Source organism: Benincasa hispida, chromosome 4, assembly GCF_027475165.1.
Source record: "Benincasa hispida cultivar pf3 chromosome 4, pf3_genome.v1.1, whole genome shotgun sequence".
Taxonomy (NCBI): Eukaryota; Viridiplantae; Streptophyta; class Magnoliopsida; order Cucurbitales; family Cucurbitaceae; genus Benincasa; species Benincasa hispida.
The window spans coordinates 7413623-7485711 of record NC_143481.1 but is presented as its reverse complement, the minus strand read 5'-3'; the positions used below and the strand labels follow the sequence as shown (position 1 = coordinate 7485711).

The 72089-nt window shown below is 32.5% G+C and overlaps 3 protein-coding genes and 1 long non-coding RNA gene across 5 annotated transcripts; 2 read left to right on the top strand and 2 right to left on the bottom strand.

Annotated features, from left to right (window-relative positions):
- Positions 1–1600: 1600 nt before the first annotated feature.
- On the bottom strand, positions 1601–9551 carry LOC120075303 (patatin-like protein 2). Its single transcript, XM_039028567.2, has 7 exons — positions 9230–9551; positions 5977–6158; positions 5232–5412; positions 4440–4604; positions 3499–3801; positions 2130–2308; positions 1601–1934 (listed from the first exon to the last, which is right to left on the bottom strand). The coding sequence occupies exons 1-7, from the start codon at positions 9359–9361 to the stop codon at positions 1826–1828; spliced, it is 1251 nt and encodes a 416-aa protein (XP_038884495.1). The 5' UTR covers positions 9362–9551; the 3' UTR covers positions 1601–1825.
- Positions 9552–17116: 7565 nt separating this feature from the next.
- On the bottom strand, positions 17117–26031 carry LOC120075755 (uncharacterized). The gene is made up of 16 exons (XM_039029402.2): positions 25731–26031; positions 24881–25185; positions 24553–24778; positions 24229–24474; positions 24003–24118; positions 23236–23334; positions 23050–23137; positions 21648–21877; positions 20742–20926; positions 20415–20614; positions 19773–20105; positions 19575–19676; positions 18998–19295; positions 18214–18362; positions 17856–18140; positions 17117–17574 (listed from the first exon to the last, which is right to left on the bottom strand). Exons 2-16 carry the CDS (start codon positions 25177–25179, stop codon positions 17362–17364), a joined length of 3069 nt encoding a protein of 1022 aa, XP_038885330.1. The 5' UTR covers positions 25180–25185; positions 25731–26031; the 3' UTR covers positions 17117–17361.
- Positions 26032–56644: 30613 nt separating this feature from the next.
- LOC120075952 (uncharacterized) lies at positions 56645–58378 on the top strand. 2 transcript variants are annotated; one of them, XR_016529003.1, is made up of 5 exons: positions 56645–57006; positions 57110–57176; positions 57272–57383; positions 57772–57922; positions 58089–58378. It is a non-coding gene; the product is annotated as an uncharacterized LOC120075952 (long non-coding RNA). The 2 variants fall into 2 exon arrangements; XR_016529004.1 differs by lacking the exon at positions 57772–57922.
- Positions 58379–61644: 3266 nt separating this feature from the next.
- Positions 61645–65835, top strand: LOC120075695 (polyadenylate-binding protein RBP47-like). The gene is made up of 6 exons (XM_039029309.2): positions 61645–62375; positions 63507–63987; positions 64215–64279; positions 64398–64528; positions 64638–64734; positions 65351–65835. Exons 1-6 carry the CDS (start codon positions 62019–62021, stop codon positions 65513–65515), a joined length of 1296 nt encoding a protein of 431 aa, XP_038885237.1. The 5' UTR covers positions 61645–62018; the 3' UTR covers positions 65516–65835.
- The last annotated feature ends 6254 nt before the right edge of the window (positions 65836–72089 follow it).

Below are 72089 nucleotides of genomic sequence, written 5' to 3'. Positions count from 1 at the left end.
ACGACAAGGGTGATTTTTGTTAACGAATGGACGACGATGGACGGTGAGAGGGGAACAAACGGTGACAGGTGGCGAAAGGGGAACAAACAGCGGCAGACGGCGAGAAGGAGAACAATGGCATTAGTATATGTAAGCAACGACGGCGAGGGGAAGAAGAAAAAGAAGAAGAAGAGGGGAAGAAGAGGGATTTTTAAATAGAAATTTTCCCGACGATTGTCTGCTAATGATGGGATGTATGTAAGCAATCCCGACGGTCTCCTACGAACCATCGGCCCAACTTCCCAAGTCTGACGATTTTCTAACATAATTGTCGGACAAAATTCACCAATTCCCAAAAGGAAACTTAGAATCCCCTCGAGAATGTAATAACGACCGACGGTCACTCAAAACTGTCGGGCGAACGAGGCACCCCCATCGGTTTTCTAACACAACCGTTGGTGGAACCTTCCCAAATTCCCAAAAAAAAATATTTTTATATTTCTTAGAACACTCGACGGTTGACTAAACATGTCTAAAGTTCAACGTTTGATCGATCGTTAGGAGAAACCGTCGAGAATTCTTAAACTTATCCCGATTGTTCTTGTCTCACCGTCGGCCAATGATTCCCCAATTCCCATAAAAAAAAAATTAATATTTATATTACAACTTAGAATCCTAACGGTTGCATGGAGCCGTCGGCCTTTAAAATGAAAATTCGACGATTTTCCGCTTACCGGGCGAGCTTAACAAATCACAATAGATTCTGCACATCTCGCCCGACAGTTGAGTAGTAACCGTTGGGTTCAAACCGGAATGCCCGATGGTGTTTGTACACCGTCGGGAGAGATTAAAATGTCTAATGGTCTTGAATGAACCGTCGAGCTAAAGTACAATAAGCCCGACGGTTTCTAGGGAGACCGTTGGGCGAATTTAAAATCCCGACGATCTGTTCATGGACCGTCGGGATTAAATTTTTATCCCAACCCCTTATTTGGACCATCGGGGGAGGTCGAAATCGCCGACGGTTTTTTGGTTGTCGAGATTAATGTCGTCAAGAATTACCAAAATTCTTGTAGTGAATATACCCTCATATTCTTATAAAATATTTATTTTATGTATATTTAATTATTAAACATATGCCATGTATGAAATAGATATGACAGCAAGAAATAAAATACAAGAGTTATATTTTTGTTGAAATTTGTGAGCTCTAAGAGGAGTAACGTTGAGTATATACATCTATCAAGCTTAAAATCTACTTGTTTTAATTTTCTATTATAATTACCAGGTGAATCCAAGCAAAATTGAATAGAAAGTAAAAATTGAAACAATTATTTAAGTTGGGGATGTAAGATGTTTGATATACATCTCGTCATAACATGTTTTGGGGTGATATATTTTGATCGTTTTACAATATTTATGGATAGATATTTAAATCCCTAACTTTTGGTTAAAATTAACTAGTTAAGCTATCACTCTGATTTACATGTTAAGTTGTTAATTAGTTAATCCCTAACTTTTTGGTCAAAGCTATTCCTATATATATATATGTGTGTGTGTAAATTTTCTTTTTTTTTTCCACTTTTAGTTAACAATCATAAAAATAATGTAACAATATGTGTTAAGGGAAAAGTTTATAATAATATAAAATTTATATTGCTACATAAAATGGAGCCTTCAATATTGAACCAAGACGACAGGCAATTAGGATTAGCTCCATACATGAACAAATCTATGAAACAAATAAAGTTTTTATCTTTTATTATTTTCTAAAAATGTAATAATGATAACCTAAAATTTTAAGACTTCTGAGAAAATTATGAGAAATATTTTGAAAAATGGAAATTTAAATTGAATTGGGAGGAGAGACATTTTCCAATTGCATGGTGGTAGCTTTTCTATGAGGAGACCTTGCATGGCGGAGCCGCCGCTCTTCAGACAGCAACTTCGCGAATCTGTATAAGATGAACAACTCGTCAATAATAAATTTTGCTATATTTATAAATAATTTGATCTATTTTTCTTTATTTGAAAACGATCCTAAATTAAAACAAATATATATAATATTTGAGACCTTTTAATTTCTTTATTAATGATTTAAATATTTTTTTAAAAAAAAGGGTGTGGAGGGATTTTAATTAAAACTTTGCCTTATAAGGGCTTGATCATTTGTTTCTGAATTTGAAGTACAATCCTCAAAAATGCCGGTCTGCAAATTCACCCTTGAAACTGGCTTTTTCAATAACCTTTCTCCAACCTTCAAAAGTTCATTTAGATTCTTTTCTGTAGCTACATCGACTGAAGATACTTCACCGCTCAACGTATCATCCTGTAATATGTAAAGAAATATATTTAGGCAAATTCTCAACTATATCTATCTTCATAAATTTTAATTAATCCTTCTTACTTTTTATTTTATTTTATTTTTGAGAAAAAAATATCTTTTTGATCCCTAGGTGTTGGATATGCTTTCTATTTAATCTCTAGGTTTTAAAATATTACACAATTAGTCTTTTAAGTTTTGAGTTTGGTTTCAAATTTAGTCCTACGTTTCAAAATCTTCAATTTTACTTCTGACATTTGAATTTTGTTTCAATTTGGTCTTAGTGTTTCAAGATTTACACTTTTAGACTCAATTATTCATTTTTTGTCTTTAGTATTAATTTATATTAATAAATTAAAAATCATTAAAAAAAATTATAATTAATTAATTTTCATTATTTTTTTTATCACTTTTAAAATTAAATTCAAATTTTCACTTCATATTTATTTCTAATTAATTAATAAAAATTGGCATCAATGATTGAAAATGAGTATTTAATGAAAAATTGAGGTTAAAAAAATGTAAAATCTTGAAACGTAGAGACCAAATTGAAACAAAACAAAATTCTCAATGGTAAAATTATAACATTTGAAATTTTGGGACTAAATTAAAACAAAATTCAAAATTTAATGACCAAATGTATGATATTTGAAAATCTAGAAACTATACTCAAAACGATCAAAAAGAAATTTTACCCTATATTTTATTTGTATGTGGGATTAAAATGGAATATCCACAAAGATAAGATCCATCTTTAAATGCACGTAAATAATGTTGATAAGTAAATTAGTAATGTTTAAGGTATCTCATTTGATATTTTATTTTGCGTTTGGTTTCTTTCAAAATGATAATTAAAAAAACTGTTTAAAAGTAGTTAACAATTTCTTTGATTTGTAATCGTGTTGACATATAAGTAGTAATAGATGGCTAATAAAAATGGAATAAGATTTAAAAAAATCTCTACCTTGGTTTATTTTTTTTAATCATTTTGGTTTATAGTACTTCAAAATTCTAATTTTAACCCTATTTAATTTAGTCTCTTGAAATTAATTTTTATTAAAAAATTTAAATAATAATACTAATTTTTTCGATTTTCATTGATATATTAATTAATTCAAAATTAAAATTTAAGTTTGTGTATATTTAGTCTTCGAATAGATTGAAAAAAAAAAAAAGAAAAGAAAAAGAAATAGAACCTGAATGCGAAGGTAGTTATCTTCACAATGAAGGGCTTGAAAAATGACAGAAAGGTGAAAATCCACCATATCGGAGCTTCCTTGTGAAAACACGTCGATTATTGGGGTGGAGCCGTCGTTGGTTAACCAGTCCAACATCCCCCACTCCGCCGCTTGCTCCGCCGTGTATCTCTTTTCCGCCTTCGGAGCTCCGGTGCCCAATGATATCACCAAAAACCTTCTGTAGTCCATTGGCTTTATAGCAAAGAAGTCCGGAGTTTGTTTTATCACCTCCTTCGTCACTTCTCCAATTGCCACCAACGTCTAATTTCATTTAACAAAAATGCTTTTACAATATCAAAAATTAACTACTTTGATATTAAAATCATTTCTTTGTCATTTAAAAAAAAATAAAAAAGGTGGAACTTCCACCTTTGTGTAGCCCAGATAACACCTTAATAAAAATCCGCTATGTGTCAATTTTTTTACTTGAATTATTTTTAATGTTTGGTATAGTCTAGTTGTTGCATTTTTTAAAATCATTCGAAAATGAATTTTAATCCTTAAAAATCTATTTTAATAGTATGAAAATTGAATTTGAAAGAATAAATTAAATATTAAATTGATTTTGAGTAATTAAAGATATACTTTAAGGTGAATTTGGAAAAGATAAAAGTGATTTTAATGGATTCAAAATCACTCTCAAATATGTACTAATTTTATTATCATTTTTCTATTTAAACCAATATTTCTTAACATTTAAGTCTCCTGACTTGGAATGTTTTAAATTTATTATCAAAGAAATACATAAACAAAAATATTAAAACTTTTTTTTTTATTTTCAGAAATCGGTTTGATTTAAAAAAAAAAAAGTCAAATGAGACTTAAATGATTATGGAGTTCATAGATTCAAAGCTAATCATAAAATTTAGAATTAAATGAATATAATTTTGTTAATTTACCGGATTGTTAGCCGCAACGCCGCCATCTATTAGGTTAAATTCCCTCGTTTTTTCATGAGCAATGCCCTCAGTTTTGAAGTAATGAGGCGGAAGATAAGTAGGAGCAGCCGATGTAGCAATGCAAATATCCGACAAGTAAGCATCCAAGGATGGATTATTCTTCATCTGAAAACAAAAATACTTAAGTGCATATCTCTCGGATATCATCCATCGTATATCCTATTAAATTGTCTAATCATAATTTATCATGTGATAAATTATTCTCATTTTTTAAATATTTTAATTATTTTTTAATATGAGTGATGTGAGAAGAATGCATAGAAATGGGTACATCCCGTGTTACCCTTAACCATCGACCAAAACTTTAATCTTCAATAAAAATAAATAACAACAAATATCAATTTATATCTCTAAACTTTGGAGTTGTATCCATTTAAACCATGAATGAATAGTTGTATCAATTTAAACCTCAATCTAATAATCATATCAATTTAAACTTTAAACTTTCATTAATATATCAATTGAATTTTTGTAAATATATATCAATTTAAACCTTAAACATTCATGAATATATCTAAATAAAACATAATGGAGAGTTTATGAAAATTTAGAGTTTAAATTGAAAAACTTATAAAAGTTAAGCGTTTAAATTAATATAATTATTAGTTTAAAATTTAAATTGATACTGTCTCTCTGTATTTATCCAATAAATAATTATTATTATTATTATAATTTATTGCAATCAATGGAAGGAAAAAAATAAAAAATAAAAAATAAATAATAAATAATTACCTCGTAGCTAGAAAAAATGGTGGGCTGAAGGAGTTGAATGTCAAACGTGGGAATGACCACATTAGTCAACGTTTGGTGTAATTTTGTGTCACCAAGCTTTTCCTTTACAAGTTTGTGGAGATATTCCCCGTCGTATTTTGGTCCAGACAATAATTTCACTATTTTTCCTATTGGCCATGTTCTGTCACATTTTCAAATATCAAAGAAAAGATGAGAGGATTAATTTTATTTTGTGTCTATTTTTTCGAATACTTTGGACTTTGTCTCCATTATTTCAGCTTTCAAATTTAATTTTGTCATTATATTTGAAATAAATCTAATAAAATTAGAAATTTATTTAATGAAGTCTCGAAAACGTAGTTGTCTCTTAATAATCGTTAGATACATATGCATGCATATATATACGTGCAAAATTGCCGATCATATTGTGGTAGTTATATCTAAATAATTTCTCCACAAAATCATCTTAACATGTTTCCTTATAGCTTTACTTTTTGAACTACCAAAAAACCCCATACTAATAAAAATAATTGTCTACACTTATATATACACATCATCATTTTCTTCCCTAAGTAATGTGGAACTTTGTTTACGATCCTAACAAATAATAAGATCAATTTCAGAGATAATTTAACCAAACTATTGTGGTCAAATTAAAATTACTAAAACCATTTATGATCACATTACATGAGTAATGCTAAACTTATAGAGACCAACTTAGTAATTTAATTGGGGAAAAATGAACCTGTTCTGGGGAAAGATTTTTGGACAGTGATCAAGGTAAAATTGATTGATATCTTCAGCAGAAAATAAGGGACGGTTGTTTTGATCTGGTGTAGATATCATGGCTGTCACAAGTCCTCCAGTGCTTGTCCCAGCAACCACATCAAAGTAATCTACAAGTCTTGCCTCCTTGCCATCTAGTTTCTACATCATAAGTCATAACAATATTAGGGGGGGAAAATAGAGTAACAAATAATATTGTATCAACCTTATGAATGAATATCAAGAGAAAAAAAATCATATCAAACTAAGGGTGTATTTAGAATGCATTTTCGAATGTTTAATTTAAAAAGTAAGTCATTTAAAAAAATGGAGGGTTTAACAATCACTTAAAATAGCTTTTGAAGTATATTCTCAACAATTTTTATCAAAAGTGTTTAAATAAAAATGAGTATTTTGAAAATCATTTTTTTTTTCAAGTCAATCAGCCCTTAAATATACTTCAGCCATAATTGACATAGAATTTATCTCTTGAAGTCAAATGCTTAAAATCTCCATTTCTCAACTTTCGATAATATATAGATATAGATATAGATATATTTATTTATAATTGCTTATTCACTAAAAAGAAAAACTATATTAGTAATTTTTTTGTAAAATAGATTTTTCAAAGATCCATTTCATAATCATTTAGTTTTTTTTATAGGTTTTGAAAGATTTAAGCTTATAAAAATTATTCCCACACATAGATTTCTTTGTTCTATTATTGAACTTTTACACAAAAAAAAAAAAAAAAATGTTTTTTAAAGGTATTTTAACTATTAAATTCAAGGTTCTTTAAGCTTGATAGAAACTATTGCAAGAAAATGGTGAGATACTAATACACATTTTAACCCAAAAAAAAAAAGTTATGTAGTTATTAAGCATTTAATTTATTGTAGTTTTCTTTTTTTGAGTAAATTAAATTATTGTATTTGAGATTCAACTGTTTTCGTAATCTTGATAATTCAACTCATTAATCTAAGTTTGAAATAAGATAATTAATTGAAGGATCAAAATATTAAATTAAATTCAAGAAAGTATTTGATTATTGAATAACAAGATTTGACCTTAACCCTTTTAAAAAAAACAATGGAACACACACACTGACATTAAAAATTGTGGAAACACTTGGCACTATAAGACCCAAGAGTCTCTTTATCTCCCCCTTTTTTTTTTTAAGAACAATACTTTTTTTCTTATTTAATTTAGGGTTAAATTATACGAAATATTCCTAAACTTTGTACTTTTTGTCAAAAATATCTTTAAAATTTTGAAAATTTAAAAAATACCCTTAAGCTTCTAAAATGAGTCCAGAAATATCCTTGCCTTTCAAAAGTTCAAAAAAAAACCCTTAAACTTAAAAATAAAATTCAAAAATACACTTACGGTTCTAAAAATACCCTTACTGATATATGAGTTATTTATGTTTTAGTGTTTTTTCTCCCATTTTTGTTAACTGTTTGATATTTGTGTATCTAAAAAGTAAATAAATAAGGAAAAATGCACACTTTAGTTAAGGTATATGGACTATAATAAGAATAAAGATAAAAAATGAAGCATTAAGTAATTTTTAGACTTAAATATTTTAACAAAGTTGTACGTTCATAATTAAGGGGAGATTTTGATATTTGGAATTTGGTGTGATTTTGATTTAGGACTAAAATGTTATAACAAAGTCGTACTTACAAAAACTTCGAACAAATTAAGCACCATATTAATGGTATGAACATCTTAATTTTATTATCTAGAATTATTTTTACGATGAGGTATTAATGATTTTTATTCATATACTAACGGTTAGGCTTTTTTTTAACTTTTGTTTAAGTTTAAGGATATTTTTTTAACTTTTGAAAGTTCAATGGTACTTTTGAAACAAAACTTTAACCGTTTCTATCCAAAGCTAACGATAAGGGTATTTTTGAAAGTTTTAAAGATATTTTTTAAACTTTTGAAAATTTAAAAGTATTTTTTACACAAAGTATGAAGTTGAAGGGCATTATTTATAATTTAGCCTTATTTTAATTACATATGATAACAAATATAAGATATAATCAGATTATTTTTTCTTATTCTATTTTTTAGTACTTTTGACATGATGTTATATTATTAACTTCGAGATATGAGATTCGATCATCTACCTCACATATTGTAAAAACAAAATGTAATTATGAGGCATATGATGCACAAGAAAATCCTTTCAAATCATATGCTTTGTGTTTCCAAAAACGATAAATAGTACGTTTGGTTTAACTTTTCAAATTTTTAATTTTGAAAATGATTCATTTTGGAAAATTAAAATATTTGATTACCATTCAAGCTTTTAAAATATTTTTAAAGTATATTTTAAATATTTTTATAAAAGAAGTTTAAATAAAGAAAGAACTTTTTTATGAAAAAAACGGTTTTTTCTTTAGTCACTCCAAATAGATACGAAAAAAAATTATATATATATATATTGGCTTATCCTTTCATAAATTTTGAAGGGTTATTCTCAACATAACGGACTAAATGCGATCTATTCAATTTATCACCCAAAAAAAACATTAAAAATTAATGACCCAATTTGACAAATCTGTAAAAAATTAATGACCCAATTTGACAAATCTGTAAACATTTAAATGGCCAAAGAATAGTCATAGCAAGAGATCGATGTTCATTTTTTAAAACAAAAATATACAATGAATGAACTTCCTAAACCACATTTGGCTGTATACTAAAAAATATATATTTTTAAAGCTTCATTTAGTAATCATCTCATTTTTTTTAATTTTTAAAAATTAAACCTATTTTTTTTCAATTACATATAATGATTTACATCTTTCTCAAGTACAAAAGAAAAACTTAGATGCTCCTTTGGAGGTACCTATCTTAGTGCATTTCAAATATAGTCTAATACAATATCACCACATGACAGATTTTATTTTTTAAATTGTTTTTTTCTAATTTATTTTTTGTGTGGTAAAGAAGTGGGAAGCATATAAGTTAGGTGCAACCTATGCTGCAATTAATCATTGCTCTAAGTACAATGGTTGAAATCTTGGTCAATTTCTAAAAACAAAAACTACTTTTTTGAGTTTTCAAATTTTGGTTTGATTTTTTAAACCTTTAGTAAAAAGTGAATTACAAATGAAGAAATTAGGAGGTGGAAGTAATGTTTATGAATTTAATTTTAAAAAACAAAAAAAACAAAATGGTTACCAAACGAGACATAAATAATTAACATATAATAGTACCTGAAGTTCAGACTCGAGAAAATTAAGAATAGTTCCTGGAATGATTCCTCTAATTCCACCTCCATCAATACTCAGGATTGTAATAAGATTACCAAACGTCGGGGGTTGGAATGGCACAATTATTGCTTCCATGACGGATGATTTGAAGAGAAAAGTAAAACCTGTATGAATATAATAGAAAGAGCTAGTTTCTAGTGTTGAAAGTAAGAAAGAAGGGAATTTAAGGTTTATGATGAAGATCAAGAAAAGCTTTAAGAATGAAAACTTCCAAGCCTTTTGAAAATATTTGTAACCTTTGTGGTAATTTTGTGTGTATTGTTTGATGCTTCCATGAGGCTATTTATAAACATTCATATCACCATTCCCTTTGACCCATTATTTGGCATTAGGTATATGCAAAATGCCACAGCATGGAAAGATTAGAATTGTGAGCCTCTCTTTCTTTGACATGTGGACCAATAAAATAAGGGTAATTTTATAGAAATGTCAAAAGTATTCATTTTCAACTTGGTTGTTTCTTAAGGTCATTCACTTGTGAAAATTAATAAAAGTGCCAATCCCATCCCATGTCTAACATTTTCTATATAGCTCCTATGGCTTCATATTATCAATATTTCCAAGTTAATTAATGTTTTCAAATTTTTAATTTTGTTAATATTAATTTTTTTTATTCAATTAAGCTCTTAAGGTTCCATGGAGTTCCAGAAAAAATATAATGGAAAAATTCAAATTTCATTTATTTTTTTATGAGTTAAGTACTAATTATTATTTTTCTACGGACAAGAAAATTAATCTTTGATTTTAAAGTTATAATACAAGTACTATGTCAGTTGTGCTATACTCATTTTGCAAGTTGAGTACTGATTATTACTACAATATATATTACAGTATTGTTCTAATATTAACTATTTACTGAAAGTCATAAAGGTTATTATGGATTGATTTTAATTCAACAAAACTAGATGGATGGTGTAATAAGCTAATAACTATGATCAGTTGAATTATGTTTCTGTCAAACTATAGAATATGGATGGTACATTTTAAATATATTTTCAAGTGTTTAATGTAAAAAATAAATTATTTTGAAAAAAATCGGAAGGTTTGACAATCACTTAAAATAGCTTTTTAAATATATTTTAATCACTTTTTATCAAAAGTATTTAAATAAAAATGAACTTTTTGAAAAATATTTTTTTTCTCAAATCAATCCAAACTTACCCTAAATCATATCGAGAGTAATTTTATAGAATATTTTCTTTATATTCAATATTTGCTTTCTTCTCTTCTTCTTCTTTCTTCTTCTTCTTCTTCTTTTTTCTTCTTCTTTTTATTATTTTTTTTCTTTTGACGTCTTATCTTCAACTCATTTGTTGTTCTTTTCAATGTTTTCATATCAATATTTTCTTTGTTTAAACAAATTTGGCGTGTGATGGTAGGAAAATGTTAACCCACTTGATTTAATAAATGACTTTTTATGCACTTTTAATTATGAAAATTAATTTTCTCTCGATTCTCAAATCTTCAAACATTACATTTTACAACTATTTTTCCACTTCCCATTCTCATTTTTATGAAACATTTGCAAAATTGTGCATAATTTTTATAAAAGAAATTATTTTTCTTTTCTTTTCCTATTTTTTAAAAATATAAAACATTTCTTTAAGTTTATGCTGCATAATAAAAATCAAAAGAAGTAAATGAAGTATAGTACCACTAATATTTTTTTTTTCAGTAAAATGAAAAATCTTAGAGAACAAGAAAAGTAGACATGTTCCGAACACAATTTCTATTCCATTTTCAATAAAAACAATTAAAAAAAATAAATTATTAAGAAATACATGATATAGAAAATAAAACTATCAATCAAAGCGTCTTAGCATCCGTGTGAATTGACTTGAAAAAAAAAAATATATTTTTTAAAAAACTCATTTTTATTAAACACTTTTGATAAAAATGATTAAAATACACTTAAAAAACTATTTTGGACAAACATTTCGATTTCTTCCCAAATGACTTTTTTTTAAAAAAATAAACACTTGAAAATGGATTTCAAACATACCTTTAGTGTGTGTGGTATGAGACTTATAATTTTATTAATTAAATTTCAAACTTTCACAAATGAATTAATTTAGACTTTCAATTCAGATTTCATTTGAAAATTATTCATGCATTGATTCGAATCATCCATTTTATTAATTTGATACTTTGAAGAACTTTACACATGTGTAAAAATTGAATATATAGAAAATTTTCAAATATAATCTTATAAATTGATCAACTAATAACAATTTAAATTTTTAATTTAAAACAATTATATGTTTTACAACGTATTTTTTAACTAAGTCTAAATCAACGTATTAATTAATTGATTTACAAAAATTCAATGTTTAATTGGTTAAAATTATTATTTCAGAATGTAAATTGCAATTTTTCTCCTTTTTTTTTAAGATGTCGATTAAAACATCAAAACGCACGCGAATCGACTCTAGAATGTTTGGGTCAATGGATTAGTTTTTATTTATTTATTTATTTTCCTGGTTTCTTTTTGGTTGATTATGAATGAGTTTCCTCGAGTTGATGAAATGACGTAGTCAGACTTATCATTTCAAAACAAACTTTTCAATCTAGAAGGATACAGCTGCCACTTCCCTACAACCATTACAAATAAAATATTTCATTTTTTATCTATTCAAAGCATTCTTTTAAATCTTAAAAATTATATTTAAAAAAAAAAGTGCCTAACATGGTGTAGTCTTGTCATATTCAAATTCTAAATAAAAAAAAACACCATAAATTTCTGAAGCTATGTCATAAATATATAGTTACTGTATTGGTAAATTGATGTTCAGTAGCCCTTAGATTTGTCCATTGGTGACTCTCAAGTTTGTTGGATGGAGATAGTAGGATGAATATTAGGGGTGATTTTAGATAAAATGGTATAATTAACATTTAGAAACGACAAGGTAAAAAAAAAAGCGTGATAGTAGTCAAAAATGGAAACTGCGGACCAAAATAGACCAAGGAAAAGAGGACTGGTTTGAGCTTGGCCCAAGGCAACATGCTCAACCTCAATCGAAACCTCAGTCGAGCCTTACCAAATGCCTAATAAGACATGTATTACGCATTTTTCGATCCGAGAGAGCGTTTTGGGCCCGAGATATGACCCAAACAAGATGTCGAGACCGGCCCTAGCCAAACATAAAATCGAAGCTTCCTCTTGGCCCAATAAGTCATCTAATTATCCTAAGGTGATTTTGAAATCTCATTTACATTAATCCTCCACTAAATATATCTCATACACCATACCAATCATATTATATATAATTGAATTACCTCTTCTCAACTTGAACATTTCAAATCAATACCAAGAACTGATCCTCAACTGAATTCATTGAGCTATCAAGAGGACCTTATGGTCCTATAGCTCGAAGCTTAAACGGTACATGAATAACTGACTAAACACTTTAGACACGGGATCCACCATCCGTTAATGTCAGACACTCCACTAAAGACCGACAATTGAACTCTCCTTACCACAAATATGTCATGTGTCCATCTTAACCAATCAACAATGTGACAGCCCTTCACAAATCACTCGTAAGTACAGCTCGGCCAATAACCGTTATGCCCCTGTAGTTACATCTAACTCCTTAAGTACCACTGATCCCTCTAATGAACATAAGTCATAGTCCTACTATGACTGAGTCTTCTCTTCCAAAGAGAAGTTGTGGCCATTATGTTCAAGCCTCGGAATCAGCCTTTAAGGGAGCAATCTCTCTACTTATCCCTGCGTCGAGAAATGAGTGAATTCCATCTTGTGTATTGAGTTCCCAACTCCCAAATCATATAAGTCCTCAAAAAGGTAGGCATGTTGAGTTGGCAATATGGTCATTCTCACCTATAATAATCAAAGGATCGCCCTCAAAGGTAGAAGTTCCCAAAACACTCAGGATTGAGGTCGTGTCACCTATGGTCATTTAGGTGAGATGTAAGTCTCTAGTATCAATGGTGTTATATACAGAGTCTAGTCATCTCGTGGTCCAGTCTTATACAAACTCTTTGTATAGGACACCCTCGCTCACACGTCTCAACATGAATGGTCAGGATCTATCATCTGTAGTAGTTTACAATACTTGCAAACCTCTACAAAGTGGGTCGTATCCGTAATATCACTAGGATCAGGTATCCCACCTTAATCCTTATACTACAGACCTATTTAGGCTATCACTTAAGGCATGATCCACTTGTTTATCACATATACATGCTTGAGTTTACATAAGATAATCATGGAGCTTTGTTTATTGGATATGAGTAAATGCCAGAATGAAATAACAGTTATTTTATTCATCAAACAATGTCTATCATTACAAACAATAAGACTCTGGGAGAATTAGGACACTAATCCCAACAATCTCCCACTTGTTCTAATGCCTCGGGAGACTAATGTACAATACAATATAAAACATGTACAATATACAATAAACTAGGGCATACCCCAGTATCATTTCCCACTTGCCCTAGACAAGATGTCGCATGTCCCGCAGACCCAGACTCTCCAGGTAACCCTCGAACACTTTAGCCGTGAGAGCCTTTGTAAAGGGGTCAGCAACGTTGTGTTCCGATGCGATCTTCGTGACTATCACATCACCGTGATGCATAATCTCCCTGATCAAGTGGTATTTTCGTTCTATGTGTTTACCCCGACAATGACTCCGAGGCTCCTTCGAATTTTCCACAGCCCCGCTGTTATCACAATAAAGAGTGATAGGCATATCCTTATTTGGAATAACTTCCAAATCTGAAAGGAATTTCCTCAGCCAAACAACCTCTTTAGCTACTTCACAAGCGGCTACGTATTCGGCTTCCATAGTGGAGTCCGCAATGAATCCTTGTTTGATGCTTCGCCAGACTACAGTCCTTCCATTTAGAGTGAAAACTGACCCTGGTGTTGATTTGCGAGAATCTCAATCGACCTGAAAGTCAGAGTTCGTGTATTCTATAAGGATCAAATCCTTATCTCCATACACGAGCATGTAGTCCCTCGTTCTCCGAAGATGCTTGAGGATCGTTTTGACCGCCTTCCAGCGATCAAATCCTGGATTGGACTAATACCGACTGACAATCCCTACTGCATAGCAAATTTCGGGTCTGGTACACAACATTGCATACATCAAGCTTCCTACAACTAAAGCATAGAGAATCTGTCTCATCTTCTCAACCTCTTGAGGTGTCTTAGGACATTGATCTTTAGACAAAATGATTCTATGCTCGAAGGGTAACAAACCCCTCTTGGAATCCTGCATCCTGTACCTGATCAACATTTGATCGATGTACGATGCTTGAGACAGGGCTAACCATTTGTTCTTATGATTCTGAATGATCTGGATCCCTAGAACATACTGTGCCTCACCCAAATCTTTGAACTAGGCAACTAGCCATTTCTTAATGTCAGTCAAATACCCTACATCATTCCCAATGAGTAGGATATCATCCACATACAGTACCAGGAAAGTCACTGAGCTGTTGATGATCTTCTTATATATACAAGGCTCATCAACGTTCTAATCAAAGCCAAACGACTTGACAGCAATGTCAAATTTGATGTTCCACGATCTAGATATTTGTTTCAGTCCATAAATGAACCTATTAAGCTTGCAAACTTTTTGCTCTTGATCTGAAACTATGAACCCCTCTGGTTGAGTCATATAGATGGTCTCCTCAAGATTACTATTAAGAAAAGCAGTTTTGACGTCCATTTGCTATATTTCATAATCATAAAATGTGGCTATGGACAGGAGAATCCTAATAGACTTAAGCATGACAACAGGTGAGAAAGTTTCCTCATAGTCAACTCCCTCGACCTGGGTATAACCTTTTGCCACGAGTCTAACCTTAAAGGTTTGCACCTTTCCATCTACACCTCTCTTTCACTTCTAAATCCACTTACACCCATCGTTTAGTATATGAATCAGGCTCGCCTCTTGACCGAATAGGTCATCTAATTATCCTTAGGTAATTCTAAAACCCTAAGAGACAACCTAGATCAACTTCCCTATAAATACACCCCTTATGGCTCCATATGAGGTATCATAAACTTCTGTCTTCTTCTCCATTCTATAATTCTCTTGTTGACTTGGGCATCAAAGCCAGTTTTTTTTGTTTTGCAAATTCTCTCTTCTTTGAATTACAAATTTACTGTTGTTGTCACGTGGAGGTTGGGTGCACTTTCTCTTAATCAAAATTTGGCATCGACAATGGATAAGAAAGTTAATTAGAGTACATAACGATAATAAAGTGAAAAGAATCATGTGAAATTCGAGCATAATTAAGTATAATATACCAATTCTACCATTTCAATACGTGATAGTTTGATCTTCTACTTTTATAAATGTTAAACTAAAATAAAAATAAATGAATAAATAAATAAACCCGATATTGACGATGGCAATGTAAATGTATAATTTTGGTATTATAGATGGCCCATAATCTTCATGATATCGGTTTATTAGACCCTTTTTAACATTAAGTCGTCATAAAGCTTATAATCTTTTTTTTTTTTAAGGAACAATTAAATATCTAAAATCTATCTAATTAAATATCTTGATTTCATATCATTCAATATGTCAATTAAATATCTTAAGCAATTTAGACTGTTACATAAAAATTAATTATAAGGTGGTAATCATTTAGGTCATGTTTGGTAATCATTTGGGTTTTTTTTTTTTTTTAAATTAAATCTATTTCATTCACATTATTTACAATGATTTGCATCTTTCTTAAGTACTTGAATTTTTAGTCAAATTCAGAAAACAAAAACAATTTTTTGAAAGTTATTTTTTTTAGTTTTCAAAATTTAGCTTGGTTTTTTAAACCATTGGTGAAAAGTAGATAACAAAAAGAGAAATTTTGAAATTAAAATAGTGTCTATAGGCTTTATTTTCAAAAAAAAAAAAATGATTATCAAACGAGTTCTTAATTTTTTATTTTGACTTTTTAAAATTGTGTTTTTTTCTTCCAATTTTTTATGCATGAATTTTTCATTTTCTATGGAACATTTGAATTCTTTAACAAATTGTCAAAAACAAAAACAAATTTATAGAAAGAAAAGAATATTTAGGTATTGGTACTTACCTTTTTTAACTCACTCAAATATCAATCACAAGTTTCATCGAAAACTTTTATTTTTGAAAAAGATCCTTTTTGTGATTAAAGGGGATACATAAAGATGGTTACACACAAGTATTATTTTAAAAAAATAGATTTGATTGAAAAAATACTCATAGAATATAGACAACAATCATAATAAACTAGTGGAGGAAAATAATGGTTATATATGACACAAATTAATTATTAACATTATTTGAAAACTTTATTCTTTTTTTAAGCTCAGTAACATGCAAACCATTTATATCTCTAATGTTCATATTAAATTATTTTTAAAACTTTACCACAAGCTAATCTTCCGTTTTCTTTCTTTCTTTCTTTTGGGAAAAAAAAAAAAGAACACAAAAGATTGTCTAAATACATTAATAAAGAAAAAATGACGTGTAAAACACTTCAAAAGGTATGGATCAGAATAAGTTTGTGACGTATTCGACCTTCAGTTAAAAAGTGGTTATATTGAAGGCACGTCTGCTTTCCCCTTTTTAAGGTTTAAAAAAAAATATTTTTTGTCCTGACAATTTGGTCAAAACTGGATTAAATTTTCTTGGTAAAATTTAAGAACTAAATTATTACAAATCAAATGATTTATTTTACCATAAATATTTATTTCTCGCATAGCTCAATTGTCAGGTAGGGTACTAGGTTAGCACTTAACAGCTACAATATTCCCATGATATTTCCCCTTTAAACCACCAGCAAAAGCTTTGCCAAGATAAATGAATCTTAAGCAAGAGATGACTCCATACAAAAACTTGTTCCAAACATAAAATGGATTCATCCCTTCTTTTTTTTTTTTTTTCGCTACCATTGGGAATCCAACCATTGTTCTGGCATAGCTTTTTGGGGGTGGGGGATCAGTACACTAGAAGGTTAAAACAATCACTGTACAGAGCAATATTAATTTCTGGCTTTAAAATTGCTACCCTACAATATTTATATCAAATACTACAACTATAGTAAAAATTAGGTCAGTGAATTTCTGACCCATTAGCAACTTCAAAATCATCATTAGCTCTTTCTTGTCTAATAACAAACTGATCGACAATTTTAACAGTGTGCACCGGATCCTGATGCGGTGCAGCCGCCTTCCACTTGCTCGGAAACAACCTCTGGTGGCTCAGCTGCTCCGGTTGTCTTGCCTCCCCTTCCCACTTGGAATCCAATTTCCATTCTTTCGGAACCTGCGAAGTCAAAGATGAGAATCAAGATGAAAAACTTAAAAATAAGAATGTGAAACACATGGCAATTATATGAGAAGTTTTGTGGAGTAGCCATCAAAAATCGTCACCAAGAACTATGGGGTATAACTTGAAAATGGCACGAGCAAACAATTACAACACGCTATCAGATTTTATTTATCCACGTGAATTTCAGCTTTGAAAGATAAAATCTCTAAACGTGGTATAATACTCCGAATAAATAAGCCATCGCATTTGCATTAGATGTGAGAAGCCATGTTTACCTTGTCAACAGCAAGAGTAAAAACTTCAAGATCGCCATCACGATTGATGTGGAACCGAGTGAATGACTTATAATTTGCAATCCTTAGTGAAGAGAATGCTTCATCAAAGTGAATGTGAAGCCAATTAATACATATGTATAAATAGCTTCCGAAAACGAAGGAGACTACCGGTGTTGAGAAAACCCAGAAATAAAAGAAGACGGAGCCATAATATATCATAGCACCTCCTCGAGAAAGTGATTGCATTCCATTCTTGCAAATATTACTACGTGAGACAGCCATGACCTAACAGCATTCTCTCGACTATTAGTCCACAGAAAAGGTTAAAAATGATATACTAGGAAAAAAGTTTTCTAACCTCAGGTATATCAAATGCAGACATAAGATATTTGATACAGGCCGGATACAGGCCATATGTCCATTCTTCTAATCGGGCACGGAGACCAGTCGGATCAGGAAAGTGCTCACCTTCCTTTGTACGGTACCATTCATATAAAGTGTGATAGCCTGCAATGGAAAAATCTCACTTTCAACTACTAATACTTTACAAACAGAAACTTTGCTGCCATCTGCTAAAAACTTATGAATGCTTTCTTCCTCTAATGAAATTACTTTTAACTGCTAAAAGATAGGAACCACATGTTTGGTTTATGAAAAAAACACCTAGGCGCACTGTTTAAAAGGCACCTTAGTTGAGGCATTCGCTTAGTGTCTTTTCTACTTTTTGTGACCTTGTCCAATTATGGCCTCAAATTGGGGTGCATTACACAAATCTTTGCAGTTATTCTTCTTTTGTGATCCACTTAAATTGGAGGTTATTTGGTTTGATTCTTCCCTAGTAGTATGGGGGCGTCTAGACCCATGACCTTTAGGTTCTTTTGATTTGATGAGGTCCATTCTGTTTCCTATTAAAAATTAATTAATTAAAATTTCTTAAACCCGTCCTTTTCCTAGATAATCTCTAACAAAAGCTCTAATCTCTTCAAATTCTTATCTTTTTTTTTTTTTTTTTGTGGTTATTGCACGCTAATAAAAAAAAATGCTACCTAAAACAACGCAACAAAGTTGAACTATATCTTTGCCCACCATTTCTCATGAAAAACTGGAAAGGCTGCATTTGACAGAAAAACACACAATAATACCTGAGGTTGCTAGTAATTCATGACGGACGCATGTCTCCAACCCCAGTTCCAATAGCAACATAAGAAAAAGAGCTGCAGCAAGATGTGCAGAAACATGAAGAAGTCCAATTATCACCCGTTTCTTCTTGGATGCTTTGCTAGGAATAAATGTTACTGCTACAATCAGTAATACAATAGCACCAGCTAAAGAAACATATGACTCTCCCAGCATGTACAGAAAAGCATTCCACACTGTGCCAAAGAAACTCTTCAAGTGACCCGAAAATGAATCTTCTTGCAAGATGTGATCGAGCTTACACTAGAAGAAAGTAACAAAACTGGTCATCCACACATTTTAAGTACCAAGTTACTTGCTAAAAAGCCAAGTGCGTTATGTGCCCCATTTACTCTGAAAGGAAGTGGAGAGTAAACAGTTCAACTATGAAAGCAATGGGGATCTAAATCGCACAAGTCAAAAGAGCTCCCCTAGAGGTGGAGGAGAAAACTAAGCTAAATATGAATGAAGGGAAGTCAAGTAAAAAAATATGCTAAAAGAAAACCCAAAATAAAACCCGAAGCAAAGAGGTCAGAAGCCAACCTGTGGGAACATAGAAAAGACCAATATGAAGTATATGATGCCACCAATGAAATCAAATTGCCAATTTTTCTTCCGGAACTTCAAAATATTTCCTAAAGCAATCTGCACGAGGAAAAACGCATGCAGTGCGCTAGAAGTTTAAAATAAAATAAGATTGTAGAACTGAGAAAGCACAAAATTTTATAGTTCAAACATTACCCTGCCAGAATCTTCAAAGGAAGGATAAGCAGCCTTGCACTCATACGTAGATCCACAAAATTTTCGAAAATTACTAAAGACATGGGTTGGGTGTAAAAAAGCCCCACCACAGCCATTTACAAGAAGATGGTGTACATTTGTAGTCTCATCTGATTTAACAGCAGAATGGCGCATATAATGATGCAAGTCCCCAGCAATTCGAAGTTTACACCTCCCTTTAAGATAATCACATATTAGGTGCGAGACATTCTTCCCAGAAACATCCTTCCAGTAACAGTCAAGCAACCAATTTGGTTCATGAGTCATGATAATTACCGAGTCATCAGCTCCCATCTTGATCAAATAAAGAAATGATTTGTTCATTAAGGACAGTTACCACAAAAAAAAAAAGGAAGGAGAACCAGAATAATAAAAACAAAATTTGAAGGAAAGAAGTTTTAACAAATGAAACATTAGAGGAATTAGATTGGTATAATACAAATGAGACATTCCACGATAGAAAATACTAATTGAAGTAAATGAGGTAGAAAAGAAATAGGCAAGAAGACCCCTGTCCAAAGGACACATTAGAGGGCATCTATTTCAGCACCTGATTTCATGCAAACAAATGTCAAGTTAACAAAAACCTTACAGAGAAGATACCTTTTCCTGCACAAGTTCTGAAAAGAATTTGAATTGGTAGACATCAATATCACCATGAAGTGCTAGATCCAGACCAAATACCCACCATCTTTTAGGAAGTTTCAGGGCAAAATAGCTCTTCTTCTGAGGCATGAACCACCCACCCAACCAGCTCTTATGACATATGTATCTCATATAGGTATGAAGTCCATCGAACCAATCTACAAACCAAAAGAATGCATTAGCTCACTGAGATCATAGGTAATCAGTTCCAAATATCCTGTATGAATAGTACAATAACATGAAAACATTAAAATTGAATCAGCTCAGATTGAGAAAGGCAGCAACCATGATTTCCAGGAATTACATAACACTGAGGTCCATCATATTGCTTCAGTTCAGACATCCCATGAGGTAACTCGGGCTTCTTCACTGCTATATGGTCTGCTTTATACCATGGAGGAGGTTGAAGAGCATATTCAAAAGGACAAAAGAGACGTCTTTCATATGTGAATGCCGACGGATTAGGATACCTGTGAGAACCATAGTGGGACAATTTACCATAAATATACAACTTCGCATATGCATTTAGCAAGTAAAAGGTTATTCTAAAAAATGCTATCCAAACTACACAAGTCATTTCATATATTGATTTGCATAGTAGTAATGCATATTCCATAAATCAACTCAATGTTGCTTGATAGAGAATGAAGTGCCTAGGACATCCTTTTTATTGGGTTTTATAAATGATTATACTCCTAAATACTACTCCTAGAAGTTTGAGCTTTCTAACACTTGCCCACTTAACTCACATTAAATCAAAATACTCTCCTTCATATGCACCAACATCTTCACGTGGATAAGCTATGCCTGGCCTATAGAGCTACTTCAGGTAACAGTAGAAATGTCAAATAAATTCATGATTCTTGGCTCTGATATCATATTAAACCACCATTCTTTCCATAAACTTGACCTGAACTGTTAGAATTTATTCGTCTATTGTATTACATTACTCTTGAAACCCACACAGGACCTAATCTCATTCATAGAAGCCATTTGGAAGCTGGTTCAACAGAATGGTCTCTAAGCATTGTTTGTAAGAACCATGATGAGAAGGCTTGTACATGCTGAGATTATTAGAGATATAGTCATCTACTAAGATAATTAATGTCGAATAAGCCTAAGTAAAGTTCATTAGGGAGAGAGGAAGAAAGGTGAGAAAGAGTTATATACTTCAAAGTTGTAACAACTTACGCGAGATCCCCCCCTATGAGTAACATGTCTCCACGAGGTAAGTTGTAAACTGAATCATCTTCAACTATCCGAATGGAAGGTTGAGCAAGCAAACGTGCAACACTATAAGATGAGTTCCCACCATCGCCAGTATCAGCCATGAAATCAAACCATAAGTCATCCCTTTCACTATAATGATCATATAATAGACCATCCTGCTGAGCTCCATCTTCAAGCTTGCGCATTGCTGCCTAACATTGGAAAAAAGGTCAAGAAGTGGAAAATGTTACATTTACAATTAGCATTCATTAGAGAACAATTTCTTTGAATTTTTAATATAGGAAGCTGGAATTTCATATTATTAGATATCAAATTACACAAAAAGGGGAGCAAAGCGCAGCCCCTAACCAAGGAAGATTACAAATAATTCTCAGTTGGTAAAGAGATTGCATAAACTGCAACTATCAAAGAAATAATACAATTTACACCAAGAGAAACCATCAAAAGTAACATGGTCAAGAAAAGTATCTATAGCTATGCCGTTTCTTTTTATTAGAATCAATTGGTGAATGAAATTTACAAGAGGAAAAGACAGCCCCAATACAGAGCAAAAGAAAAGACTCGATTTTTAATAGATGACATTTATTCTCGCAGAGAATGGATCAAAATCTAGAATCTACCTTTAAATATATAAAATCTAGAAACGTCTTTGGCAATAAAGGGACCTTATGGAGCACTAAGTGAATATTCCAAATGGAGATTTAATTTTCAGTAGTGTTCGTTAAAGTTGAGGATATTACTACAGCTTCATCCCTTCTCAAATTGCAATGTGTCACTATAAGGTATCACAAGAAGACATTATTTCCCGTATGTACTCATAATGTTTGGGACTTGACATATCAGATATTGTTACTAAAGACAGTCTAAGGGCATGGTTCGAAGTGATTTTGAAAGGGTTAAAATCACTTCTGTCATATTTAAAATCGCTCCAAAACACATTTTTAATAACTCAAAATTAATTTAATATTTAATTTTAAACTTTTAAATGCAATTCTTGTATCATCAAAATTGGTTTTAAATTATTAAAAACATATTTAAGAGTAATTTTGAAAATGAAAAAAGTGATTTAATTATTTTAGAATCACTCCCAAACATAATTTAAGACGTCAACTAAACAGGGTAGACCACAGTGTCCACAGTGAGCTACTTAACATGAATGGTGGATGCAATTATGCATTCATTCCAAACTAAACAGGGTAGATAAAATAGAAAAATGTGGATCGCAAAACTAAACCATGTTTAAACAGGGTTGACCGCAGTGCCTATAATAAGCTACTTAACACAATTGGTGGATGCAATTATGGATTCATTCCGAACTAAACAGGGTATATATAATGCAAAAATGTGGATCACAGAACTAAACCTGCATCATGCGCATGTCAAATCGACCAACAAAGACAGTCACTGAAACAAGTAGGTCAAAAACAGTCTTGAATAAATCAGCAGAAGTTCTGCAAAAACCATCAAAAGAATACTTCAAATGTCTATAAACATGCACACCCAGATTAAAGGAAGAAAAGAAGGCCAAGAATCTTAGTAAACATAATACCCAGAATACCAGGGAACCATGTCAAGGAAATCAGGCTTCATTTGCTTTCTCTTCAGCTTTTCATATTCTTTAACAGATAAAGGATGCGAAAGAGCCCACCTGTTAATCATGCAAAATTTCAAATTGATTAAGCAACTAAATAATAAAATTATACTCCACGTGCAACTTCAGAATTCACCAATAAATGATTTAAGCTCATTATATTGTAGAAACCAAGTCAAAACTATTACAGAATTATCTCCAGCAAGATTCATGCTTCAGAAAGGAAAAGTAATGTCCTAGATCCATGTGTCAGTTCGGGTAAAATGAGATGAAACAACCAAAATGGATAATGGATAAATGTTATTGCTGAACAAAACTGACTAAGAGAAACAAAAAACAACCGGGGGCGTAAGATAATATGATTCCAATATCCTCAAGTCCAACCTCCTTCTTTTTTTTTTTTTTTTTTTTTTTTTTTTATAAGAAACGATTTCATTGATGAATGAAATAATCCATCTTTGGTTTTCTTGGTTAAAACAGTTCAATTATATTCAACTAACAATTCCAAATAGAGTGAACAACTAAAAGACCCTAAGCAATAAAATAGCTAGCAGACTTATAACTAAATTCCAATAAGGAATAGAGAGACTAAAGCACATAATATCAGAACCACTGCAAGCTGAACCTAATCAAGATAACTTTAGATCTTAATTTTCTACTATAATGAAAAGAAAATTATAGTTAAATATTATTTTCAAGGGCTTATCAAGCCACTGATCACTTACCCTGTCGACCGTTCCACCACATAATTTGCAATGTAAAGGCCAATGAATGTAGCCCAAAGTGAGTATATGGGTGAAATCCCATCGGATGGACCAGCACATGAGCCATTGCAAGCTAACTAAAGCAATGAAAGTAAGTGACATGAGAAAAATATGTATGTGTGTGAAAAATTAACACGAACACGTGCAGTAAACTCACACATTAAACAGAGACGAACACAATATGCACCTCACTATAAATTACCCACTTAGACAAAAGTGGGTAATCACTTGCAGACCCAACAGGTGCGAACCAAGACGAGCACACCTGATCCTTCAATTCATTAACACGAAGAAATTTTGCGAGCCAAGTGTTTCGTTCTTCTTTCTTCCAGAAAGGAAACCAATGAGAGGTTCTCCGCTGAAGTGTTCTGTCTTTCAAAACACCAAGATTGCCACAGTGACTGTAAAATACACAGCAGGCTATACTTATGACCTACAACATGAATGAGAGGAAGAATTAATATGGCAACAGGAAAAGAAACAATAATTTTGAGCCATCCACAGAACTTACAGCACAATTCTGAAAAATTGCCAAAATCTCCGGCCTCTTTCCAGCAACACGTGAGACCAGACCAATGTACCAGAGGCCAATAAATAGGATGTGAAATACTGTAAGAAACAGAATGGAAGAGATATATATCGTTATGAACATTGAAAGATTCATCCTTATATCCACTCCCATCGACTGAAAACTTGGAAGATGATACACAGCAGCCACTAAAATCCAGGCTATGTACCTGAAAACATAAATTACTCAAATTTCAAAGAGCACATTTACAAGGCCAAAAAAAATTGTCACTGTGAAACAAAAGCAGTAGAATTGAGAGGCGGAAACTCACCACCGACTGAAATTTGAATAGCTAGGTTTAATAGTTTTCCCAATAAATGGTGATGAAAAGAAATAAAAGAAACCAAGCAAACATGAGTATATAGACCACCATTTGATATTCTGATCCAATTTGTCGATGAGAGTGTGCATGTTGTCAGAAGATATAAAAAATAAGCAACCAACCACCACCGCAATAATAGCATGCCGTGAATGTTCATGAGGATACGGATACGTGTGAGTGAAAATGGTCCGAACCCTCTTCATTTTGAGGGTATCTAATAAACCAACAGAAATGTTGTCAGACCCCATACAGTCCTGCATACATAGAGAATATCACTTCGCCTATACAAAAATTCCATAAACAAATCCTTTCCTTGATTTGATATGCCAAAGAAAACATCTAAAGGGTGGGAATCCACATTTCATCAAATAATACTCAACTGATATTATAATCCAAGATTTCACAAACGACATAACCTTGACGCATCTAGCAACATTATAACTTCATTTCGAATGCGTAACTCACAAGTACACCGTCTCTTTATCCTAGAATCCCTCATCCTCATCAATCACGAAGAAACCAAATAAATTAAAAATAAAAATGTTAAAAAAAACCCTAGGTTCTTCCACACTTAACTCGACAATCAGACACAACACTAGGCTCTAAACACTAATAAGTTTCACCGCTTAACGTGTTCGAGAAACGCAAAACATAGAAAAGAGCCAGCAAATTCAATTCGACGAATGAATACGGAAAACCCCGAAATCAAAGAGCATGCAAAATTGGACACCATAAGAGGTCATATTTCCGAGAATCAAACAGGAAAAAGAATTTGAAAAAGAGAGAGAAAAAGACATACCAGAAACAGGGAGAGAGAGGACTAGCAGTGAAGGAAGGAAATATATAGAAGAAGAAGAGGAGGAGGAGGAGGAGGAGGAGGAAGAGGAAGAAGAAAAGAAGGCGTCTCAAAGGGTGTGTGCATATGAGAATGTCTGTAATAAAGAACACAACAATGGCATATTCTTTTGAAACCAACAAGACGATGACGAGGCTGTCACAGAGAGACTCAACGACACGGGGACTCGCACGTAAAGGAATTCAGAGTGCGAGTGGGAATTCATTGACTCGGAAATTTGCGTGCCTTTCACGGTTCCTTTCTTTCTTCTCACAATTGCTTTGGTTTATTTATTTCGCTTTTTTATTTTACTCCTTTTTTTTTTAATTTTCTTTTTAGCGATCCACATTTAATGGTCCTTGGCCTTGGCCTTGGCCTTTTGAGAATGAACAGCGATAGAGGGGGGCCTCCGACCTCGTGATCAATACGGCGCCGTCTCAACTAACACGATCCGCAGTTGTTTTTCTTTTTCCCATTGGACGGTAAAGTAATGCACGGAATTTTTTTTTTTTGGGGTATTATTATTTGTAAGCTCACGTTTGTAATCCGTAATGAAAATTAATGTAATCTTAATGAAATTTTAACGATAAATTATTTATATAGAGCTTGAATCATAAATGTAATTGGATTTGTTTTGATTGTATTTGCTTAAAACTATGAATTTTGTCAAATTTATTGTTATCATTATCTCTACCTCTGAAGATCAAGTAATAATGATAATAATAAAGAAGTTAAAACTGATAATTTTTAGTTATAATAGTAATATAATGGTAGCCATAATGGTAATGATAGGATGTAATTCTTAGGCACAATCGGATTGACTACTATTTATTCATCAATTAAATTGTGTTATTTCATTACAAATTTAGATGTAAGGTCCATATGTCATATAAATGCAGAACAACACAAGTAAACAATATCAAAAGTAATCAAACGATGCCTACTTTTTTTATTCACATTGATCTATTACGTTTTTAGAAGAGTAAACGTGTCCTAAATTCGACAATGGTGTCCATTGATTTTTTGAAGAATTATTAATTTAAGACTTAAATTTCGGTGGTATATGAATTTAAACTCTAGACTGGTAATTGTATTAGTCTAAAAGTTGAAGCTAAATACACACAATGATAAATAACATATTTAGTCTCTATTTTTCTTTTTTTTTTCTTTTTTTTTTTTTTTTTAAGGAGAGTTGAAATATTTTAATTTCATCATTATAGTTTTGATAAACTTTGTAAATAGTTTCTATTGTTTGATAAAACTATCATGAATTAGAGACTGTTTAAGAGGAATTTTGTTGAATCATATGGACTAAGGTGTATGTTTTTCTAAATCATAGGGATTAATTTTGTAATCATTGAAATATATAGACAAAATTTGTGATTTAAACTTTTTAATTTTACTTTTTTTTTTTTTTTGTGATATGTTTGAATAATTTACATCATTAATGATTTTTATTTACTGGGTTAGTTATTTTGGTCCGTTATATTTTACTTATGCAGGACATGTTTGAATTGACTTTCTAAGTGCAAGTGTTTTTCATTCGTTGTTTAAGACATGTTTTAATTCAAGTACTTAATTCAGACAAATATTTAGATATGTAATTTAGTTTATAAAATTTTAAAAATAGTTAGGTTGTAATTTACTTTCAATTTTTTCATATTGAACCTTACCTTATGTGTGCTTCATAAATTTTCACACATTGAAATGCATGTTCAGTTTTCATAAACGTGAGAATGAAATGGTTGTCCTTTTCCTTCTTCTTTTCAAGTCTGACATTCAAAATATGCACTTTTAAAGTTTGAATTAGAATAGATTAAAGTTGAAAATTCAAAAAAAAAAATGAAGTTAATTTTGCATAACAAAGATTCAGATTAATCTTTTAAAATAAAAGATGTCTAACCAAAATGAGTTTAACTTAATGAAATTGATAGAGGTTGCAAGTATAATTCATTTAAACTAAAAAAAAAAGATTAAAGTACACCCAAAATTTATAAAATGGGGGAAATCAAATTTATGAGCATATCACGTTTATTTGTTTACTGTGACACTTTTTTTATATATCGTTCAAAAGTAGTTTTGAGACTGGTTTAGGATAGGAATAAAAATTTTAAGAAAAAATGAGTAAATTATATAAAATATCCCTAAACTTTGTATTTTGTATAAAAAATACACTTGAAGTTTCACGTTTCAAAAACAACATTAAACTTAAAAAATAAAAAACTATTACCACTTTTTTAGATAAGAACCATTAGTTGTTTGTTTAAAAATTTCCTTAAAAAACTTCAAAAACACTCTTAGGGTTAGTATATGAACACAAATCATTACTACTAATTTAAAAAATATCTTGTACTTTCAAAATTTGTATTTATACTTTTAGTCTTACAAAAAAATTGTTTAAAAATGTTCATATTATTAATATAGTGATCAATTTATTTGGATTTTTTTTTAAGTTTCAAATAATCGATTTTAAAAAAATATTATATACACATCCTTTTCTTTTTTCGTATAAATATTCTCATTTTTCCCTCTTACATATTTTTTTTTTTAACAGTAAATATAAACCAAAACTTAAAATAAAAGCATAAATTTTCACGAAATCTCACAAAATTCTAAAATCAAAATCCTCCATTAGAACTTACCAAAGCGATAAATAGTCAAATACAAAAAGGACTATTTAACTGTTAACACATACTCAACATATAATTTTTTAATGCATTTAAGTCCTAAGGTTTCCTTTGTGTTTCCAATATTTTCTTTTTTTTAATATATATATATATATATATATATATATATATATATATATATATATATATAAAATGAGATATACAAAGATCAAGCAATTAAAAAGAAGAAAAGTGTTAGGTTAACCTTGAGAGTGAAGTAAAAGTAGAGAGCATAAATAAGTTTTATGTTATAAATTGAAATAAAAAAGAAAGATAAAATGGAAAAGGAGGTGTTGAGGTAAGATAAATGGTAAGAGTCTTTTCGTTTTTTTTTTTTTTAGGTAAGATACTAATGTAATTTTTGAAAATTTAAATATAATTTTACGAGGAGGTATTAAAGGTTTATTTTCATACATTAACTTTAAATACATTTTTCAATTGTACTTTAAGTTTAAGTATATTTTTTTAACTTTTAAAAGTATAAGGGTATATTTTTATGTTTCCATCCAAAATTAATGGTAGAAATATGTTCTTTAACTATTTATTAACGTTTAAGGGTATTTTTAAAATTTTTAAAATTTTAGAGATTTTTTTTTTTTAACATAAAATACTAAGTTTAAGACCATTTTTTTATAATTTATATAAAAAAATAATAAAGCATAATGGAAACTTGCCTACAAATTATGGACAATTTAAATAAATGAACCTGTTCCATACCTCAAAATCTTATTATAGGGTTTTTTGTTTTATTAGTTTAGTGCCATAATTAGAAAGATATGGTGCACTTCTTGTTCTGCAGTCGTATTTTATTAAAAAATAATTAGAAAGATGGAATATTGAATTTTCGACTCCATCTTTTTAAATATATATTTATTGGTGCTAAGCCAAGTTCATTTTGACTATTAAGAACGTATCTAATTATTGACGGTAAATTTCCAATAAAAAGAAAAAAGTGATTAAATCTTGAAAGAATTTCTTTATTAGGAAAGACTTTCAATTCATTTGTATTCATTATCGCGCTTAGTAAGTGGATTTTTTTTACAAGTAATTGTAAGGGAATATATTATTTAAGGGGTATTTGGGATAAGGAGTGAAATAGTGGGGAGTAAGGAATAGAGATGTCCAAAAAAAATCAGTGGGGTCGAGAACCCGGGGTCAGGACGGGGAATCCCCAGTTATACAGGGAGTGGATAAATTTTTTTTTTCATTTACCATTCAAGGTCGAGGATGAGGATTTTATTCCTTATCCCCGACCCCTTTCGCGTCGCCCCAACTTTTAATATATATATAATAATAACAATAATAATAATTTAATGTATAATAACAAAACCCTAGAAATTTCCCTGTCTACCCATTGTCGTCTTCCCTCTATGTGTGAGAATTGCTTGTTGGGTTACCCTTGTCAAAGTGGTGTCATTGAAGTTTACCTAATATTGAATTTATATTGATTTTAGTAAACACACAATAACAATAACAAGAAGGTATTCCTCCTATTAAAAAAAACACATTTAATTGTAATAACAAAATATAAAAATAAATAAATAAATAAAGGCGGAGAAATTTTCCTATGAGGAACTCGGTCTCTAAGGAATCCTCCATTCCTCGCAAGGACGGGGAATGGAATAGGAGGCAGAAATGGGGATGTCTTCCTCGTCCCTGCCCCGCCTTGCCCCATGGACATGTCTAGTAAGAAATTATGAAGTCGAGAGAGTTGTGAAATCTCGGGGTCCATAGTGTAAGATAAAAGTTGATGTTTTTTTGTTGGTGGGACCCATCAACTTTTTAGGACTAAACAATGAGTGTAGTTCATAACTCATACTTTCCAACTCCTTGGGTCAAACACATCATAAGACTCCATTTAATACTCATTTTGGTTTTTGTTTTTTAAACCTAAACATATTTCATTTTTATTTCTTACAATGATTTCCATTATTCTTTTAAGTATAATGGTTAAATTTTTAGTCAGATTCCAAAAACAATAACAAGATTTAAAAAGCTATCTTTTGTTTCCAAAATTTGGCTTGATTTTTTAAACCATTAAAAAAAAGTAAATAACAAATTAATAAATTTGGAGATGAAATGAATGTCTACATGTTTAATTTTTAAAAACAAAAAATAAAAAATTTCTCTTACAAGTATTTCTAAACAATATTTTAAAGTGTTTTTAATTGTATTTTAAGACAATTGAAAAAAAAAAAGTTTGACTACGTAATTACTATATATCATTTTTCGTACGATATCCTAGTGAAATGTATATTTTTTTTATTAATCAATTAGAAAACAATATGTATTACTCTTAAAATTGTTGTCAAATGTACGTTAAGCATTTTATATAATGAAAGAATGTCTTGTTGATAATGTGAGTGGGGTGGCGTATACATCCATAATTTCCTCAACTTTACTTAAGAAAATTATTGATATTTAAAATAATTGATGTTTAACTACTTAATATCAAATACTTAATTAAGGTAACTTTTGCCGTTAATTCAGAGGCCAACCCCAAGCTTCGTTTTTCTTCTTCGCTTAATTATGTGAATCGATAATTTTTTCAATTTTATTCAATTTCTCATGCATCTAGGCCCATTTTATTCTTTGTTTTTGAAAGATTCTTTCCAATCTGTACATGGATAATTTCCCCCTCTTCTTAATGATTTATCTCGTTAAAAAAACCTATTTAATATCATTCTCGTAGACGAAAAATATTTAATTATATTATGGACTACACATATCTTTGTACATCATATTTAAGTGTCAAATCACAAATTATCACATGTCAAATGATAGATATAACCTAGACTGCAAGCACTAGCGGAGCCACATAGGAATTTTAAGTATTCATCCTACAATTATTTTTAGATATTTTGATATATGAATTTTATGAGTTTCTTTTAAATGATCTTGCAGGGATTCTAGGTTATCGTGTTCAATCTTATGTGTCTGTTTGTTCATTTTTCAATCTTTTAAATTTGTGTTTTATATAATTGTAATGTATTTAAGTATTAAAATACACTCTCATGAAATTCATTTTTGTAAAAAGCCAATTAATTTAAATCACTAATGTGAGCAAATTTTAATTAAATAATTAACTTTATCACTAAATTGTTTATTATGTTTAGTTTTATATGATAATTTAAATTTAAAGATAAATTACTCAAATTTTGGCCTAAGAAAGCTAATAAATTTTTTTAGTAGAAAGAAATAAATATAAATGAAATTATTCACATATATAATCTAAATTTAAATATTCAATTTAAACATATTCATTATCTTTCCCAATAAATAATCAAATTTGAAATTTAAATGTAATATTTATATAATAATAATAATAACATAACATTAGATAACTATACCAAATAAATATGTAAAAGCTAATCAAGGCGAGGACAGGGAATGTTCCCCGTCCCCGTCCCCGTTTAGCTCACGGGGAATTTTTTCCCCCACTCCCTCCCCATCCCCGCCTAATCGGGGAATACCCGCCCCGTGGGAAAATTGAATATCTCTACCCGAAGCAGAGGTAAGTAGATAAATTGCTCCTTGAACTAATTCTGGGTCTTGAACAATGTGGCGTCACACCCTCTCCTAGCCCGAGAGGGGTTTAGTCATGGTAGGACTATGATCTATTGTTCATTAGAGAAATCAGTGGTATTTAAGAAGTTAGATGTAACTATAGGGGCAAAACGGTAATTTGGCCCAACTGTACTTACGAGCAATTTGTGAAGGGTCATCGTACTGTTGATTGGTTATATCCAAAGGACACAGAAATATATCTGTAGTGCGAAGAGTGCAGCTGTTGGTCTTTAGTGGGGTGTCCAACAGTTAACAGATGGTGAATAATGTAATTAAAAAGTTTAATTAATTATTCATATACCGTTGGAGCTTCAAGTTCCCCTTGGTAGCTTAAAATGATTTAGTTGAGAATCAGTTTTTGGATTAATTTGAATTGTTCAAATTAATAAGAGGGATTTAATTATATATGATATAATTAAATTGTTTCAATTATATATGATATAATTGTCATAATGTATTTGATACATTATAATTTAATGGGAGGAAATAAATATTTGACTGATATTCAAATATATTTTTCTATGAATGTGATTCATAGTTAAATTTAATATAAATATGATTTATATTAAATTCCATAAAATAGAGAAAATAAAGTATAGTTTATATTGTCAGTGATACAATATTAAAACTATAGGTTATATGTTATATTTGATATGACATATAATTTAATATAAATATAATATGATAAGTTTGTTATCATATTTATTTATATTATTTTATTATTATTTAAATAACAACTTCCCCATCTATTCTCTCCAACCACTTTGGTGGGTGGTTATTGATTTTATGGAAAGTGAAATAAAAGAAAAGTGGGTTTCTCTTCTTCCTCTATGGTTGGAATTTGCTGAACGATTGAGTGACAGAAAGTTTCAGTATTCTTGTTTGTGAGAGAACTCTCAATCTTCTTCCCCCACACTCAAACTATCCCTCCTACCAAAATAGTCAAAGCCTACCACTCCTGGGTTCTCACCCCGAGAATACCAAGGACTCTTTGTGGTTGTGTCCGGATTTTGGTTCGAGAAAACCTTGAAGAAGGTCTTCAAGAAGTTGTTGAGTTCGTAATTGTTCGAGGGAGGTTACATGAAGGAAAATGTCTTCAAAGATAATGTATCTTGAAACCCTTTTCTTATAAAAAGTATGCTATAATTTATATTGAATCCATATCTATTATATGTTTACGGTAAATTATGTTTTCAATAATTAATGAAATTTGGACGATCTACTTCCGCTCAAGGATCTCTTCAATATGAGTTCCTTCAGATATAGTATTTGGTCAAGATTGTCTTGCTCCAGTGAAAGAGTATTTGACTGTCCCTCAATAACATCTATTCTGACTCACTAAAGTATCGTTGCAAATAAATAAAAAAAAAATAAGGGTACTTTATTACTTTTGCTAAAATATGTTTTAAAGCAATAAGTCTAATTGAGTTTTGTTTAAATTTCAGCAATGTCAAACTTGATTATACAACTAATAGCTTCATTTAATAGAGAAGGGTACTCAAATTGGAAGTTGAATATAAATACAATACTACTAGTTGATGATTTGAGGTTTGTTTTAGCGGAGGAATGTCCTCCTCTTCCTAGTTCAAACGCTAACCGAAAATGTTCAGGAAGTCTATGAAAAATGGGTTTGGGCAAACGAGAAGAAAAGAGCCTATATCTTAGCGAGCATATTTGATGTGCTCAATAAGAAGCAGGAAGCCATGGTCATTGCACATGAAATCATGGCGTCGTTGCAAGAGATGTTCAAGTAACCGTCTTCCTCGGTACGACATGAAACTATTAAATACGTCTATAACTCCCGCATAAAAGAAGGGACTTCTGTTAGAGAACATGTCCTAGACATTGTGGTCCATTTCAACATTGCGGAAGCTCATGGCATTGTCATAGATGAAAGAATTCAAGTTAGTATTATAATGAAATCTCTTCCGAAGAGCTTTCAAACATTTTGTACTAACATAGTAATGAATTAGATTGATTACAATTTGACCACTCTTCTGAATAAACTACATATTTATCAATCCTTGATGAAAAACAAAGAAAGTGAAGCAGATGTTGTTTCATAAAAGAAATCTTTGAAGGGATCTTCCTCTAGAATGAAACCTTCAGAGAAAAAGAAGTCTGTTTCTTTTTCAAAGGATAAGAGTATCCAGATAAAGAAAAAAGGAAAAGGGAAGAAAAAAACCCTGCTAAGAACAGAAAGAATAAAGCACCTAAAGGAAAATGTTTCCACTGCAAGGAAGATGGGCATTGGAAACGTAATTGCCCGCAGTATCTTGCTGAAAAGAGAGTTGAAAAGACAAATCAAGGTAAATCAGATTTACTTGTAATTGAAATATGTTTAGTGGAAAGTTCTCCTTAACTTGGATACTAAATTTAGGTGCCATTAACCATATTTACATTTTTCTTCAAGAAACTAGTTATTGGACCAACTTTCATAGAATGAAATGACTTTCAAGGTGGGAATAGGTGAAGTCATTTCAGTAGAAGCAGTGGGAGACGTGAAGTTATATTTCGAAGATTCTTTCATTTTGCTTGAAAATGTATATTATGTACCCAAAATGAAAAGAAACTTAATCTCTGTATCTTGCCTACTGTAAAATATGTATAAAGTAATTTTTTATATCAATGAAGTGTTCATTTCTTCAGGAGGTATTCATATTTGCTCTGCTAGACTTGAAAATAACTTGTATGTATTAAAACCAATTGGAGCAAAAGCTATTTTAAACATAGAGATGTTTAAAACGGTAGAAACTCAAAATAAAAGACGAAAAATTTCTCCTAACTCCTATCTTTGGCACCTCAAACTTGGTCACATAAATTTCAAAAAGATTGAGAGATTGGTAAAAAATGGTCATTTAAATCAGTTAGAAGACAGTTCATTACCTCCGAGTGAATCACGTCTTGAAGGAAAAATGACTAAAAGATCTTTTATTGGAAAAGTTCTTCGAGCCCAAAAAACCCCTAGAACTTATACATTCAGACCTTTATGGTCTGATGAATGTTAAAGCGTGAGGTGGATATGAGTATTTCGTCAATTTTGTTGATAGTTATTCAAGATATGACTATATTTACTTAATGAGTCACAAGTCTTAAACTCTTGAAAAATTCAAAGAATTTAAGACGGAAGTTGAAAACTTATTAGGTAAAAGAATCAAAACATTTTGATCAGATCGAGGTAGTGAGTATATGGATTTACAATTCCATAACTATTTAGTAGACCATGGAATTCAATCCCAACTTACAGCACCTGGAACACCACAACAAAATGGTGTTGCGAAAAGGAGAAATCGAACCTTGTTAGACACGGTTCGTTCGATGATGAGTTATGCTCGGTTACCTCAATCCTTTTGGGGCTATGCAGTACATATTACTGTATATATTTTGAACATGGTTCCTTCCAAAAATATTTCAGAAACACCATATGAGTTATGGAGAGAACGTAAAGGTAGTTTACATCACTTCAGAATCTGAGGATGCCCGACACATGTGTTGGTGCAAAACCTTAAGAAATTGAAACGATGTTCAAAATTATGCCTATTAGTAGGATACCCTACAGAAACAAAAGGGGGATTGTTTTATGATCCTCAAGAAGATAAAATATTCGTATCGACAAATGCTACATTCTTGGAAGAAAATCACATTAGGAATCATCAACCTCACAGTAAATTGGTATTGAGTGAGATGACTAGAGAAACTACAGATAAATCAACAAAAGTTATTGATCAAGCTGGTCCATCAATAATATTTGTTGCTGCATCACATCCTTCTCAAGAGTTGAGAATGCCTCGACGTAGTGGGAGGGTTGTTCATCAGCCTGACCACTACATGGGTTTAACAGAAACTCATGTCATCATACTTGATGATGGCCTAGAGGATACATTAACCTTTAAGCATGCAATGGAAGATGTTGATAGAGAATAATGGATAAAAGCCATGGACCTAAAAATGGAGTTAATGTACTTCAATTCTGCCTAAGACCTTGTAGATCAACCACATAGGGTTAAACCTATAGGTTGTAAATGGATTTACAAGAGAAAGCGAGACCAAACTAACAAAGTACAAACCTATAAAGCCAAACTCGTGGCGAAATGTTTTACTCAAAAGGAAGGGGGTAGACTATAAAGAAACCTTCTCTCTTGTTGCCATGATAAAATCAATAATAATACTTTTATCCTTGCCGCATATTATGACTATGAAATATGGCAAATGAATGTCAAGACAACCTTTTTAAATGGTCATCTTGATGAAAGTATTTTCATGTATCAGCCAGAAGGGTTCATTGAACAGGGTCAAGAACAAAAAGCTTGTAAGCTTAAAAGATCCATTTATAGGTTAAAATAAGCCTCTAGATCCTGGAATATAAGATTTGACATTGCGATCAAATCTTATGGCTTTGAACAAAATTTTGACGAATCTTGTGTTTACAAGAAGATAGTCAACAAAACTATAGCTTTCTAGTCCTTTATGTTGATGACATATTGCTTATTGGAAATGAGATAAGTTTTTGAAGGAACTCTAATTACAGAGGACCTATGAGCGGAAGTGGATCGTCCAAACTCCATTGTGAAAGAACTCATACATTCATAGTCATACTAAACATATTATGCATTAAATATAAATTACAGTATGCTTCTTGGAATTAAATACAATGGATCAAGAAACAATACCTTTGAAGAACCTTTCTTCAAGTGTATCTCTCGATCAAACTCGAACGCAACAAGAAACTCGAACTCCCTCGAACACCAGCAAGTATAAACTCGATCCTTGAACAACCAGACACAACCACTAGATTACCTTGGTATTCTCAGTGTGAGAATCCATGAGTTGTGGGCTCTGGCTTATTTTGGATTGAGGGAAGGATTGGAGTGAAGGCGGAGACGATTGAGTAAACGAATGAACGTATCGTGTAGAAGATAAAAGTATATCGCATAGACTCGATGCTCGATTGTTTAGTTAAGAGCACTATCGTATAGTAAACTTGATGCTATTATGTAGTCACTCGATAATAAGTCTGATAACTCATTTCATAGAATGACTACAAAAACAATTTTTCATCTTTATTCCACTCATTTGCCATAAAACCGTATAACTACCAACTAAGGGTGGTTATGGAGAAAAATAAATTTTATTATCAAATAATTAATAAATTATAAATAAATACAATAACCAACTTATCATATTACATTTATAGCCTATAGTTTTAATATTGCATCGTATACAATATATAAACCAAAGTTCTTTTCTATTTCATGACATTTAATATAAATCATATTTATATTAAATTTAATAACAATGAATCTAATTCATGGAAATTATATTTGAATCATATTCAAATATTAGTTCCTCCAATCAAATAATAATGTATCAAATACATCATATCAATTATAATATATATAATTTAATTAATTTAATTATATCACATATAATCAAATTCTCTCTTATTAATTTGAACATTTCGAATATATCATATATAAACAAAGCATATATGATTTAATTTATTTCTTATTAATTTAATTATATCATATATAATTAATACACATTGTTTTATGGATAAAATAATTGTTATTTCATTCTGGCATTTACTCATATCAAATAAACAAAGCTCCATGGTTATCTCATGTAAACTTAAGCATGTATATGTGATATATAAGTGGGTCATGTCTTAAGTGATAACCTAAATAGGTTTGTAGTATAAGAATTGAGGTGGGATACTGATGCGTGTAATTGTGATGTGTTATGATGTGAGTTTGCGGTGATGTGTGTTATGCGGTGATCATGCAAGTTTTCCTAACAAGATCCAAGTATAAGCCTCATTAGGTTTCCTGGTAACTCCAGGGTCGAACACAGGGACTACTAAGTAAATATGCGACAGTCACTTTGATTCTCTTGCGGTAGTAAAAACAAATGAAGTGGATGGTGTCTTGATTAAGAATTTTTCCTATGCGACAAAGTTGAACGCATAGTTGATAAAAGCGTAGAGTTACAATGAGTATATGATGAAGAGGTTGAGAAGGGGTTTAGCTAACATTTCCTAAGATTGTGCATAAGTTATGCGATCATGCTACACACATATAACAACACATCATTTCTCAATGCAGAATGCCATAGTTTCTATTTATAGGATGCATGCGATGTGTATACGACAAAGTCGATATGACTTATGTCCAAGCCTCTATTCTTGTCTATGCGATGATGAATTATGCACACATAAAACAAGGTGATCGCATACAATCATTCCTATTTCTAGGGCGCGTGCGATGTGTTAATAGCAATAGAACTTATGTCTAAGTTTCTATTTCTTGCTTATGCGATTCTAATCAGACTCTCTCAAGCCTAGATTCTAATTTGACTCTCTCAAGTCTAAATTTTATCTTTAGACTACTCTCTCAAGTATCTCTAAAGGGTGAATGACACAAACATGAGACAAGATGATTGCATAAAATGTAAATTTTAAGTCATGCTAGCTAAGTACTTCTCAACTCATTCAGAAATTTAGCAACTCATGCGAAGTATGGAGAGATTGAACATAGATTTAAATGAGATTTCCATTTTCTATAAATAAAGTACTAAATACAAAATAACAAATGGAATTGAAAGATAAGAATCCTAGTAAGCAATGTCTTGCTTCTCGTGGCCTTTTACACTGTTCGTTTTCACTCAAACTCTGTTCTCGATGTGTGTTCTTGCTCTCGCAAGTGTTGGCCCTCTCTCCTTTATAACACTTTCCGGCAGTCTCTCATTCTATCCGGGAATGATCTCTCGGCTTCCTTGTCTTCTTGCTCTTCTCCGTTCTCTAAGTATATGTATGAGTATGTACGTGAACAGACTAACTGATTCTCTACTCTTAAGCTCGTTAATCCCCTTACACTAGTGGCCTTCGATATTTATAGAGCTCAAGGTGAAGCAGCCTTCCTTTCTAATGATTGCAATGATGGGTGGTATTAATTCTCCTGCTCTAATGCGCCAATTAATGGTCACCGAAAGTTGAGTGTACTTGCTACAGTGTGGCTTTAACGGCTTGTCAACTAAATTCGGATTCGACCGTTATCAGCTTTCCGTCCCATCATGATTTATTATGTTGTCACCTTGATGCGTAGTCTTTAAGTGGCCACCTTTTTAAGAAACTTCTCACGATCGCATGACTTGTGATCGTAATCTTCTAGCGCACTGACGCCTTGTTACTTTGGATTGTAATTTTACTTTCGCCATCACATTTTTTCTGCACAAAATAAGTAAATTAACTGTTTTTATGCGATGGGTGCTTGCGATCGCAATTCCTTTCAATTTAGCGCTTTTGGACATGATATTGCTTATTTTATCATCGCAATCTCTCATTGTTTTACTTATTTGAGCTGTAATAACTTGTATTTCTACCAGTTATCAGATACCTGATCCTAGTGACACTACAGATATGATCCGCTTTATAGAAGTTTGCAAGTGTTGTAAACTACTATAGATGGTTGATCCTGACCATTCATGAGGAGACATGCGAGGAGGGGTGTCTTATACAAAGAATTTGTATAAGGCTGGACCACGAGATGACTAGACTCTGTATATAACGTCGTTGATACTAGAGACTTACATCTCACCTAAATGACCATAGGTGACACGACCTCAATCCTGAATGTTTTGGGAACTCCTGCCTTTAAGGGCGGTCATTTGATTAGTATGGGTGAGAATGGCCAGATTGCCAACTTAACATGCCTACCTTTTTGGAGACTTGTTTGATTTAGGAGCTGGGAACTTAATATCAAGATGAAATTCACTCTTTCCCCGAAGCAGGGGTAAGTAGATAGATTGCCCCCTTAAGGGCGGATTCTGGGGCTTAAACATAGTGGCCATAGGTTCTCTTTGGAAGAGAGGACTCAGTCATAGTAGGACTATGACTTATGTTCATTAAAGTATTTAGTGGTACTTAAGAAGTTAGATGTAACTTCAGGGGCATAACGATTATTGGTCGAGTTGTACTTATAAGCGATCTATGAAGGGTTGTCGCACTGTTGATTGGTTATATGGACACATAATATATTTGTGGTAAGGAGAGTTTAGTTGTCAGTCTTTAGTGGAGTGCCTGGCAGTTAACGGATGGTGGATCCCGTGACTAAAGAGTTTAGTCAGTTATTCACGCACCATTGAAGCTTCGAGCTATAGATTTCGGTGCTAAAAAGTATCCTTTCATGATTCCGTCCTCTAGCTTAAACTTCCCTGTTTGTCTATTCGGGACGGGGCAGGTAGCTCACATACATGAAGAGAAGAAGAGAGGGGGTTGGTCTATAAGGTCCCTTTAGTAGCTCAGTGGATTCAACTTGAGGATCAGTTATTGGTGTTGATTTGAAATGTTCAAATTGACAAGAGGTAATTCGATTATATATGATATAATCGGTATGGTATATGAGATACATCAAGTGGAGGATTAATGTAAATGAGATTTATATTAAGTGCCATGGAATAGAAAAAGAGCTATGGTTTGTATGTTTCATGAGATGAAATATTAAAAATATAGGTTATAAATATATTATGGTAAGTTAGTTATCATTTATATTTATAATAATATTAATTTTTGGATAATTATCTCATTTTCTCTAATAACCAATTAAGTGGGAGGTTATTGGTGGTTTCATGGTAACCGTGAGACAAAAGGAAAAATGTTTTCCTAATTTTAGTAAGAATTGTAAAAAAAATGTTTATTTGAGATTTCCAATCTCGGAAAAATTCTCACGAGAAGTTGTCAAGTAAATTGGATTTACTAAGCGACAGCTTGGAGTGAACTAAACGATCATGGAGTGTTAGTAGGCGACAGACACTTAGCTAAGCGATGAGCTAAATGATCACATAGCTTTTGTTAGATGATTGCTTCCTAAACGATTAGGTATCGACATATACGATAGGTTGTTCCATCTCCCACTTGCTCAATCGTTTACACGATTGTGATTCCTTCAGTTTTCTGCCTCAAACCAAGTTCACACAGAGCCTACCCTCTGGATTCTCACACTGAGAATACTAAGATAGCCTTCTTGGCGGTGTCATACTCAACTCGACACTATCGAGGTTCTGTGGAGGTCGTTCCTGTTGTTCGGGGTGTTCGTGATCTAGGCGATCACTTAGTTCGAGCATGCAGTGTTCGTGCAGTGTAGCGGTCGTGTTAGACGAGCGTTTGTGTGTTGCTGTGATCGAGCGTTCGTGATTAAGGAGCGTTGTGATGAGTCTACAAAAGTGTGTTACTCTTGTCCTTGATCTTTTGTAGAACATGTTGTAATTTCTGTTGCATAACTATATGTTTCTATTTGCGATTGTAATTGTAAAGTTCATATACGATTGTAATTTGGAATGATCTTTCCGCTGCTCATGGAAATTCTCGTGTTCGATTTCCTTCAATTGGTATCAGAGTTAGGTTGTTTTGATATTCCAAATTACAATTTTGTTTTGAACTTCTTTTATAGTTTTGGTAAGTTTTCTACATTTGTGTTTAATTGTTAAGTGCATTTGTGGATGGCGTTGATGAACGTTTTCGGGTTTAATTGCCTTTGTTAAAGCTTTCTTCAATTACAAAGTGTTAATTTGTAAGGGCCCCTGTGTTTTGGGGCGTAATTAACTTGCTATCGAGTCTGTAATTCAAAGAGTTTGAGTTAGTCGAGTCGTTCGTGATGAAGTTTTGAAGCATGGAGATGCGGTTATCAACGAGGAAACATACCAAGAGTTGGTCGTATCGTGTAGCCTAAGGTAAATGATTGTTGGGATTTATCTAAGCGGTCGTGTAGATTTTTCTATACAATCATGTAGTATTTACTAAATAATTGTTTAGCTAATGCTAAACGATGGGGTGGTAAATCGTTTACTCTATCTCGTAGCGTTGGTTGCCTGATCGCATAGACGCTAGAGGTAAACGATCGTTGGGATTTATCTAAGCGAACGTGTCGATTTTTCTATACGATCGTGTAGTATTTACTATTTACTAAATGATCGTTTAGCTAATGCTAAACGACGGGGTAAATCGTTTACTCTATTGCGTAGCGTTGGTTACCCGATCGCGTAGGCGCTGGAGGTAGACGATCGTAGTAGGAGCATATGATGCTCATCATTTAGTAAAAGGCGTGCGCTAGACGACCGTGTAGTTAGCAAGCATCATCGCTTAGTTACTACCTCACGATCGCGTGATATACGATACTAAGGCATCCGCTAAGCGATCGTTTAGGCGATGATGCTTTACCACATCGTAATCGTTTAGACGATCGCGTAAGGCGTGTGTTGTGCGGAGCGCGCTAGGCGATCGCGTACCTTGAGCTTCATCGTTTATAGAAGGTACACGATCGTTGGTAAATGATCGGTTTGCTCTGAGAGTGTTGGAAACGATAGAGCAAATTATTTGTTCTTTCGTGTAGACGATCGCGGGGAGTTTGGTACACGATGAGTGGAGACGCGTTGCTTCACCCGAGAGGTTCAAGATCCAGTTTGCCTATTTAAACCAGAGACTCCTTGGTTTTGTAATAGTTAGCTTTAATTTTTTTGGATTTAAGGAAATTTTACCCGGTTCATCAACTTTTGTTTATTATACATGTGATGTATGGTGTTTATATGCCAAAGTGTTTGACATATAGTCTAAAATACACCTTAGGTTATGCAATTATTCATGCATCATGTATTATAAATGTTATAATATTGCATGAAGAAATTACATGAAAGCATGCACATGCATCATGAAATATAAGAGTTATATTTTGCATGCAGTGAGCATTCATCATCTTTTATTATAAGTTTTATAGTCTAAAGGTGAATGGAAGCATGTTATGCTTGTTTCATTGTTGTTTTGTATAAGTGTCATATAAAAGAAGTAGCAATGAATGAACAATGCATTGAGCATGACACTTAGGCTGTTTATAATCGTTATGAATGCCTTGCATGTGTTAGCTTAGAATTGTGGTTTTAGTTGTTTCCGTTTATAAGTGTTATAAAGGAAATTAGAACTAAAATCGATAAAAAAGGGTTGTAGGTGCACTTAGAGTGAACTTAAGTTTTTAAAAGGGTTTAAAAATTGGATTGAGATAGACCTAAGTTCAATTGGTTCTAAAGAGTTTAGTAACCTAAATTAATCTTTTAAAATTGGTTTAATAGGATTAAATTGATTGGCATAAAAGATTAAATTTGTTTTAAATCTATCTATAAGGGACCTTTTGTCTAAGGCGGGTTCTGACTAGGCTAGGATTCTTAAGCTAACGGAAATGGAACACCCTACCTGCGAACCTACCTGGAAAAGTGAATTAGATTGATTTTCAATAAGCATGTGACAATTTGGTCAAAGACTCCGTTAAAGAGTTTAATGGATGATGATTAAAAATTGTTTAACTATCCAAGGTAAAAGTTAATCTTGGGCAAACTTAAAAGTCACTTAGTTAAAATTCTTAGCCGTGTTTTTTTCTAAGTAATCTAAACCCTAGGTTATAAAATACTCAGTGGGAGGAAGAAATGTATCTGATATGTCTATGATTCTATTCACGTTTCTCCCTAAATGTTCACACCGTGAGATTCATACTTGGCCTCGTGGCCTTCTGGGAGTATCCCCTTTGGATGGTGTTTGCATGAGTCAATATCAAGGTGGACGAAGAGAGTGTTTATAGTAAGTGGGTAAAGGGTGTGTGTCAACACGTCTTATGGTCTCTGTCATTGGTTCACACCGTGAGATCATTCTGTACTCCTTCGTGGCACCCTGGGAGCGTCTCCTTTTGAATGGGTTTTGTGCAGTTAGTCAAGATCAAGGTGAACTCTAGAAATGGATAGGGTCGCTTTAGGTTTTGCCCCAATTGGATTTTTTCCCTTCAGATTGGCTGTTTGGGGCGGATCTCCAGGGCCTAAAATGGCGGGTCACACTTACGGGAGATTGTTAAGTAAGTTGATCTCTTGACCAAATCAATGATGGCTAATCGTTATAGGAGCATGAGTTGTTCTGGTATTAATGACTGGTTGAGAACTTCTCAGTTCAGAGGAGGGATAATTGACTTCCCTTCGACGACTTTTGTCCTAAACCTTTAAAGCGTCATTGCAAAACTAGATGTCACACGGGGCTCATATTAGTTTTACTAAAATCTTATTGGATGTTGTTTGTTTTACAATGAATATTTGCTTAAAACCTAACATAGGTCATTTTTTTTTCTTTTCAGCAACTCGTTAGTATTTCCGTTTAGTGCTTTTAATATGACCAAATACATTCAGTGGAAAAAAATCGTGTAAAACATATTTCGTTGCAAACAACCTCGAATTTATCATGGTTGAGGAGTTTTCTCAAGTCTCGACCCTTGATGCACCACGAAGTGTTCACAATACATATGGGGTGTGGATGAAGGCTAATTCATTGGCCCGACTTCACATTTTGGCTAACATACCTGATGTTTTGGCCAAAAGGTTTAAGAATATGGTCATTGCACGCGAGATCATGAACTTGTTGCAATATTTGTTTGAACGTCAATTCTTACTAGTCGATCACAAAGGGATGGATGACGAAATCAGTAGTGTCAGTTTTTCTGACATTGATCCCACTACTCTCCAAAAGTGGAGGAAAGACAGTAAATCTGATTTATTGGACTTGGAGACGTGTTTGGTAGAGAATGATGATTCTGCCTGGATCTTAGATTCAGATGCTACCATTCATGTCAGTTTCTCTTACCATGGATTCAATCCCAGGCAAACGTTGCCACAGGGAGAGATGACTCTACGAGTCGATACTGGTGAGGTTGTTGCAGTTGTTACAGTAGGCAGGCTGAAGTTATTTATTGACAAGAAACGTTATCTGTTACTGGATAATGTTTTCGTAGTTACTCATATTAAGAGGAACTTGATCTCGGTTACTTGTCTCATTGAACAAGGGTATACTGTCTCTTTTTCTAAGAATTAAATGTTTATTTTCAAGAATGGAATGGAGATTGGTTATGGTTCAATGGAAAGTAACTTATATGTACTAAGATCGTTAGTCATAAAAGCCTTGTTTAACACTGAAATATTCAGTAAGACAACAACGGCTAAAAGACCAAAAATTTCTCCTAAGGAAAACGCCCATCTTTGGCATCTTAGGTTAGGTCGCATAAACCTCAATGGGATTGAAAAGTTGATGAAAAGTAGACTTCTAAAGAATTTAGAAGAAAACTCCTTGCTGGTATATGAATCATGCCTCGAAAGCAAGATGACCAAACAACCTTTTACTGAAAAAGGTTACAAAGCCAAGGAAGCCTTGGAGCTTGTACATTCAGACCTCTGTGGTCTGATGAATGTTAGAGCTCGGGGAGGGTATGAATATTTCATCTCTTTTATAGATGATTATTCAAGGTTCGGGTATCTCTACCTAATGCAAAGTAAGTCTAAAGCCTTCGACAAGTTCAAGAAGTATAAGGCTGAAGTTGAAAACTTGTTAGGTAAGAAGATAAAAACACTATGATCTGATCGTTGTGGACAGTATATGTACCTCCAATTCCAGAACTTTATGATAGAACATGAGATTGCGTCCCAACTCTCGGCCCCTTGTACACCTCAGCAGAATGGTGTATCAGAAAGAAGAAACAAATCTTTGTTGGACATGGTTCGGTCTATGATGAGTTATGCTCATCTTCTAGACTCGTTTTGGGATTTTGCAGTGGAGAGTGCATGTTATATCCTAAACAGCGTTCCCTTGAAAAGTGTTTCTGAAACATTTTTTGGGTTGTGGAGAGGTTGTAAAGGTAGTTTACACCACTTCAGGATTTGGGACTATTCGACACATGTGCTAGTGACTAACCTACAAAATTTGGAACCGCGTTCGAAGGTTTGCCTCTTTGTAGGGTACCCCAAGGAAACAAGATGTGGATACTTCAATGATCCGAGTGAGAACGATGTGTTTGTTTCTACAAATGCTATCTTCTTGAAATAAGACCACATAAGGGATCATAAGCCATGAAGTAGGCTATTTTGCGAGAGATTTCTAGTGAGACTAAAACTACTAAGGGTTCAATAAGAGTTGTTGAACATGCCAACAGATCAACAAGAGTTGTTGAGGTCGGAACATCTAGTCAACCAACTCAAGAGTTGAGACTGCCTCGACGTAGTGGGAGGGTTATGAACCCACCGGATCGATACATGGGTTTGACTGTAGCCCAAAATTTCATTTTGAATGATGGAGTCGATGATCTATTGTCTTTTGAGAAAGAAATGGAGGATGTTGACAAAGATGAATGGGTTAAAGCCATGAAACAGAAAATTGAGTCTATGTATTTCAATAACATCTGGGAGCTTATTGATCCACCTGATGGGATAAGACCTATTGAATGTAAGTGGATCTATAAGCGAAAGAGAGGTGTAGATGGAAAGGTGTAAACCTTTAAGGCTCGACTTATGGCAAAGGGTTATACCCAGGTTAAGGGAGCTGACTATGAGGAAACTTTATCACCTGTTGTCATGTTCAAGTCTATTCGGATTCTCCTATCCATAGCCACATTTTATGATTTGAAATATGGAAAATAGACATTAATACTGCCTTTCTTAATGGTAATCTTGAGGAGACCATCAATTTGACTCAACCAGAGGGGTTCATAGTTCCAGATCAAGAGCAAAAAGTTTGCAAGCTTAATAGGTCCATTTATGGGCTGAAACAAACATCTTGATCGTGGAACATTAGATTTGACACTACGGTCAAGTCCTTTGGCTTTGATTAGAACGTTGATGAGCCTTGTGTTTACAAGAAGATCATCAACGACTCAGTAGCTTTCCTGGTACTGTATGTAAATGATATTTGACTCATTGGGAATGATGTAGGGTATCTGACTGACATTAAGAAATGGCTAGCTGCCCAATTCCAAATGAAAGATTTGAGTGAGGCACAATCTGTTCTAGGGATCCAGATCATTCAAGATCATACGAACAAACAGTTAGCCCAGTCTCAGGCATCGTACATTGATCAAATATTGATTAAGTACATAATGCATGATTCCAATAAGGGTTTATTACCCTTCAGGCATGGAATCGTTTTGTTTAAGAATCAATGTCCTAAGACACCTCAAGAGGTCGAGGAGATGAGACGGATTCCCTATGCTTCAACTGTAGAAAGCTTGATGTATGCAATATTGTGTACCAGACCCGATATTTGCTATGTAGTAGGGATTGTCAATCGGTATCAGTCCAATCCAAGATTTGATCACTGTACGGCGATCAAGACAATCCTCAAGTATCTTTAGAGAACGAGGGACTACATGCTCGTGTATGAAGATAAGGATCTGATTTTTACAAGATACACAGACTCTGTCTTTCAGACCATAGAGATTCTTGCTAATCGACATCGAGGTCAGTTTTCACTCTAAATGGAAGGGCTGTAGTTTGGCGCAACATCAAGCAAGGATGCATCGCAAACTCCACTATGGAAGCTGAATACGTAGTCTCTTGTGAAGCAGCTAAGGAGGCTATTTGGCTGAGGAAATTTCTTTTAGATTTGGAAGTTATTCCAAATATGGATTTGCCTATCACTCTGTATTGTGATAACAGCGGGGCTGTGGCAAATTTGAAGGAGCCTGGGTAAGCACATAGAGCGAAAATACCACTTGATCATGGAGATTGTGCATCGCGGTGATGTGATATTCATGAAGATCACGTCGGAGCACAATGTTGCTGATCTCTTTACAAAGGCTCTCGCGGCTAAAGTGTTCGAGGGTCATCTGGAGAGTCTGGGTCTGCGAGACATGCGACATCTTGTCTAGGGCAAGTGGGAGATGATACTGGGGTATACCCCGATTTATTGTATATTGTACATGTTTTATATTGTATTGCACATTAGTCTCCTGAGGCATTAGGACAAGTGGAGATTGTTGGGATTGATGTCCTAATTCTTCCGGAGTCTCATTGTTTGTAATGATGCACATTGTTTTATGAATAAAATAACTGTTATTTCATTCTGACATTTACTCATATCCAATAAACAAAGCTCCATGGTTATCTTATGTATTAAGCATGTATATGTGATATACAAGTAGATCATGGCTTAAGTGATAACCTAAATAGGTCTGTAGTATAAGAATTAAGGTGAGATACCTGATCCTAGTAACACTACGGATACGATCCGTTTTGTAGAGGTTTGCAAGTGTTGTAAACTACTATAGATGGTTGATCCTGACCATTCATATGGAGACATGCGAGTGAGGGTGTCCTATACAAAGAGTTTGTATAAGACCGAACCACGAGATGACTAGACTTTTTATATAACGCCGTTTATACTGGAGACTTACATCTCACCTAAACGACCATAGATGACACGACCTCAATCATGAGTGTTTTGGGAACTCCTGCATTCGAGGGTGGTCCTTTGATTAGTATGAGTGAGAGTGACCAGATTGCAACTCAACATGCCTACCTTTTTGGGGACTTGTCTGATTTGGGAGCTGGAAACTCAATACACAACATGGAATTCACTCCTTCTCCGAAACAAGGGTAAATAGATAGATTGCTCCCTTAAGAGCTGATTCCGGGGTTTGACCACAGTGGCGACAACTTCTCTTTGGAAGAAAGAACTTAGTCATAATAGGACTATGACTTATGTTCATTAGAGGATTCAATGGTACTTAAGGAGTTAGATGTAACTACAGGGACATAATAGTTATTGGCCGAGTTGTACTTACGAGTGATCTGTAAAGGGTTATCGCACTGTTGATTGGTTAAGATGGACACATAATATATCTGTGGTAAGGATAGCTCAGCTGTCGGTCTTTAGTGGAATGTCTAACAGTTAATGGATGGTGGATCCCGTGACTAAAGAGTTTAGTCAGTTATTCACGCATCGTTGGTTCTTCAAACTACAGGTCCATAAGGTCTCATTGGTAGCTTAATGGATTCAAGTTAAAGATCAGTTCTTGGTGTTGATTTGAAATGTTCAAATTGACAAGAGGTAATTCAATTATATATGATATAATCGGTATGGTGTATGAGATACATCAAGTGGAGGATTAATGTAAATGAGATTTACATTAAGTGCCATGGAATAGAAAAAGAGTTATGGTTTGTATGTTTCATGAGATGAAATATTATTAAAACCATAGGTTATAAATATATTATGGTAAGTTAATTATCATTTATATTTATAATTTATTATTGGATAATTATCTTTTTTTTCTCTAATAACCAATCGAGTGAGAGGTTATTGGTGGTTTCATGGTAACCATGAGATAAAAGAACAAATGTTTTCTGAATTTTAGTAAGATTTGTAAAAAAAATGTTAATTTAAGATTTCCAATCTCGGAAAAATTCTCATAGAAAGTTGTCAAGTAAATTGGATTTACTAAGTGACAACTTAGAGTGAGCTAAACGATCGTGGAGTGTTAGTAGGCGACAAACACTCAGTTAAGCAATGAGCTAAACGATCACTTAGCTTTTCCTAAATAATTGGACATTGACGTATACGATAGAATGCTCCATCTCCAACTTGCTCAATTGTTTACACGATTGTCGTTCCTCCAGTTTATGCCTCAAACCAAGTTCACACAAAGCCACCCTCTGGATTTTCACACTGAAAATACCAAGGTAGCCTTATTGGTGATGTCATACTCAATTTGACACTATCGAGGTTCTATGGAGGTCGTTCGTGTTGTTCAGGGTGTTTGTGACCTAGACGATCACTTAGTTCGAGCGCGCAGTGTTCGTGCAGTGTAGCGGTCATGTTGGACGAGCGTTCGTGTGTTGTTGTGTTGCTGTGATCGAGCGTTCGTGATCAAGGAGCTTTGTGATGAGTCTACTAAAGTGTGTTACTTTTGTCCTTGATATTTTGTAGAACATGCTGTAATTTCTGTATTTTGCATAATCATACGTTTATATTTGCGATTGTAATTGTAAAGTTCATATACGATTGTAATTTGGAATGATCTTTTCGCTGCTCATGGAAATCATCATATACGATTTCCTTCACCACTATGACTAAACCTTTCTTGGGCCAAGAGAGGGTGTGGCACCACATTGTTCAAGCCCTGGAATCAACCCTTAAGGGAGCAATTTATCTACTTACCCCTATTTTGGGAAAGGAGTGAATTTCATCTTGTGTAGCTGTGTTTCTAACTCCCCAATCAGATGAATCCCCAAAATTGTAGGCTTGTTGAATCAACGATCTGGCCACTCTCACCTATGCAAATCAAAGGACTACCCTCATAGGCAGGAGTTCACAACTCACTCGGGATTAAGGTTATGTCACATATGGTCATCCTAGTTAAATGAAAGTCTCAATTATGAACGACGTTATATAACGAGACTAAACATTTTTTGGTTCGGTCTTATACAAACTCCTTTGTATAGAATATCCCCGCTTGCATGTCTAATACACGAATGATCGGGATAAGATAATTTGAAATACTCTACAACATTTATAACACCTACAAAGTGGGCCATACTCATAGTGACACTAGGATACGGTATCCCTTCTTATCCATATACTACAGATCATTTAGGTTATCACTTAAAACACAATCCACTTGTATGTTTCCACATACATGTTTAAGTTACAACGATAACTAAATGGATCTTAGTTTATTGGTTTGTGGTTAATGCAACTAAAATATCAAATATTTCATAGACAATGTGAATAAAATATCATATATTATAAATCATAAAATGTTTGTTCATACAAGTGTTTATAAATTACAGGACCCTACGAGATTTACGGCATCGACCCTAACAATTTCCTTACTGACGTAAGCGATGACTTGCATCACAATTCCAAATTAAAGATTTGGGAGATGCACAGTATATTATTGGGATCCAAATTATTCGGAATCGTAAGAATAAAATGTTGGGGCTATCACAAGCATCTTATATTTACAAGACGTTGTCAAGGTATAATATGCAAAATTCCAAAAAGGATATGTTACCTTACATGGAATTCATTTGTCAAAGGAGCAGTGTCCTAAGACACCTCAAGAAGTTGAGGAAATGAAAAGAATTCTATATGCATTAGCAGTTGGGAATCTGATGTACGCTATGTTGTGTACACGTCTTGACATATGCTTTGCAATTGGAATTATCAGCAGGTTGCAATCCAACCTGGACACAGTCATTGGACTGTTGTCAAGAACATCCTCAAGTATCTCTGGAGAACGAAGGACTATATGCTTGTGTATGGGTCTAAGAATTTGATCCTTACAAGATACACTGATTCTGATTTTTAGACTGATGTAGATTCGAGGAAATCTACTTCAGGATCAGTTTTTACTCTTAATGGAAGAGTTATAGTGTGAAGAAGCATCAAATAGAGTTGTATCGCTGACTCCATGATGGAAGTTGAATATGTAGTTGCATGTGAAGCAGCTAAAGAAGCAGTGTGGCTACGTAAGTTCCTGACGGATTTGGAAATAGTTCCAAATATGCATCTGCCCACACTCTGTATTGCACTAACAGTGGAGTAGTTGTTAATTCAAAGGAATCGAGAAGCCACAAACGTGGAAAACACGTCGAGAAAAAGTACCATCTCATCACAGAGATAGTATATCGAGGATATGCGAGTGGGAGAATTCTATGCAATGAGTTTGCATAAGACTAGACCTCGAAATAGTCATTTTTATTTATAACGACCTTTAACTGTTAAAACTAACTATTTCAAATCTGATGACCTAGGGTAACTCGATTTTAATCCTGAGCTAACTATGAACTCCTGTTTATTCAGGATTATTCTTTGATATGCATAGATGAGAGTAGTCCAACAACACTGCTCAATAAGCTTCCCATTTTGGGGATAAGACCCGAAGCTGAGGACATAGTTCTGCAAGATGGAACTCATTCCTATCTAACTTAGGTTAGCAAATATGTTGTTCTAAGTACAGATTCCTGGTATTAAACAACAGGGCCCTACCCTCTCATGATCGAGAGGGTCTTGGTTTATTAGTTGGATTATAAACCAAAGTGTTCTATAGAGGATGAGTGAGAGCTTAAGGAGCAAGATGTATTTACAGGGGTAAAATGGTAATTTTGATTCGGCTGTAAATACGAACAATCTCTGAAGGATTGACTTACCGATTATGATTAAAGTGGACAAAAAATATATCTACAGTAAATAGAGTGCAACTATCGAGCTATAGTGGCGTGTCTCGATAGTTAACGAATATTGATTAATTTGGTCTAAAGAGTTTAGCCAATTAATCTCAAACCATTGAAGCTCATGATCTGTAGGTCCATAAGGTCCCTCTACTAGCTCGTAAATTATATCTTGGATCAATGAATTGAGTAGATTTGAAATGTTGAAATTCGAAATTAGGGTTTTGAATTTGAAGTGTTCAAATTCAATTAGGGTTTTAATTAATTGTATTTACTAAAATTAAAACGTTTAATTTGGTTAAAATTAAATGAAATTGGATTAAATTAGTTTAATTAGTTATCCAATTTAATGAAATTCAATTTTGAAATTTGTTTAAAACTGGTAATTTGATTGATTGAATTTTTGGATTTTTTGAAAATTCAAAATTATAAAACTTAATTTTAAAAATTGAATTGGAAAAATCAATTTTAATATATTAAGTTTTATTTAATTTAATCAAAATTTATTTTTAAATTGGATTAAAAAAATGTAATTTGGATTGAATTTTCCAACTCACCAATCCACCTCATGCCACTCCAATTTCAATAAAAATTGAAGTGGCATCACCTTTGCATTATGAAATGCATGGTCTTCTATTATAAATTGAAGAAATTGAATTCAATTAAACTCTCATGCATGCTGAAAATATGCTGAAATTCTGTTATTTTTCCTTCTCACAAAACCCTATATTTTCCTTAATCAAATGCTCTCAATTCAGTGCTTCCACCACACATTCTAAGGTTAAAGATAGTAGAGAAGATCCTCTTGGTAGTCTATAGAAAGATTGAAAGACAAATTCGTGGAACTCAGCTAGAATTTGAAGGGTTTTCCTCAAAAATAATATGCTCATGACACCCTCTTTTGGAAATTGTTTTAATTCATGCTTTTAAAATCAAATTACGTGTAATTAGAAATCTTATTGATTATGATTTCTTCCGCGACATGTTAGTTTACTCTTTCACAACGATGTGATCTTAATTCGTTTATGTGGAGAAATGCGAGTGGGGGTGTCCTATGCAAAGAGTTTGTATAAGACCGAACCAAGAAATAAGCCACTTTTACTTTATAACGTTGTTTATTGTTTAAGACAAATTATTTTGAATCGATAACCTAGGTAACTTAACCTTAATCCTGAGCTAACTATGAACTCTTGTTTATTCAGGATTATTTGTAGATTTGCATGGATGAGGGTTGACTCAACAGGTCGGCTCGATAAGCCTCTCTTTTCAGGGGTAAGACCGGGTAGATCGCTAGGGACATAGTTTGCAAGATGGAATTCACTCATACCCGCTTTTAGGGATAGTAGAGAGGTTGTTCCCTTAAGTGCTGACTTCGGGTCTTGAACAAGGGGGTCCACCTTCTCATTAGCCCGAGAGAGACTGGGTTTGGTGATTGGATCACGAACCAATTGTTCATCAGAGGATCAGTGAGACTTAAAAAATAAGATGTAATCTCGAGGATAAAAACAACTTTTGACCCAACCATTATTATGAACGACCTGTGAAGGTAGACTTGCTAATTATGATTATATCGAGTGGACATAAATATATCTATAGTGAAAGGAGTGCAACTACTGAGCTTCAGTGGTTTAAAGAGTTTAGTCAATTAATCTCGGATTGTTGAAGCCCATGATCTATAGGTTCATTAGGTCCCACTACTAGCTCATAAACGGATTAAACATTAGAACATAGTGATAAGATAATTTGAAGCATTTAAATTCGAATTAAATGAATTAGTAATTATATACGATATAATTACACGTTTAATTATTAAATCAAATAAAATTGGAAAATTTGATAATACTTAAATATAATTTAAATATTAAAATTACATGAAATGTAACTAATTTAATATTGAATATTAAATCATTTTAATTAATTATTTATTTAAATTAATTTTATTTAAAATTAATTATTTGAATTGATTTTATTTAAAATTATAAAATTGAATTTTATGAAAATTAAAAAATATTCAAAAATCAATTTTTTTGTTTTAATTTAATTTTTTGAAAATTTAAATTAAAGAAAATTTAATTTTTAGTTTAAAAATTGAAGAATGGAAGAAAGTGAGTTTTTCCCACTTCTTCCACTTGACATTCCACCTTCCAATTCCATTATTCTTTGAGTATTTTGGTGTCAAGTTTCTATGTAATTTGATGGCACTAACAAGTTGAATAAAAGTCAGTTGAAATTGCTGAGAATTATGACATGCAAAAGTGAATTTTGTTGGTTTTGGATGAAGAAGTGTTCTTCAACTCAAAACTGAAAAACCAATCTTCTCTCAAAAAATTCCCTAAAATTTCAGGTCATTTTGGATCCGACCATCCAATCTAAGGTCCTAGAGGATATTAGGGAAGATTAAGTGGTGGTCTACATTTTATTGAAGTGAAGATTCAAGCTGAATTCGAAGATTTGAAGTGTTCTTAAAAGGTATATCTTCAAAATCCTATTTTAGTTTATGAACATGCTTGCTTAGTTTCTAAAATTAAAGGAATTAGAGTTCTTAATGATTATGTTTGCTTCTGCTAGTTGTATGCTAACTCCAATAATTTATAGCACTTTGCAACAATCGTAACTACTACAACGCAACCATATTTGTAGTGTCACAAGGATATTATCCGCTTTGTAGATGTTACAATTATTATAAAGTGCTACAAATGATATGATCCTGATCATTCATGTAGAGACACGTGAGCGGGAGTGTTCTATATAAAGGAGTTTATATAAGACCGAACCACAAAATGAATAGTTTCATTATATAACGTCGCTAACAATAGATACTTACATTTCACCGGGATGACCATGGGTGACATAACTTGAATCCTGAGTGAGTTGTGAACTCTTGCCTATGAAGACGATCATTTGATTTGTATGGGTGATAGTGGCCAGATCATCGACTCAATAAACCTACCATTTTGGAGAATTGTCTGATTGGAGAGCTGGGAACACAGCTACGCAAGACCAAATTCATTCATTCTAGTATCGGGGTAACTTGATAAGTTGCTCCCTTAAGGACTGATTATGGGGCTTTAACAATGTGGTGTCACGCCTTCTATTGGCCCGATGGGGGTTTGGTCATAGTTGAACTATGACTTATTGTTCATTAGAGGGATCAATGGTACTTAAAGAGTTAAATGTAACTATAAGGGCAAAATGATAATTTTGGCTTAGCTATACTTACGAGCAATTTGTGAAAGGTCATCACATTGTTGACTGGTTATATCCAATAGACACAAAAATATATATGTAGTGTGAATAGTGTAGTTATCAATCTTTAGTGGAGTGACCGGCAGTTAATGGATGTTGAGTAATTTAATTAAAGTACCATTGGAGCTTCATTCTACAAGTTCATAAGGTTTCATCTATAGCTCAACTAGGACTATTGAGATTTAATTTTGGATTAATTTGAATTGTTCAAATTATTTGAGGAAATTAATTATATATGATATAATTAATTCAAAATAATTATATGTGATATAATTATTATAATGTATTTGATACATTATAATATAAAGTTTATTTTGAGAATAATTAAATAATTGAATATGATTCAAATACTGATTATATGAATTGGATTCATATAATTAATTTTAGTATAAATGTGATTTATATTAAATATAACAAATGATTAAGAGAATTCAAACTATAGGTTATATTGTATTTGATACAATATAAAAACTATAGACTATGTATTATATTTGATATAATATATAGTTTAATATATATTATATGATATGATAATTTATTAATATTTTGTTAAATTATTTTTGAATTTTAACTAACAAAGGAGTTGTAACTCCCCTTCCCCTTAATTTACTCCTCAATTAATCGTGGGAAGTTTTCAGTTTTGACGACCTTATTCTTCTTCTTCATCTTTTTTTACAGAGAGGTTATCATACAAAGTGTGTCTATGTGTTTTTTCTCATACCTCTCTCCTTCCTAACTCTCTCCCTTTCTCCCAAAATCATTCAAAGCCTACAACTCCTAAATTCTCACCCTACCCCTAAGAAGAATATAAGAGGTTCACTTGTGGTGATGGCCACTTGATTTTTTGTTCTGTTTGGGATTCCAGTACGAGGAGAGTTTGTGATCAATTCGAGGAATTTCGTGAAGATCTTGTTCTTCAAGAGTAAGTTGAATTTTCTTCCGTAATTATTTATATTTTAGCATGTTGTAATTCCTATTTGATGCATAATTTCTATGTACTGTAATTTTTATTATGTAAAAAGGAAATTGGGACGATCCACTTTCGCCTACGGACCTTATGGTTGTAACATCCTGATTTTTATTTTGTAATTAAGTTTTTTTTTTTTGTTGGCTACTTGAATAAATTATATGAGATTGGACTAAGCTAAAATATGATTTAATTATTTGGAATTAATTGAGTTTTATTTTGGCTTATATTTGAGAGATTTGATTATCTAGGGAGATAATTAAATGTGTATATTAGATTCTTTTTTTTTTTTAAGGAAAAGGAAAAAATATATATAAGTATATATATATTTTGGGAGATAATTAAGGAATTTGTTTTTTTTAAGGGAAAAAGAAGAGTTTAATTTGATTATATATATTTATGGAAAGGGTTAAAGGAATGAAAATAGAAAAAAAAAAGTAAATTAAATTTACTTTTCTCTCTCTCCTCAACCCACACGCACGCAACCCTTTTTCCTTCCCTTCTTCTTCTTCTCTTCCTTTCAGCCCTAGCCGCCAGCACCTTCCAGCCGCTAGCCTTGCCGTTCCGGCGCCGCCGCAAGCAACGTCGCCGGATCTCCTCGCCAGCGCCGCTGCAAGCAGCCTCAACTCGCCGGATCTTCTCGCCAGCGCCACCACAAGCAGTGCCTCATCGTTCCGTCGCCGCCGCCATGAGTTCCAGCCTCCGCCGTGAGCTCCTCGTCGCCGCGAGCAGCGCCGCCTCCTTGTCGTTCTGTTCGCCGCCTCTGCCTTTTTGAGATTAGGTAAGAATTGGATTGTTTTGGGCAAAGTTTGGTGTTGAGTCTTTTTAAAGTGCCTCTTAGTGTTGGAAACAATTTTAGTGTTACCCATTATGTCGACTTTCAGGATTTGGATTTCGAGGCGTTGCTAACAAAGAAATGACCATTATCTTCATCGGAGAGTTTCAGTTTTGGTAAGTTTTGTGTAAACTGGTTGGTTATTCTTTTGGATTGAGAGTAATAGTGGAAAAAAAATAAGTTATTGATTTTGGAATTAATTCTTGATCAGATTGGCTACTTGAATCAAGTTTTGGAATTTGTCAAGCCACAACTTTGGGTTGATTCAAGTTTTTCAAAGGTTTTAAGGAATTATTTGCGTGGACTTTTGTGACCAAGTTGAGGTAAATGATACAGTAATGGTGCCTTGATCTAGATTAGACCTATCAAGTTACTTGGAGCATGATTTTGTTTGATATTATGTTTTGCTAGTTGCATGGTGGTTACAAGTATTATGAGCATGTTAAAATTATAATCAGTACTAATATTATATATGTGATGCATGAATAGACCAATAGAGCGGTTTATTGTTTTGCCTTGACGCGTGTTATTACTATGTTTGACGGTGTGCCTACGGGCCGCTAGACATGCGTGAACCGACAGGTTAACGTTCATGTTACTATCATATTTAACGGCGTGCCTACGGGCCGCTAGAATGAACTGACAGGTTTACGTTCATGTTACTTTTATTTTCATGTTTCATGTTTTGATGGTGTACCTACGGGCCGCTAGACATGCGTGAACCGACAAGTTAACGTTCATGTTATTATTATGTTCGATGATGTGCCTACGGCCGCTAGGCATGTGTGGGTCGACGGTTTCACGTTTATGTTATTATCATGTTTGACGATGTGCCTACGGGCCGTTAGACATGCGTTTCAAGGTAATATAGTACGTCTTTTGGTTTTCCTTTCATCATAAAAAACCGATGTAACTGTATGTGCCACATGCTATTTTTTTTCTTTACTTGTGGATGCATAGTCTGATCCCGGTAATGGGATCACTTACTGAGTATTTTATACTCAACCTTTATCCTTGTTTTTTTTTAGGTAAGGGCAAGGACACTTGGGCGACTGACAAGAAGAATCCGTGACAGTGCCAAAGGAACCAGAATTTGCTTTCGCATTTGACTGTTTATATTTTCGCATGTTTTGTTTTTATCCATTGATGGATTTATCATGATTTAATTAATTTATTTATCTATCTATTTATTCATATTTTTTTTTTATATAAATTGTTTCTTGTTAAAAAGGATGGCCGGGTTGAACAATTTAAGATTTTGAGATGTGTTAGAACATTTTTTTTTTTATATACTTAATGCAGTTTAAGATTATGATTATTTTCTTTAATTTACTTTATTTTCTTCAATGAGAATATTTATGCATGCATGCAGCGATCCCATTTTTAGTAGTCTTAGAAAGTGAGGTTGTTACAACGGTTCTTTCATCCCCAACTTCACCATCAGATACGATGACTAGGGTTTCTGTTAAATCCATATAACGAACAGGCGAGTTCAAAACTTTTCCACTTCGTCGAGGTTCCCTCCATGTTTGAGGTGGATGTGACCTTCTAGATGAACCGACATCAACAAATTTTGTCGATGTACTTGGCTCTCCGATAACCCTTGTTGAAGGTTTAGTAGTTTCGCTAGAAAGCCCATTCAATACTATTTTACTGCGTGTTTCGTGCTCTCTTATGTGGTACTCTTATAAGAATGTAGCATTTGTCGACACAAACACTTTATCATCTTTTTTATCGTAAAAGCAACCACTTCTCATTCATTCAGGGTAGCCTATAAATATGCACAATTTTGAACGAGAATTCAATTTTTTAGGATTAGCCTTAAGCACAAGTGCTGAGCAACCCTAGATTATGAAATAGCGTAAACTACCTTTACGACCATTCCATAATTCTAAAGGTATTTAAAAAACACTATTGGATGGAATACAATTCAAAATATAAGCTGCAGTTTGTACTACATATCCCCATAACGAGTCAGGTAAGGAAGTGTAGCTCATCATGGACCGAACCATGTCTAACGAGGTTCGGTTTATCCTTTCTACTACACCGTTTTGTTGATGTGTATCAGGTGCTGAGAGTTGGGATACAATTCCATATTCTATCAAATAGTTCTGGAATTTTAAATCTATATATTATCCACTTCGATCAGATCAAAAGTGTTTTTTTTTATTGTTTTACTTAGTGCATTTTCAACTTCAGTCTTTATTCTTTGAACTTTTCAAAAGCTTGAGACTTATGTTGCAATAAGTAAACATACCCATACCTTCAGATTATCTATTTGTGATTATCAAAACTATAATTAAATTTTACTATTTAAATATTTTCTTTTATTTTTCTATTTTTGAAAATCCCTTAATTGTCAACTACTTAAAATTTCCCACGTTACCTTTTTGTATTGTTTAATTTTATTTAAATATTTTACAATTTCAAATAACAATTGCCCATTGATAATACTTTATTTCAAAAATAATTATTATATATTTACAGTTTCGAAAACATATTTATAATTAATTTGAAAAATGAATTGATGTAGTTTAAAATAAATAGATGACAATTATATTTAGTTGTATTATGAAAATTAAGCATATTTCATCTACATTCTTTAATCTATTTTTTTTAGTTATAAAAATTTGATTCTATTTTCTAAACCATGAGTGAAAAGTAGATAACAAATTAAGAAATTTGGAGCTGAAAGTAATGTCCATAAACTTAATTTTTAAAAATAAAAATTAAAAACAAAATGATTACCAAACGGAATCTGACTTATTGCATTCTAAACAAATATAAATATTAAAATGAATCTACTATTTTTTTTTTTAAATAATTGAATATGGTGTGATTTTAAAAAAATAATTGCATGAATGTGAGAAAGATACTACAGGTATATAAATAAATCCAAGGATAAAATTGGAAATTAAAAATTTATTACAAAGTGAAATTGGATCCCACGAGAATTTAAGATTAGGTAAGTTGATCTTAAATATGATTTATAAAATTATTTTTTTTATTACAATGTGAAGTTGAATTCTGCAAGAATTTAAAATGGGATAGAGATGATTTGTCGTAGTTTTTAAAATAATTATCAACGACTGTACTTCTAGAAAAATCAATACTTGAGTTACACTTCGATAAATAAATAAAGTATATTAATTTAGGTATAATAATTAAAACAGAAATATTTAATCTTTTATCTTTATTTTTGTAGTTTATAATTTTAAACCACTGCTTAGAAAGATATATTTTTGTTTGGTCCAGATTAATTTTAAATATTAAGAATTTTTTTTTAAAAAAAATAAATATGATATAATCTTTTAAAAGATGGATGCATTTAACTTACAGAAATTAGAAAATATATTTGATTAGGTAAGAAAAAAAAGATATATAAAATGAATCTTAATTTTAAAATACAAAATTGAAAACTAAATATAAGTTAAAATTTTTCATAGAATCTAAAAACTAGAATCATGTGGTTTTAAAATAGAGGTGAAATGAGCATGTTTTTAATAGAATTAATCTTAATATATTTTACCAAACATAAATAAAGGTTAGGAAAGAAAATTCCTTTTTGCTCTCTATATTTTGGGTTTAGTTTTCATCTTATCTCTAGGTTCAAAATGTTACACATTTAGTTATTTGAGTTTTGAGTTTTACTTCAATTCAATTTTAAGTTTGCAAATGTTAGAATTTTATTTTTGATATTTGAATTTTATTTCAATTTGGTCCATAAGTTTCAAAATTTATACTTTTAACATCGATTTTCACTAAATACTCATTTTTGTTTTTAGTGATAATGTCTATTGATTAATTTAAAATAATTAAAATAATTATAATTAATTAAGTTTCACTATTTTTCATCACTACTAAACTTAAATTTAAAATCTTAGTTCATAATTGTTTTAAATTAATCAATAAACATTGATATCAATAATTAAAAGTGAATATTTAATAAAAAAATAAAAGCTAAAAATGTAAATTCCTAAATACTAGGAATCAAATTGAAATAATACTCAAATCTCAAATGTAAAATTATAATATTTTAAAATTTAGTGATTAAATTGAAACCCAACTCAAAATTAAAGACTAAATATGTAATATTTGAAAATTTAAGGATGAAATAGAAACTAGATAAAAAAAAGATAAAAAATTTATTTTTTTCAATAGAATTTTTTATAATCCACTTCTATCCCTTCTAACAACAACCTTAAATGCATCTAAGTCCAAACACTTTCTTAAAATTCCCTTTAAAATTTTTATCACAATTCACTATCCAGTATTTACGAATGGTAAAAGATAAAAAATAGCGTGTAAATTGTAAATTTATTATACACGAACTAGTCTACACTCTGATTCCTAATAGAGCCGGCTTAAGGAAAGTAGCGGTAAATCCGTAAACCATGTGTATTCTTAAAAATTCAGGCGCTAAAAAAGTTAAAAAGTTACCGAATGAGGTAAAAATAAAAGGGAAAAATGGGTTTTGATAGGGTGAAATGGAAAATCAAAGACTCAAAAGGCAGTTGCGGCGAATGAAGAGGAGAGTGAACTTAACGACAGCACGTTGCATATAAATTACTAATAAAATCAACGGCTGGGATCGTTTTATAGGGTTTGATCTAAGGGTTTGAGAAGCCACCGCGTTTACAAATCCAGCCATGAATCGGTGGTTTATTGATTTGCATTTTGGTTTCGGCTGTTCCATTCCACCCTAATTGAGCCTCCTCTCTTTTCTCTCTCGCTTATCTTCTTCTTCTTTGTTCTTCTTCTTCTTCTTCTTCTTCTTCAGCTTGCGGTCATCATCGCCATGGATTTTATCTCTCTCTATCTCTGAAACCTTGATTCATAAGCCTGTTTCTTGTGTTCGCTTTTCTCTCTTCATTCTTCTCCTTCTTCGTTTTCCCAGTTTGAATCTGTAATTTTGTTTCTCCGCTTGATTTGGAGCTGTACTCAAAGAGTGCGACAAGATGCCATCCAACGGCCCTGATTCGCAGCCGCAGCAGCAGGCAGCGCATCAGACAGAGCAGAATCAGCAAACGCACAAACAGCCGCAGCCGCAGCGGTGGATGGCGATGCAGTATCCGGCGGCGGCGATGATAATGCAGCACCCGATGATACCGCCGCAGCATTACGTGCCTCCGCCTTCGCCGCACTATATCCCGTACCGTCAATACCCGCCGCCGCCGCCGCATCAGATTAATGGCCAGCAGCACCAGCAGCAACACCAGGGATCCACCAGCGAGAACAAGACTATTTGGGTTGGCGATTTGCAGCATTGGATGGATGAGAATTACCTCCATAGCTGCTTCGCTTCCACCGGCGAGGTTTCCAATTTTATTATTTTACAATTTATGTTTCTTTTTCTTTTCATTTAGAATATTAATGCATACTGATTCATTTATTGCCATTTTATTGGTATCTACTGTTTTGGATTTGTTTGGCTAAGAAATCAATTCGTCATCTGTCTCTCTAACCGTCACTAGCGTCATTTAGCTTACTCAATATAGATGATACATTTTTTTTTAATGAAATAACTGAGGGTTGTCAACAGCAAAATTCTCAGGATTTTATTTTTAAATTTTATGTCTGCAAGTCATTGATTTTGCAGTCAGTCTTAACAGGTTTACTATTTTTGTTACGGGAGACTGCTTGGAGAAAACTGCAAAACTCTTACTTGGATCTGTTGTTATTATCAGATTTGAGGCTTTGTTTAATTCCAGAGCATTTATCATCAACTAGGGCCCAAATTTGTGTAGTCAATGCATCCGTTTGTTTCACTTTTGCATTCCTTAAATGATATTTTATACTATATATGTTGTGTTTTCCTCAATTGTTACGTTCTAATTTCTATGTTATTGAATGAGACAAGTCGTGTAAACTTTAATTTTTTTCCCTTTTAGTCTTGTTATTTAATTTTGTTTAGATACTTTAGGAAAAAAGAAGTAGAGAAAGTAAGGAGTGTAGAAGTCTAAGAGTAAAGAATATCTGAATATGTGGGAGGCATGTCGGTTCATTCAGAATTCCTATATCATCAAGTACCAACACTACTAATTTCATTCAAGTGAAAGATGAGATAGCCTGATTTTTTTCTTTCTTATATTTCTTTTTGATTTTGTGATTTTAACTAATAATATATTGGTCATTATGCACATTCCAGTTTATATTTAATCATGATTTCTAAATGAAATTACTTTGACATATTATTCTTCAATAAAGTAAGATATGATACTAGCCAAGTTGTTGTTGTTTTCTTTGTGTGCGTGTGTTTCTTGTGTCTTTTACATTATGGATGTTCCTTGTCTGTTGATTTGTTTCGTTTCTTATAAGAGAATCTATCAAAGGAATCCTCTAGGAGAATGTGTTTTTGGCTTTTGGTCTTTTTCTTGACAGTCTTTGTTGTATTCTCTTTAAGCACATTTCTTATGTCCCATGCTTTACGTAATTATTACATGCAGATTTCTTCCCTTAAAGTCATTCGTAATAAGCAAACTGGTATATCAGAAGGCTATGGATTTGTAGAATTTTTCTCTCATACAACAGCAGAGAAAGTTCTGCAGAACTATTCTTCAATTTTGATGCCTAATACTGAGCAAGCTTTCCGGCTAAACTGGGCAACATTTAGCACTGGCGACAAGCGTTCAGAAAATGGTTCTGATCTTTCTATTTTTGTAGGAGATTTAGCAGCGGATGTTACTGACAGTGTACTGCATGAAACTTTTGCTAGTAAATATTCATCTGTCAAAGCAGCAAAAGTTGTCTATGATCCAAATACTGGTTGTTCGAAAGGTTATGGTTTTGTAAGGTTTGGTGATGATAATGAGAGGTCTCAGGCCATGACTGAAATGAATGGCATATATTGCTCAAGCAGGCCTATGCGCATTGGTGCAGCGACACCCAAAAAGTCATCTGGATATCAGCAGCAATATTCTTCACAAGGTATGTAATACTTTATCTGTGTAATTATTTGCTCATAAACAATATTGGATCCATTTGCACAGTTTTGAGTCAATATTTTATCACGTCCTTAAAAAGGGCCTTTTTATACTGGTGACATTGTATATATGTCAAGGTTGTGGTGTAATTTTATAAGACCACCAGGACTAACCCTTGGCAAATTAAGCTGTTCATGCATCAGCCGTAACTTTATATTGTCTTGGTATTAGGATATGCATCAAATGGTTCATTCTCCCATGGACACCAGTCTGATGGAGATTTTACAAATACAACTGTGAGTTGGATTGCTTCATTTTGTCTTCATATTATCAATCGTTATTTCTCTTGCTAATTCTCTTGTTCTTCCTTTTTTTCTTATCTCTTCGTCTTGGTTTTGGGGGATGTGTGTAAAGATATTCATTGGAGGGCTTGATCCAAATGTTACCGATGATGATCTTAAGCAGCTCTTTTCTCAGCATGGAGACATAGTATCTGTTAAAATACCAGTCGGAAAAGGTTGTGGTTTCATCCAATTTGCAAACAGGTATACTTCATGGGCCATGAGTTGCTTGACTTGACCATACACGAAGAATGAGTTTTTTGTTTCTTCATCCGTTTCAGTTACTCAACTATTCTTTAATTCTGCTGTGTAGAAAGAATGCTGAAGAGGCATTGCAGAAATTAAATGGAATTGTGATTGGCAAGCAAACAGTACGTCTTTCTTGGGGACGTAGTCCGACAAATAAGCAGGTAATTCTCTTGTGTGTGTGTGAAAATGGTAGAAACATACAACTAACTCAATTTTCAGGTTAGGAGATGCTTATGGAATAACTTTTTTTTTTTTTTTTCTTTTTTCCCCACCAAAAGAGTCTACTGTTATCTGGTGAATGCACTCTTCTTAGTTTTTACTTACATGGTAGTTAGCAAATCTATCATTCCTTTTTTATGTGTTTGCTCTGTTTTTCTAATTATTTAAGAAAAGTAAATTCAACCACAACTTTTATGCACAATGTGATTTGAAGGAACAACTGGAAACATCCCTGTCAAATTATAATACCAGGATTTACTAAATAACCCATATAAAATATTATTACATTCAGCATTTAGGAAGGAAATAAAAAGTCCCTGTTGTGAGATCCCATGGAATCTTTACCATATGGAATATACAGAGGTAGAGAATGGATGAGGGAAGGAAATAGAAGGAAATATGCTTAGAACTTCCCTGGTGAACGGTGATGGTTTTATTAAGTAGTGTGTAGATCTAATCTATATATGTGCTTTCTAAATTCTTGAAATATTGGTATGCTAGCTGATTAAATTTGTCTCTATATTGAGTATCTTATAACTAGTACTTTTCTATCGACAGTACCGAGCTGATTATGGTAACCACTGGAGTGGAGCCTACTATGGAGGACAAATGTATGGCGGATATGGATATGCTCTGCCGCTACCTTATGATCCACCAACCATGTATGCAGCAGCATATGGAGCTTACCCTATGTATGGCACCCATCAACAGCAAGTGAACTGATGATTGGAAGGCAGAGGATACAATCTTTAGTCCTTATACAAGGCAATTGTCCCGCCGGAAGCCTGGGGTGGGCAAATCTTCTACGTTTCTCTGTAGGATCTCACTATCTATAATGGGCAAAGTTGCTTCATTTCTGAATGTTCAGCTTTGTTATCGAGGTTTGCTATAAATCCCTCCATCCATGGAGCGGAACCGAATTTTGATGGACCTGAGTTATGTAGAATATGATTTACTAACTATTCGTTTGAGACCGTGAGAACTAATAAGGAACTTAAATGTTTATTAGAATATATAATGTTATGGCTGGTAGCTTTAGCTAATTTTATTCTGCTTCTGCACTTGCTTTTCAATATTAGCATGAATTTGAAGCTACCATCGTGAAGATTCTAACTGTTCTGTCCTTGTCCTGTCCTTTTGCTTAGTTTTGGGAGTACTTGAAATGTTTGTCTGATCAGACAACTCATGAGAGAATAAAAAACAATGTCCCTCAACGGATTTTGATTGATTCCCACTAGATATGTGGGAATTATCAAATGATTTTCAGTTGCCCTTTTTTGGTTTTTGTTTTCGTTTTTTTTTTTCAGGTCTGCTTGGAATGATTTTTGTTTAAAAACTCTTTTTCCCTTCACTATGTGGTCAATTGCTTGATTCTTTGATGGTCTATATGTATATTTGATGGGTAAAGTAGTGATTATATTTTGTATGTCTTCTGTTTCTTTTCCCTTGGGAAGAGAAATTGATGATTTTGCTGCCCGTCCATTATGGGAAGCAAAACCCACGTAGACATCCGTGGTAAAGGCGGAAGTTTATTTGTCATATCGCGATTATGCTTTCCACATGTTTGGGTGGTGTTTTAGGCAAAATAGTTTTATATCAAAGGATTGAATCAATTTTTATACCTTAAACTTTGTATGTTCGATGTACTTGTTAACATCTAGGGGAAACTGTAGATTTTTTTTTTAATTATTTTTTATGATTTTCATTTTATATATAATTTTATTTTAAATATAGTAAATTAATTAATTAATATTATTTTAACAAAATCAATTATAATTCATTAAATGAATGTAATTACTTTTTTTCATAAATTATTAATTAATTAACAGTATTTTAAATATATTTAAGAGAATAATATTCTTTTCGATCCTTAGGTTTTGGTTCTAGTTTCTATTTGATTCGTAGGTTTTAAAATGTTATATATTTAATTTTTAAATTTTGAGTTTTGTTTCAATTTAGTTTTTAAGTTTCAAAATGTTACAACTTTGACTTCGAGATTTGAGTTTTGTTTTAATTTGATATAAGGATTTTAAGATTTTACATAGAATCTCAAATTTTTATTAATCGACGTCAATTTTTATTAATTAATTAAAAATAATTAAAAGTAAAATTTTAAATTTAATTTTAAAATTAATAAAATGAGTGAATTTTAATTATTTATAATTATTTTAACGATTTTTAAGTTACTAACTTAAATTAACTTCAAAAGACAGAAAGTGAGTATTTAGTGAAAAATTGATGTTAAAAGTGTAAACTTTGAAACATAGGGATTGAATTGAAGCAAAACTTAAATGTCAAGAGTAAATTGTAAACCAAATGATTAAATTAAAACCAACTCAAGACTTAAAGGATTAAATATATAACATTTTGAAATCTAGGGGATTAAATAGAAACTAAATCTAAAATCTAGGACCAAAAATGTATTTTTTTTTTCCTATATTTAATATTAAACTAGAATTAGTTAAATTAATTAGTACAAAAAAATTCATTTTTCATTGATTACTTATTGTTTTCTTTTTTAATAATCAAACAATTATTTATTGAGATCACTTATAGTTTGATACTTTGTTATGAACATATAATGATAATCGATTATTTATAATTGATTAACAATTTATATATATATATATGACTTTTTTTAGTATTCTTTATCAACATACCATGTTTTTATGAGAAATTTTCATGGATAGAAAAAATGTCAAATTATTTACAAAAATGACAACAAAAAAAAAAAGACACTTGTATCAGTTTCTATAGTACCTATGATAGATATTGATAACAATGTCTATCACAACTATATAAAAGCAACAAAATTTTCAATAACAATGTCTGTATTATAAACTATCTAAAAGTAAAAAAAAAACTACCAACAACTAGCAACAATAAAATGATTATCTATTGATAGACAATTGATAGTAGTCTCTCACTGTTTATCATTGATAGACGATGATAGACTACTATCAGTATCTATTTGTGATAGATAGTGATAGCAATGTCTATCACAACTACCTAAAAGCAACAAAAATTTCATATTCAATAACAACGTCTAGTGTATAGTTGATGACAACAAAATCATGAACAATATCTTTATCTATTGATAAATCATTGATAGTAGTTTATTGTTGTTTATCAATATCATAGAGATAGAAAACTATAATTGTTTATCACAGATAGACAATGATAGATAACTATCAATGTCTATTTGTGATAGATAACAGTGTTTTATCATTTGGTCTATCACTTGGTATTCAATTGTCCATGATTATCATTTTAATTACTATATTGGAACTATCAACAAAGTTATTAAAAGTTACTATCACTTGGTCTATAATTTGACCTTCCATTGTAAGAAGAAGAAGGAGAAGGAGAAGAAGAAGAAGAAGAAGATTTATGATCGAAGGAGGAGAGAAGAAGATTCATAATGGAAGGAGAAAAAGATTTATACTTGAAGAGGAAGAAGAAGAAGCCGGAAGTTGGAAAAGGAGAAAATAATTAAATTTTGTTTTTTGTATAAATATTTTTCCTTATTTTTTAATTTTTGAAAATCTCTCTATTTTAATCTCATTTTTTGACTACTTATATAATACATTACTTATTAAAATATATTTTCTTATATGATTTAATTAAAATTAAAATAAATCATGTTGAATTTAATTAATTATAAAAATGATTAAGAATCATATTGTAATTAATATGATATTCATTAAATATATTAATTAGTTCATTTTAATTATAAATGGCTCAACTTTCAAATATTCATAATTAAAATTATTATTAGTTTTAGTTAATTAATTGTTATCAGTATATGAGATGATAATTAAAATCTATTGTAATTATATAATTGTCATACTTAGTTTTATGAATTAAATACAAACATAATTTTTTTTTTTTATAAAATCATTTTTCATGCATAGCTAACGCACGTTATCTTTGATTTCTAAACATCCTATTTTCAGGCATCTTATTTTCTAACATCTTATATCTTCGTACATCTATAAAACTTTAAACCAAACGACCTCTTAAATTAATAATTGTAAATGATAGAACAACTTTTATTAGTGAATTAATCTTGACCATTGGTTAGTGATACAATTGTTAGATTGATATTTTAACCAATGATCACAAAGGTTGAAAAGCAAGTTAGTGATACGATTGTTAGATTGATAATTGTATGGTAAGTTTGTGATTTTTACCTTTGCAAAAAAAATAAAAAAATAATAAAAATCGGGAATAAAATCATATTTATCTTGGGAAAAAAACAAAAAACGGGAATAAAAAACGATAAACTTGGCAATTGTTCCGTAACCTTCTTTCTTTTCTTTATTTTTTTCTTTTTATTTTTCTCCTCTATTTTAATCTTATCTTACTATATATATATATATAACACAGCGTAAAGAAAAATATTTAGATTCCCAATTTACCGTTAAATGTTTTTAAAATATCCATTTTATCCTCACAATCATATGCCTCTCCATTGTGTGTAGCAGTGTAGGTACCTTTCATTCTTTTTTCACTTTAATTTCACTCTTATCCTCACAATCACACCTCTCCATTCTTTTTCACTTTTACTATTAGATATTTCAACAATTCTTATCCTGTCAATCTATCGTTTCGCACCTTTTTTTTTTTAGCTATTTTACTTTTTTTAACGGGGTCTTTTTGTTTTTGTTTTTTAATTATTTTAACAAATACAAGTCCCGGACAAATAAAAATAATTACATTTATATTTATATTTATTTTTTCAATAAAAAAAGGACTGTGGTCAAAATGAGGAGAATATTTACATTCTCATTTAGCCCCTCATTCTTAAGTATATGCCTAATATAACCTTGGATTTAATGATTTTTTTTTCTTCATGAAAATAGATTTAATAGTTAGTTATGGATTAAGTTCTCACTCTTCCATGCATTTTTAGTTAATGATTTAAATAAATGTAACGTTATTTCTTTGCTCTTCTTTCACAGACTTGCTCGTTCACTCCCTCCCATTAGTTATACGTTATCTCCTATGATTAGGGTGGCAAAAATCTCCGCGGGGTCGGGTCTCCGTCCTGATTGAGGTGAGGAATCCTCAGTTTGACCAGGGATGTGGATCAAACCGGGAATAAAAAACGGATCCCCAACCTTGTCCCGAATATTTTTTTTAAAAAATATTTTTTAATATATAAAACAATAAAATGAAAAATGAGAAGTGGGAAGCTGAATTCAGTTATTGAAACTGAAGAATAAAATGAAATTTGTTTTCATTTTGCAAGAGACACGAAAAATTTGCTCACGGTGTGAAAGCCTTTGATCGCTCAGTGTTGAGAGCCTATACGATAGCGCCCGCCTTCCTAATCGATAGCACACCCGCGTCTCTAAACGATCGTCCGCGATTTCTTAAACGATCGCTTACTCTTACTAGACGATCGCTTAGCACGTCGAGCGTAACTGAATGATCGCTTACCTTTTGATAGACGATCACTTAACTATACCTACATGATCGTGTACCCCGACCTAAATGACCAAGCACTCGACTATACGATAGTCATCCCTTTTCTCCCACTTGCTTGTTTGTCATACACGACTACTTTTCCTCCTTACCTCTACCAATTCCATCAAAGTCCACCCTTTGGATTCTCACTTCGAGAATACTAAGGGCTTCGAGTGGTGGTGTCGTCCTGATCGTGTAGACAACCATGGTGCTACTAGGCGACTGCTTGCTGGACGAGTAAGAACGAGAGGAGTTCGTTCACAGTTGGACTAAGTTCTTGTGAAAACAATCCTCAGCTGGTACGTCTCTCGGTCTTTTGTATTTATCTTTTAAAGCATGCCAGTAATTAGTGTTTTCAATGCAAATATGTATGTTAGAATGTATGTGTGGAAATCCTGTCATAATGAAATTGGAAATATCCGCTTCCACTCATAGGCACTTTTGAATAAGAGTTCCTTCACAGACAATGGAACCTTTCGCCTTGGGTACTTGACATAGTTACAACGTATGATGACTGATAAGATACCTGGCTGTAGAATACAAGGGACCTCCACCATAGATTGTAGGGTGAGGAGCCTTAAAAGAATGTACCAAGCTATAGCAGAAATGCGAAGACCGACATGCAGTGGGCTCGGTTGGAATGAAGAATTTTAATGCATCACTGCAGATAAAGAGACGTTCGATGGTTGGGTGAAGGTAAAATTTCATAAACATTTTTTTTTCCATTCATTGTCACCTGTTATATTGGCCAACCATACTCTCCATGTAGAACCATCCTACAGTAAAAGGGCTCCTGAACAAGTCATTCCCATATTTTGATGACTTAGCCTACGTCTTCAGCAAAGACCGGGCAACTAGAGAAGGGGTAGAGACACCTGGTGACATGGCCTCAAATGTGCCAGGGCGTATGCATGAAGGTGCTCCTACTGGCGATTCCCAAGAACATGACTTGTCACAAAATGAGTTTGATGGAATCCCAACTATACTTGGTTCCGAAAGAGCAACGTGCAACGAAGGTTGAGCTATGTGCCAAGGTTGTGAATGAACTTAATGATATTCCAGAACTGCAAACTCGACAGAAGGCGAAGCTTATGAATACCATATTTCGCAATGCATAATACATATAGTTTTTTGTCTGTTCCAGCGGATGTTAAATTGGAGTATTGCAAAGTTCTTCTTTTACACAACGCCTGAGCAATTATTTTCATCACCTGCTTTTCCATGTTTAATTTGGACATATCTAAATTATGGCTTGTACTTTATAATATTTTTTATGTTTCACTCCGTACTATTTCATGGACATGAATGTGATTTGATTTTCTTTTTTAGCTGTTTGTAAAATTTCTCTATCTCTACATACATTAATGTGTTGGGCAATGATTAATATCCTTTGAAGAGAATGAAATTGTATTTGTTGCATGCTCAAGAAGTTTGATACGTCAAACAAGGTTTTAATTGATGGAATGAGGACAATGCAACGTTCAACACATTTTATACAAATTGTGGAACAAATAGTTTTATTTAGGTTCATGAAAATATGATATTTCATTTAAGTTTTTTTTCTTTTATATATGGAAAAGTAGAATCAATTGTGATATATATTAAGATAACATGCACGTAATTTACAAACTGTTATAACCAGCTATTATAATAATTTGCACCTCAAACACAGATTATTATAACTAGAGATGGTAAAATTTCCCGCGGGTCCCCGACCCGATCGGTGCAGGAGTCAAACCGGGGATTTAAATTGGGTCCCCGGTCGGGGACGGGGAAGGGATCCCCGCCCCGTCCCCGACCCCGAACTCGATTCCCATCCCCGCCC

What these genes read in the sequence shown, in the direction of transcription:
- LOC120075303 (XM_039028567.2), bottom strand. Translation starts at nt 9,361, where the DNA reads ATGGAAGCAATAATTGTGCCATTCCAACCCCCGACGTTTGGTAATCTT. An exon ending in AAAATCTTTCCCCAGAACAG is followed by an intron (nt 5,413 to 5,976) that starts GTTCATTTTTCC and finishes AAAATGTGACAG; the next exon opens with AACATGGCCAATAGGAAAAA. An exon ending in AATGATCAAGCCCTTATAAG is followed by an intron (nt 1,935 to 2,129) that starts GCAAAGTTTTAA and finishes CATCTTATACAG; the next exon opens with ATTCGCGAAGTTGCTGTCTG.
- LOC120075755 (XM_039029402.2), bottom strand. Translation starts at nt 25,179, where the DNA reads ATGGGGTCTGACAACATTTCTGTTGGTTTATTAGATACCCTCAAAATG. An exon ending in CTCATAGGGGGGGATCTCGC is followed by an intron (nt 20,927 to 21,647) that starts GTAAGTTGTTAC and finishes TGGTTCTCACAG; the next exon opens with GTATCCTAATCCGTCGGCAT. An exon ending in CCTTTGAAGATTCTGGCAGG is followed by an intron (nt 19,677 to 19,772) that starts GTAATGTTTGAA and finishes TTCCTCGTGCAG; the next exon opens with ATTGCTTTAGGAAATATTTT.
- LOC120075695 (XM_039029309.2), top strand. Translation starts at nt 62,019, where the DNA reads ATGCCATCCAACGGCCCTGATTCGCAGCCGCAGCAGCAGGCAGCGCAT. An exon ending in GAGATTTTACAAATACAACT is followed by an intron (nt 64,280 to 64,397) that starts GTGAGTTGGATT and finishes ATGTGTGTAAAG; the next exon opens with ATATTCATTGGAGGGCTTGA. An exon ending in TTCATCCAATTTGCAAACAG is followed by an intron (nt 64,529 to 64,637) that starts GTATACTTCATG and finishes TCTGCTGTGTAG; the next exon opens with AAAGAATGCTGAAGAGGCAT.